Source organism: Phyllobates terribilis, unplaced genomic scaffold (assembly GCF_046119375.1).
Source record: "Phyllobates terribilis strain yellow unplaced genomic scaffold, ASM4611937v1 Scaffold_7__3_contigs__length_470593459, whole genome shotgun sequence".
Lineage (NCBI taxonomy): Eukaryota > Metazoa > Chordata > Amphibia > Anura > Dendrobatidae > Phyllobates > Phyllobates terribilis.
Window position 1 is genome coordinate 256620330 of NW_027362767.1, and position 71807 is coordinate 256692136.

Here is a 71807-nt window from a genome sequence, read left to right on the forward strand (position 1 = left end):
ACAGGCGCTCCACAATTTCTAGAGTATTTCTTATGTGATCCTGCATATGGCCCTTATTTAGCTTAGACTTATACAACTTTCTCATTAACCCTTTTCCAGCCCCAGGTGTACTAATACGTACCTGGGACTTAAGAGCCTGATACTTATTAGTACGGTTTGGCGATTTCGCCCACACACAGGCTGTGCAGGTGAGATCACCGCCGGGTGTCAACTGATTGTCACAGCTGACACTCAATACTATGTGCAGGGAGTGCTCCCTGCACATTAACCTCCAAAATGCTGCGATCGAAATCAATCGCAGCATTGCGGGAGCAAGGAGGGAGGTAAGCGCAATACATACTTCCTCTCCGGCATCCCGTGGCATGTGAGCCCGGTCCCGGATGTTGTCATGGTGACCCGAAGTCATCATGACAACATCCGGGTCACCAGGAGGCAGGAAGTTACTTTGGTCATGCGCAGTGCATGACCAAAGTAACTTCTCCCTGTGCAGCGCTGACAGCCTATATAGGGATGGGGTTGCATTCCTGTGCTATACAGCCGATCAGGCTGCAAAAAGTGAAAGTCCCATAGTGGGACAATGTGTAAAAATAATAAAAATGTCAGAAAGTGAATTTTTTTTTTGTACAAATAGAAAAAAAAAAGAAAAATAAATAAATTATATATATATATATATATATATATATATATATATATATATATATATATTACCCATAAACAAATAATCTTATGAAAAAAATAAAATAAATAAAAGTACACATATTTGGCATCTCCGCGTCCGGAACGATCTGACCTATAACATTGTCCCACTAGTTAACCCCTTTAGTGAACACGGTAAAAAAATAAAAAGCTAACGACCATTTTGGAATTTCTTCAAAAAGGGCTGGAGAAAGGCCTAGCGGTTAGCACCTTAAAGGTCCAAATCCCTGCCTTAGGGGCCTTGTATAATTATAATCTGGCTGGTAACAAATGGATTTCCAGGTTCGTGAGGGCATGCAGTAGAGCTATTCCAGCCCCTATAATAAGGGTCCCTTCTTGGGATTTAAACTTTGTGCTAAACGCGTTAACAGGTTATCCCTTTGAGCCCCTTAGCTCAGGGTCCATAAAATTACTCACCCTAAAAACAATACTTCTGGTGGCCTTAACATCAGCATGGAGGGTTAGTGAGTTACAGGCTTTGTCTGCAGATCCACCTTTTACCTTAGTGCTAGACTATAGGGTAGTTTTGAGACCAGACCCTGCTTTCCTTCCTAAAATTGTTTCTAAATTTCATATGTCTCAGGAGATAGCCCTACCTTCCTTCTGTCCTGAACCAAAAAATAGCAAGGAGGAAAGATGTCATACCTTGGATGTCCGGAGATGCCTTATACATTATTTAGCATCCACAAGCTCATGGAGGAAGGATAGGGCTGTATTTGTCTCCTTTCAGGGCTCCCGAAAGGGATCAAAGGTCTCAAAAGGCACTCTATCAAGGTGGATCCGGGAAGCCATCACGATGGCCTATACGGTATCAGGCAGAGATCCTCCTTACCATCTGAAGGCCCACTCTACACGGGGCATGGCTGCTTCCTGGGCAGAAAGAGCGGACGTGCCCATTGAGCAAATATGTAAGGCGGCCACGTGGTCATCTCCGTCCACTTTCTATAATCACTATAGACTTGACCTTTCTGACTCCTCTGATCTCACATTTGGGAGAAGGGTTCTGCAGCCTGTGGTCCCTCCCTTACATACCTAGTTCTCTCTAATTCTCTCGTTGTGCCATCATGGGTGACAGAAAAACACGTATATTACTTACCGGTAATGTGTTTTTTCGGAACCCATGACGGCACCTTTACATTCCCTCCCTATCACTATGGTGTTCACTTTCCGGTTGGTGGGTGTTGAGTATTCACATGGGTGAAATTCGTTTATGGTTAATAAAATTATGTGCTCTAACCGGAGAGTCCTCTCATGCTCTGTAATCCACTGAGGCGGAGAGAGACGCTGCCCTTTTTATCTTGAAGGTTTCCTGTCCTTGAAGGGCGGATCCGTCATGAGTTCCGAAAAAACACATTACCGGTAAGTAATATACGTGTTTCTATAAAATAGTTTTTATTGTGTAAAAGCGCCAAAACATAAAAAAATATGTAAATGTGGTACCGCTGTAAACGTACTGACCTGAAGAATAAAGCTGCCTTATCAATTTTACCACACGCACAACGGCATAAAAAAAACAAACAATTCGTGCATTGTTGGTTTTTGTTTATTCTGCCTCCCAAAAATCGGAATAGAAAGCAATCAATAAATGTCACGTGCCCGAAAATGGTACCAATAAAAATGTCAACTTGTCCCGCAAAAAACAAGCTGTCACATGACTGTCAGCTGAAATGTGGAAAAATTACAACTCTCAAAATATGGCGATGCAAAAACAAAAGTTTTTTTTAGTGTGTGACAGCTGTCAATAATAACAACCCGATATGAATCTAGTATCGCTGTAATTGCACTGACCCGAAGAATAAAGTCGCCTAATCACTTATACCGCACGAGGAACGGCGTAAAAAATAAACTCTAGGGTTAGGGTTGTGCTAGGGTTAGGGTTGTGCTAGGGTTAGAGTTGGAGTTGGGGTTGTATTAGGGTTGGGGTTAGGGTTGTGTTGGGGTTGGGATTTTTTCAGAAGTAAAGAAAAAAAATGGCGATATGGCGACTAGTATTTGAGCGCAAGTGCTCACTACCTGAGTTTGCATCGGGTGCTTGGGTATGCACCGATTATAGCGGGTGCTGGAGTGACATGCTCGAGTTTCCGCCCCATATGTTTTGCAGCTGTTATACAGCCAAAAAAACCTTGCGGAGATTGCCTACCCTGCACAAGCGATCCCCGCATGTTTTTTTTTTTTGGGGTGTCTAATAACCGTGAAACATGCAGGAGGGGACTCGAGCATGTCACTTGAGCACCCATGATACTTGGTGCATACCTGAGTACCCGATGCAAACTCAAGTAGCGAGCACTTGCACTCAAGACTAATGACAATTTATTCAATATGATGACCTAATGTTATCAAATTCTGTGTCGTGCCTCTGTGTTGAAAATGTTCACTATACCCCTTAATAAAATCCTTGAGGGATGTATTTTCCAAAATGGAGTCACTTGTGGGGGGGGTTCCACTGTTTAGGCACATCAGGGCCTCCCCAAATGCAACATGGTGTCAGCTAATTATTCAAGCAAATTTTACATTCAAAAAGTCAAATGGCGCTCCTTCCCTTCCGAACCCTGCCGTGTGCCCAAACAGAGGTTTTCCCCCCACATCAGCATGCTCAGGAGGAATTGCACAACAAATTTGGGGGTTAATTTTTTATTGATATCCTTGCGAAAATAAAAAATTGGGGTCTAAAGTAAAATTGTTGTGAAAAAAACATAAATGTTCATTTTTTTCTTCCACGTTCCAAAAATTCCTGTGAAGCACCTAAAGGGTTAATAAACTTCTTGAATGTGGTTTTGAGCACTTTGAGTGGTGCAGTTTTTAGAATGGTATCACTTTTGGGTATTTTTTGTCATAAAGGCCCCTCAAAGTCACTTCATATGTGATGTGGTCCCTAAAAAATGGTTTTGTAAATTTTGTTGTAAAAATGAGAAATCGCTGGTCAATTTTTAACCCTTATAGCTCACTAACTAAAAAAAATTTGGTTCTAAAATTGTGCTGATGTAAAGTAGATATGTGGGAAATGTTATTTATTAACTATTTTGTGTGACATATCTCTCTGATTTAAGGGTATGGAAATTCAAAGTTTGAAAATTGCGAAATTTTCACCAAATTTATGTTTTTTTCACAAATTAACTCAAGTGATATCGAAGAAGTTTTACCACTATCATGAAGTACAATATGTCACGAAAAAAACAAGCTCATCATCAGTGGGATCCATTGAAGCGTTCCAGAGTAATTACCTCATAAAATGACAGTGGTCAGAATTATAAAAATTGTCCCAATCATTAACGTGCAAACCACCCTGGGGGAGTAAAGGGGTTAAATAGAGCTTATTGTTAAGATTTATCCTTTCATGCACTTTCTGCATTTCTTTTGCAATTTCACATTTATAGTGTGGAAAATAAATATTTGCTACACTGCTGATTTTGCATGTTTTCCCACCTACAAAGGAAGGATGTACAGTGGTGGCCAAAAGTATTGGCACCCCTGCAATTCTGTCAGATAATACTCAGTTTCTTCCTGAAAATGATTGCAATCACAAATTCTTTGGTATTATTATCTTCATTTAATTTGTCTTCAATGAAAAAACACAAAAAGAATTGTCCTAAAGCCAAATTGAATACAATTCCACACCAAACCTAAAAAAGGGGGTGGACAAAAGTATTGGCACTGTTTGAAAAATCATGTGATGCTTCTCTAATTCGTGTAATTAACATCACCTGTAACTTACCTGTGGCACCTAACAGGTGTTGGCAATAACTAAATCACACTTGCAGCCAGTTAACATGGATTAAAGTTGACTCAACCTCTGTCCTGTGTCCTTGTGTGTACCACATTGAGCATGGAGAAAAGAAAGAAGACCAAAGAACTGTCTGAGGACTTGAGAAACCAAATTGTGAGGAAGCATGAGCAATCTCAAGGCTACAAGTCCATCTCCAAAGACCTGAATGTTCCTGTGTCTTCTGTGCGCAGTGTCATCAAGAAGTTTAAAGCCCATGGCACTGTGGCTAACCTCCCTAGATGTGGACGGAAAAGAAAAATTGACGAGAGATTTCAACGCAAGATTGTGCAGATGGTGGATAAAGAACCTCGACTAACATCCAAACAAGTTCAAGCTGCCCTGCAGTCCGAGGGTACAACAGTGTCAGCCCTTACTATCCGTCGGCGTCTGAATGAAAAGGGACTGTATGGTAGGATACCCAGGAAGACCCCACTTCTTACCCCGATACATAAAAAAGCCAGGCTGGAGTTTGCCAAAACTTACCTGAGAAAGCCTAAAATGTTTTGGAAGAATGTTCTCTGGTCAGATGAGACAAAAGTAGAGCTTTTTGGGAAAAAGCATCAACATAGAGTGTACAGGAAAAAAAAGAGGCATTCAAAGAAAAGAACACTGTCCCTACAGTCAAACATGGCAGAGGTTCCGTGATGTTTTGGAGTTGCTTTGCTGCCTCTGGCACTGGACTGCTTGACTGTGTGCATGGCATTATGAAGTCTGAAGACTACCAACAAATTTTGCAGCATAATGTAGGGCCCAGTGTGAGAAAGCTGGGTCTCCCTCAGAGGTCATGGGTCTTCCAGCAGGACAATGACCCAAAACACACTTCCAAAAGAACTATAAAATGGTTTGAGAGAAAGCACTGGAGACTTCTAAGGTGGCCAGCAATGAGTCCAGACCTGAATCCCATAGAACACCTGTGGAGAGATCTCAAAATGGCAGTTTGGAGAAGGCACCCTTCAAATATCAGGGACCTGGAGCAGTTTGCCAAAGAAGAATGGTCTACAATTCCAGCAGAGCATTGTAAGAAACTCATTGATGGTTACCGGAAGCGGTTGTTCGCAGTTATTTTGGCTAAAGGTTGTGCAACCAAGTATTAGGCTGAGGGTGCCAATACTTTTGTCTGGCCGATTTTTGGAGTTTTGTGTGAAATGATCCATGATTTGATTTTTGCTTCATTCTCTTTTGTGTTTTTTCCTTGCAAGCAAATTAAATGAAGATAATAATACCAAAGAATTTGTGATTGCAATCATTTTCAGGAAGAAACTGAGTATTATCTGACAGAATTGCAGGGGTGCCAATACTTTTGGCCACCACTGTAGAGGTCTGTAATTTTATCGTAGATACACTTCAACTGTCAGAGACAGAATCTTAAAAAAAAAAAAAAAAAAAACAGAAAATCACATTGTATGATTCTTACATAATTAATTTGCATTTTATTGCATGAAATAAGTATTTGATGCAATAGAAAAACAGAACTTAATATTTGGTACAGAAACCTTTGTTTCCAATTACACAGGTCAGACGTTTCCTGTAGTTCTTGACCAAGTTTGCACACACTGCAGCAGGGATTTTGGCCCACTCCTCCATACAGATCTTCTCCAGATCTTTCCGGTTTCGGGGCTGTCACTCTGCAACATTGAGTTTCAGCTCCCTCCTAAGATTTTCTATTGGAGGCTCAATAACTACTTTAATATAGGTGACTAGTGTTGAGCGAACATGCTCGACACTGCTCGGTACTCGCCCGAGCATCACGCTACTCGGGATGTTCGGCGAGCACCGAGCATTTCCGGGTTACTCGGGCGGGAGCTCGGGTTTCCGCTGTGCATGTTTGGCGCTCTTTACAGAGCCAATGAACATGCAGGGATTGCCAGCCAGTCACTGTAATGCCGCAGCCATGTTGTTTGTGGGCATTACAGTGATTGGCTGGCCGCACAGCGTCACCTCGAGTATTTAAAACTGGGCGCCGCCATCTTGGACACAGTCGCTCCGGATCAGACAGTGTAGGGACAGCGCTGCTGATTTAGGGAGAGATATATCCTGCAAAATAGTTAGTGTAGGGTCTGTAAAGGCTGCCAGATCAAACAAACAGTCCTTCTCAGGACTAATATCCATCCCAGGTATATCAGGCAGGCAGGCTGTATAGGAGACGCAGTGGTTATACCAGCAAACGCTGCATTACAGTCCTGTGTGCTGCTCCTGTTGCTGAAATTGCTGGACTTAGCTCCAGGTCCCGGGGGCCAGGAAAAATCCTTTTTTTTTTAATCTAAATCCTCTTTTTTTTTTCCTCCTTCACAATGTACAAATGCCCATCTTATTAACCTTTTGGTGCCCCCCCCCCAAAAAAAAAAGTGTGCCTCTGATTCTTCAGACACAAATGTATCTGTTGAAAATAGTTTGGTGTAGGCCAGAGAGACAGAAGTGTGCTTTTGCTGTTCCACGGTAAAAAATCTCTATTATCCTGCTTTTTGCATTTTTTGCTGTAAAAAAAAAAAAAATAGTGTCTCCCTGATTTTTCAGACACAAATATATCTGTTGAAAATAGTCTGGTGTAGGCCCGAGAAATACAAGTGTGGTTTTGCAGTTCCACGGTACAAACCTCTGTATTATCCACTTTTGGGCCATTTGTATCTAAAAAAAACAGTTTGAGTGTGTCGCTCACTGTTCAGCCGCAAATATATATATATTTTAAAAAGCCTGGTATGCACCAGTAAATTATTACTGTGGTTTTGATGTTCCATGGTAAAACATCTCTATTATCCTGTTTTTGGCATTTTTTGCTGTATAAAAATAATAATAGTGTCTCCCTGATTTTTCAGACACAAATATATCTGTTGAAAATAGTCTGGTGTAGGCCCGAAAAATACAAGTGTGGTTTTGCAGTTCCACGGTACAAACCTCTGTATTATCCACTTTTGGGCCATTTGTATCTAAAAAAAACTGTTTGAGTGTGTTGCTCACTGTTCAGCCGCAAATATATATATATTTTAAAAAGCCTGGTATACACCAGTAAATTATAACTGTGGTTTTGCTGTTCCACGGTAAAAAAATCTCTATTATTCAGGTTTTGGTAGTTTTTTCCGTAAAGAAAAACAGTAGTGTCTCCTGACTGTTGTGACACAAAAATATATCTGTTGAAAATAGTCTTGTGTAGGCCCGACATCCCAGTGTGGTTTCGCAGTTCCACGGGTCAAATCGCTGTACTATCCAGTTTTGGGCCTTTGGTATCTAAAAAAAAAGCAGTTTGAGTGTGTCGCTCACTGTTCAGCCGCAAATATCTCTATTTAAAAAAGTGTGGTATACCCCAGTAAACAATAACTGTGGTTTTCCTCTTCCACGGTTCTAATCTACTCTTTATTACCCTTTTTCCATTGATAGTGCAAGTGTAAGCTATTTTACTTCATTTACAATGGGCAAGGCGCGTGGCAAGGGACGTGGAAGTGGACGTTCTGGTGATGGTTCGTGCAGAGGACGGGGCCGTGGCCAAGGTGAAAATGTGCCACAACCAACAGCCACATCTTCTCGCTCCCACTTCTTGACCGAATTACTAGGGAAGCACAGAACAACACCAGTGTTGAGAACTGATCAGTGTGAACAGGTTATTAATTAGATAGCAGACAATACTTCCAGTTACCTGGGCACCACCACCTCCGGTCTGTCTTCCACACGGTCAACTCTTAGTAGCCGTGAGTCTTGACCGCATACTCCTCCTCACCCTGATGCTCCTTCCTCCCACCATGCCGAGTGTCGTCAGACAGCAAGTGATCCAACACTTGGATACTCTGAAGAGCTGTTCACTGGTCCATTTCCATATTTGGGCCCCTCGCCTGATACGCTTGAAGTGGTGGAAGAGGAGATCCCATGTTGCGATGCCCAAATATTTGAACAGCCACGGCCACAGGAAGTCGACGTTGGCAATCTGTCACAAGAGGTGGACGATGACGAGACACAAGTGCCAGGAAGTGAGGAGGAGGATCGTGGTGCGCAAGTGGAAGAGGAGGAGGTGGTGGATGATCTAGTAACTGACCCAACGTGGAAGGAGGACATGCAGAGTGAGGCCAGCAGCACACAAGGGGAGGGAGGCAGAGTACCCCAACAGGCAGGAAGAAGCAGTGTGGTGGCCGCAGACAGAAGGCAGGCAACCGTTCCCCGTAACACCAACACGAGGGACGTTGCCAGTACAAGCGGTAGGTCTTCCAGAGTCTGGAATTTTTTCAAAGACTCTGCTGATAACCCCAAAAAGGCCATATGTTCCACCTGCCATGCCAGCATCAGCAGGGGTGACAAAACTACCAGCCTGACCACCACCAGCATGATCAGGCACATGGCAGCAAAGCACCCGACTTTGTGGGGTTAAATCCAGGGTCCACGACCAGTGTCAGCGGGTGTCACCACTGCTTCTTCCACTGTTGTGCGTGCAATAGAACCCCCTGTTGTATGTGCAAGGCAATCCCCTGTCCATACTGCATGTAAAGATGCCCCCTCCTCTCAGTCTTCACTTGTTATGGCAGTTTCTCAAGAAACAGCATCAACGTCCACGTCCCACCGCAGCGTTCAATTGTCCATATCCCAGACCTTTGAACGAAAGCGGAAATTCGCAGCTAACGCCCCACAGGCCACAGTCCTAAATTCGCACATTTCACGACTGCTTGCATTGGAAATGCTGCCTTTTAGGCTGGTGGAGACGGAATCCTTCCACAATCTTATGGCGGTGGCCGTCCCTCGGTACTCGGTCCCCAGCCGACACTATTTTGCCCGGTGTGCCATCCCCGCACTACACAAGCACGTGTCCCAAAGCATCTGCCGTGCCCTCAACAACGCAGTTACTGGGAGTGTCCACCTGACAACGGACACGTGGACAAGTGCTTGTGGCCAGGGACGGTACATCTCTCTGACGGCACACTGGGTAAACATAGTGGAAGCCGGGACCCAGTCGGACCTTGGGACGGAACACATCCTCCCCACACCGAGGATTGCGGGCCCTATGTCAGTCAGAGTTGCCCCCACAGTGTACAGCTCCTGCGCATCCTCCTCCTCCTCCTCCTCATGTTCAGCCTCCATCTCAGATATCACCACATCAGTTACAAGCTGGAAGCATTGCAGTACTGCCTCCGCCAAGCGGCAACAGGCTGTGCTGAAACTCATAAGCTTAGGTGATAAACCTCACACTGCTTGTGAGTTGTGGACAGCTGTGAAAGAGCAGGCAGATCTGTGGCTGAGACCGCTGAACCTACATCCCGGCATGGTCGTGTGTGACAATGGCCGTAACCTGGTGGCGGCTCTGAGGCGAGGTGAGATTACACACGTACCATGCCTGGCTCATGTGCTTAACCTCGTGGTTCAGCGGTTTCTTAAATCGTACCCCGAGTTGCCAGATCTGCTCGTCAAAGTACGCCGCCTGTCAGCTCATTTTCGCAAGTCGGCTACAGCTTCCGCCGCCCTTGCTGTGTTTCAGCAGCGTTTGCAGCTTCCGGCACACCGACTGGTGTGTGATGTCCCCACACGTTGGAACTCTACCCTCCACATGTTGCAATGGATTTGTGAGCAGAAGAGAGCAGTTGTGGAGTACCAGCTGCAACAAGGCCGTCGATATTCAGGTCAGACTCCACACATAAGACCTCAGGAGTGGACCTGGATGTCTGACATATGTACCATCCTGACAAACTTTGAGGAGGCCACCAAGATGGTGAGTGGCGATGACGCCATCATTTGTGTCAGCATCCCACTTGTCTGTCTTTTGCAACGCTCTCTGCAGAGAATTAAAGAGGAGGCATTGCAGCCAGAGTATGATGAGATGGATCAAGAAGCCGTAGCGGGCGATTACACACAGCCCAGCCCCATCTCATCCCAACGTGCATTGGGGGACAATGAGGGAGAGGAGGAGGAGGAGGAAGAACAGGAGCTGCTATCATGCGTTGTAGACGGTAGTACCTGTACAAGTGTCATACCGTCGGTTCAGCGTGGGTGGCCTGAGGACAGGGGGGAGGAGGAAGAGGAGGAGGAGGAGAGCATGGTCAGTCGTCATCTTGGTGAGGACACGGAAATCTTGCCCGTTACCAGTCTGGCACGGATGGCTGACTTTATGTTACGCTGCCTTAACCGTGACCCTCGCGTTGTCAAAATGTTGGGTGACAGTCATTACTGGTTGGTGACACTTGTAGACCCCCGCTACAAGGAGAACTTTCACTCTCTTATTCCTGAGGTGGAGAGGTCTACAAAAATGGGGCAATACCAGAAGGCCCTTGCTGCAGAACTCTTAAAAAAATTCCCATCTGAACACGCTAGCGGCAGAGGTCACAGTTCGTTGCCCAACCAAGGCGTACTGGTGAGAGAGATGCAACTCCAATCCAGCAGAGGCAGGGGAACACTGTCAACGTTCTGGGACAGTTTTCTGACACCCGCCCAGCTTACAGGCCCTGAGGCGCGGGGTACTCTCACAAGGAGTGGAAAGTTTCAAAAGATGGTGAGGGAGTACCTAGCCGATCGTACCAGCGTCCTCCGTGATTCCTCTGTGCCTTTTAATTATTGGGTATCCAAGCTGGACACTTGGAATGAACTCGCTCTGTACGCCTTGGAGGTCCTGGCCTGCCCTGCCACTAGCGTGTTATAGGAGCGTGTTTTTAGTGCCGCTGGGGGAATTATAACTGATAAGCGCACTCGCCTGTCAACTGACAATGCTGACAAGCTGACCCTTATCAAAATGAACAAGGGCTGGATTGGGCCAGACTTCTCATCACCACCAAATGACAGCAGAGTAACATAAAGTCAAATCCACTGTGTTATTTCGGGAGGTGTATTCACATGCACCGCTTCACACCCACACATGGGTATACGCTTCCTCGTTTCGGCTGTTTAATCTTCTTCTCCTTATCCTCAGCCTCCACCACCACTATACCACTAGGGTGCCAGCATTGCAAGTTCCTCCGTCCTAATTTTTGGCAGCTTTTGCTGGGAAAGCATAAGCAAATACCATGGGACACCCACTCCCCAATAATGGGACTTATGTTTGTAATATGCTGTACTGCATGGCTCTTGTAAGGGGCATTGCAAGTTGCTCCGTCCTAATTTTTGGCAGCTTTTGCTGGGAAAGCATAAGCAAATACTATGGGAGACCCACTCCCCAATAATGGGACTTATGTTTGTAATATGCTGTACTGCATGGCTCTTGTAAGGGGCATTGCAAGTTGCTCCGTCCTAATTTTTGGCAGCTTTTGCTGGGAAAGCATAAGCAAATACTATGGGAGACCCACTCCCCAATAATGGGACTTATGTTTGTAATATGCTGTACTGCATGGCTCTTGTAAGGGGCATTGCAAGTTGCTCCGTCCTAATTTTTAGCAGCTTTTGCTTGCAAGGCATAAGCAAATACTATGGGACACCTACTCCCGAATAATGGGACTTATGTTTGTAATATGCTGTACTGCATGTGACGCGCCCCCTGGGCCATGTGTACACGTGTGTGGGATACCCGGTGCCGGGTCTCTGGGGTCTGTAGTCTCCGTGGCGGTGACCCGGTCCCGTGGCTCAGGCTGGTCAAACCAGTGGCAATCTTTCTTAGGTTTTGAGGTTAATTGTCCGACTGCGCCACCCGTGGATTGCGGTCAGGGAGTACCACCGCTGCGAGGCAGACCGCTGAGGCTGGTGTTGTGTGCGCAGCATAAAATGGGATAACTCCCCTCGGGAGGAGTATAGCCTCAGGGCAGTGAGTGTGGATGATGGGGGTGATGGTGCACGAGCGCAGTAGGAATGACTCAGAGTCTTTGCAGTGCAGTTCAGGGTCTTTACTGATGATTATAAGGTAGACCCTTCCGGGAGTACTGGCTAGCATAAGAGGCCTGGTCAGTCTGTGAGCAAGCCGGAGTTCCCCTGGCCAGGTGGAGTTGTAGGCCTCCCCGTCTGTCTGCACTCTTCCTGACTACCTTGCTGTAAGCGGGTAGAAGTAGCCCATGTCCCTGAGTGTACCGTGTAGTGCTCACCCGTATGGCTGGTGACTTAGGGCCTTCTGTTAGCCTCCGCTCCACGACGGCGGTGCTGGTCCCTTGCTTGTGACTGAGCCTCCGGGCTTCTATGGCCAGAGGACCTGAAATCCCCTGCCGGCTGGTTTCTGCTGCTGGATATATAAGTCCTCACAGCTTCGGACTCCTGTGTCCGGTTCCTATTGTCTTCTGCCAGGTCGAGCTCTGTTCAGCTTCCAGCCCCTCGTCTTTAGCTCATAGCTCCTACAGAGCTCCTTGCTGTTGCTTTCCCTTGCTCTCACTCTGACTCTGACTGTTCTCTGTTCTCTGACTCACTCAACCCCACCCCAGATCCAGTTTATAAGGGCAGAATTCTCCCCTCCCAGGACTGGGGCAGGAGGATGTTGCATGTTTAAGGGATCCTGACCAGGAAACCTCCCACTTGCTCTCCGACGTAATCTCTATTACTGTGGGGACCAGACCCCTGGGGTGCCACACATGGCTCTTGTAAGGGACATTGCAGTACCTCATAATTTTTGGAAAGCATTCCATTCACTGCTTAGGCCAACAGTGCACAGGAGACCCAGTTGCTATAAATGGAAAAAAAGGTTTAGTTAACGCCCTCTGACCTCCATGTCATTTCCAAGGGGTATTGGAGTGCCTTGAAATTTTTGGTAGGCATTGCACTCACTGTATGCCCTATAACTGTGTAGCCGAACCGCTCCTTTTGTTACAGAAACATATCCTACAAGACATATCTGGTTGACTGGCCTGATATTGATGTGAATGGTCCCTGTTCCTCCTGCTCTTTCTCCTTTGCCACTACCTCATCCATCATTTATCACCTGAAGCTTTGTTTTAACGGGAGTCATAGAACTTGGATAGTAGCAGGAAAACATCCAGCAATCCTCGGAGGAGGTAGGATATGCGCCAAAACGCTGACCTCCTCAGGCCTAGCCGCTACTACATACATGCGCTTGCATTACAACAAAACAAAGCAGTTGCTAACTTCTATCATCCTCATCATGCTCCTCACCTTGGCACTCTCAACTCCCCTGATGGAGAAGCCAGGGCCCACCGGAGGAGTCTGATAGTCCGGTGGGCTCGGCCAATGCTGCCCTAAAGCAGGCCTGTTAGAACCTTGCTCTTAGTTTTTTTCCTTTGCTGGTCACATGACCTTGTTGGCCTATTTAATCCTGCTCCGCCCTTCTGGCTTTTCTGGACTTCATTGTATAACTACTTTCTAGCTAGCCTGTGCTCTGTATCTAACTCTGTTAGTTTGCTTGGTCTACGGACCTCTATGTTCTATATATTTTGTTTGTTCGTCTGTCTGCTACTATTTCTGTTAGGAGGTGTCCCATTTTCCTCCCAGTCCTTAGTACTTGTAGGGATTCCTTCCCCACATCTATAGGTCTCCGTACAGACTAGCTTAGGACTTTAGCAGGTCTGATCGCAGGATCAGGTTCCCTGTTACATCGTAGGGATTCAGCTGAGTTCTATCGTAGGGACAGATCTCCTCTCTTTCCTTAGCTCTGGTAGCAGAACATAACAGTAAGTCCAGCCTGCAAATTCTCTAAGGAAAATTTTTCTGTTCCATCATGGTGTCGGTTCAGGATTTGGCTCATCGCCTGCAGGGACTCTCTCTGGAGGTGGCCGAGCTCCGTCAGCACGTGAGTAACTGTCCTGGAGCACATTTCTTGGAGCCTAAGGTATGTTTGCCGGATTTATTTTTTGGTGAACACCGAGAATTTTTTTCATTTAAAAATGCTTGCTTATTGTATTTTCGTTTGAGACCCAAGTCCTCTGGGGATGAATCCCAGCGCATAGGGTTCATTATGTCACTTTTGCGCAAAGAGCCTCAGGAGTGGGCCTTTTCTTTGCAACCTAGTGATACATGCTTCAGATCAGTGGATAGTTTTTTTTCTGCTTTGGGACTATTATATGATGATCCTGACCGTGTCGCATCAGCTGAGACTGAGTTGAGACGTTTGAAACAGGGATCAGGTAATGTGGAAAAATATTGTACTCATTTCCGTCGTTGGTCTACTCAAACAGGGTGGAACGATTCTGCTCTGAAAAGTCTATTTCTTGCTGGGCTCAATGAAAGGGTTAAAGACCTGCTAATTGCTTATCCTACACCTGAAGATTTGCAACAGGCTATGCAATTAGCTATACGGGTGGATAGGAGACTGCGTGCAAGGGTTAATGAGAGCAAATCCTCTGCTATGTCAGTTTCTGGTTATGAGAATGTGTGTACTAACAGTGGTGAACCGATGGAGATTGGATCGGTGGCACCTCGCTCTCAAGAAAAAGACCGTAGATTTTCTGAAGGCTTGTGTTTCTATTGCGGAAAATCTGGTCATTTGATTAAAGGCTGTGAGCTTCGTATGAAGAAAGAAAAAAAAATGGTCAGTCATGCCCGTATTGCCTGTTTAAACTCCAAGGGTGTATTTTTAGCTGCTTCCACGATTGCTCAGGAAAAATTAATGGAATCTCGGGTGTTTGTTGATTGTGGGTCTACTCTGAATGTAATTGATGGGGGATTCTTGGAAAGACTCAATTTAAAACCCGAACCTTTATCATCCCCCATTGCTGTGGTTTCTGTGGATGGTTCCCCTTTGAAGAATATTACTCTCAAGGTCTGTGAATTTCCTCTCACTATTAATGGTGTTCACCATGAGAAATTGGATTTGGTAGTTTTGAATAACTTGCCTTCTCCAGTAATATTGGGATTGCCCTGGTTAAAATTTCACAATCCTGTACTGGATTGGTCTACCAGTGAAATTAAATCCTGGAGCCATAAATGTTATGACAAGTGTTGTAACGGGCGTATTGCAGCTTTGGATAGGGGAGAATTGCCTGTTCCTATTCAGGATTTTTGGAGAGTTTTTTCTTAGAAGGAATCGCAGGTTTTGCCTCCCCATAGAGACTATGATTGTTCTATTGAATTTGTCCCTGGAGCGACTCTTCCTAAAAGTCGTTTATTTAACCTTACTATTCCTGAGAGGAAGGCTTTGGAGGAATACATACAGATAAGTTTGGCCGCCGGTCACATTAGGCCCTCTAAGTCTCCTGTGGCGGTTGGATTTTTTTTTGTAAAAAAAAAGGACGGCGGTTTACGTCCTTGTCTGGATTTTCGTGAGATTAACAAAATTACTGTACGCAATCCTTACCCACTGCCATTGATTCCTGGTCTGTTTAACCAGTTAATGGGGGCCAAGTGGTTCTCTAAAATTGACCTTAAGGGGGCATACAATCTGTTGCGCATGAAGGAGGGTGACGAATGGAAGACTGCTTTTAACACTCCTGTGGGTCATTTTGAGAATCTGGTTATGCCTTTTGGTCTTACTAATGCTCCTGCATTTTTCCAGAATCTTATTAATGACATCCTTAGACCTTTGATCGGCAAAAATGTGGTTGTGTATTTGGATGACATTTTGATTTATTCGCCGGATCTGGAGTCTCATTGGCGGAGCGTACGTGAGGTATTACAGTTATTAATGGACAATTCGCTTTTTGCTAAGCTGGAGAAATGTGAGTTCGCTGTACAGAGAATTAGTTTTTTGGGCTACATTATCTCCAGCGAAGGTTTTAAGATGGACCCGGTTAAAGTTCAAGCTGTACAGGAATGGCCTAGGCCTATTGGTTTGAAATCGATACAGAGGTTTTTAGGTTTCGCCAATTATTACAGAAAATTCATAAAAAAATTTTCTAGTATTGTCAAACCTCTGACCGATCTCACCAGGAAAGGTGCTGATGCGGTTCAGTGGTCTTCTGAGGCCATTGAAGCTTTTGTGTATCTCAAGGAGAGGTTCACCTCTGCTCCCATCCTTATGCAGCCTGATGTGACTAAGCCGTTTTTGGTTGAGGTTGATGCTTCCTCTGTGGGGGTTGGCGCAGTATTGTCTCAGGATAACGGGGATGGATTACATCCCTGTGCCTTTTTTTCAAAAAAATTTTCGGAGACTGAACTGAATTACGATATTGGTAATCGGGAATTATTGGCTATTAAACTCGCATTTGAACACTGGCGCCACTTCTTGGAAGGTGCGGAATTTCCCGTTCAGGTTCTTACGGATCATAAAAATCTGATATATCTTGATGCTGCCAAGCGCCTGAATGCCCGTCAGGCTAGGTGGGCACTGTTTTTCTCGCGGTTTAATTTCTCCGTTACTTACATCCCTGGTACTAAGAATGTTAAGGCGGATGCCTTGTCTCGCAGTTTTTCTCCCATAGTCGGTGCTGAGAAAGAGGAGAACATTTTACAAGAAGGTGTTGTGATAGCTGCTTTGGACTCCGTTTTGGAAGATGAGATTCTTAAAGCACAGGAGAATGCCCCATCTAACACTCCTCATGGGAGGTTGTTTGTGCCTGGGACCTTTAGGAGAGATTTGTTTGTTGAGTGTCACGAATCTCGGTTGGCAGGTCATCCCGGAATCTCTGAGACCAAGAGACTGGTGGGTCGCAGTTTTTGGTGGCCTGGATGGCAGAAGGAAGTCATTAAGTGGGTGCGTCAATGTACTATATGTGCTAGATCTAAGTCCTCACATACTCCTGCTGCGGGGTTGCTTTGTCCTTTGGAGGTTCCCAGTGCTCCTTGGACACATTTGGCTATGGACTTTATAACTGACCTTCCCCCCTCTGAGGGTTTTACTGTCATCTGGGTGGTCGTGGACCGTTTTAGCAAGATGTGTCACTTGGTTCCCTTCGTCAAACTGCCCTGCGCTAAAACTCTCGCTAAGGCCTTTGTCAAGGAAATTTTCAGACTTCATGGCGTTCCTACTGACATTGTTTCTGATAGGGGTCCTCAGTTCGTGGCTCGTTTTTGGCGTGCCTTTTGTGACAGGTTGGGAGTTCATTTGTCGTTCTCGTCCGGATATCATCCTGAATCTAATAGCCAGACAGAAAGGAAAAACCAGGATGTTGAGCAGTTCTTGCGTTGTTTTGTGGCAGACAATCAAGAGGGGTGGTCTGAGTTTCTGGCACTTGCTGAATTTGCTCTGAACAATCATAAATCTTCTTCTGCTGGTTGTTCGCCTTTTTTTTGTTGTTCTGGGAGACATCCGTCGTTTGGGTCGTTCTCCAAGTTGGGATCTGCCCTGCCTGAGGAGGAGAATTTTTCCGGTGATTTGGAGAGAGTTTGGACGGATGTGCGTGGTAATCTTCAGGAGGCCAACAGAAAATCTAAAGACTACTTTGATAGGAAACGACAGGAGGTTTTGTTCGCTGTTGGTGACATGGTTTGGTTGTCCTCTAGGAATCTGCGGTTGAGGATTCCTTCTAAGAAATTGGGTCCCAAGTTTGTAGGGCCCTTTAAGGTGCTTCAGGTTGTCAACCAATCTGCTGTTAGGTTGGAGGTTCCTACCTCCTGGAGAATTAATCCGGTATTTCATGTCTCTCTGTTCATCAAAGCTGTTGTGTCGGATGGTGACGCCTCTGCCTCTGTTCCTCCGGTGGTGGAGGACGGGGAATATGAAATTTCTCGCATCCTTAACTCTAGACGGTATAGAGGTAGTTTGCAGTATCTTGTGGCCTGGAAAGGTTTCGGACCCGAGGATAACTCTTGGGTGAGGTCAGATGATGTTTCCGCGTCCAGACTTATCAGAGCGTTTCACAGGAGATTTCCTGATAAGCCTGGTCCTAGGGGATCCGGAGGATCCTCTTAGAAGGGGGGGTACTGTTAGAACCTTGCTCTTAGGTTTTTTCCTTTGCTGGTCACATGACCTTGTTGGCCTATTTAATCCTGCTCCGCCCTTCTGGCTTTGCTGGACTTCATTGTATAACTACTTTCTAGCTAGCCTGTGCTCTGTATCTAACTCTGTTAGTTTGCTTGGTCTACGGACCTCTATGTTCTATATATTTTGTTTGTTCGTCTGTCTGCTACTATTTCTGTTAGGAGGTGTCCCATTTTCCTCCCAGTCCTTAGTACTTGTAGGGATTCCTTCCCCACATCTATAGGTCTCCGTACAGACTAGCTTAGGACTTTAGCAGGTCTGATCGCAGGATCAGGTTCCCTGTTACATCGTAGGAATTCAGCTGAGTTCTATCGTAGGGACAGATCTCCTCTCTTTCCTTAGCTCTGGTAGCAGAACAGACTAAGGCCAGGCTAAGAAAAGTGTGGGAAAGGTTACCGGTACAAATAGGGGTGGCTGGGGACCGAGTATGGACACCCGGCCACCCCCTGGAGGCTGGGGAGCAAGCGGGGACACCCGGCCACCAGGCGGCTGGGGACTGAGTATGGATACCAGGCCGCCGACACAGCCATGGCGTGGTGGCCAGATTCCGCCTCCACATGCCTGAAAGGCCCAATTTAAAGTGCAAGCAAGCAAGCAGTATGGTATTGCAGCCTGGGGGTGGGTGGGTGGCAGGCTGCATACTTGCGCTTCCATTGCAAGGAATGGGAGAGGTACAATTGAACACTGCCCTGGGACAAGGACTTGAATGGGGATAGTTGCAAGTCTGCAACGACGGGTGCAAGGTGGGAGGCATCTTCGCATGTACCATGAACAGGGGTTTGGCATGCACACACTACAGCGGAATAGGCTCTCCTTCCCACTAAATGCACTGGGGAGGGCACAGGTAATGTTTTGGTATACGTGCTTAATCTTATGTATAAGGCACACCAGGACAAATAGGGGCGGCTGGGGACTGAGTATGGATACCTCGCTGCCGAAGCAGCCATGAGGTAGTGGCCAGCTTCGGCCTCCTCTAAACTAAAAGGCCCCATTTCAGGTGCAGGCTAGCAGTATGAATTGCAGTCTGGGGGTGGGTGGGTGGCAGGCTGCACACTTACACTTGCATTAAAAGAAAACATAGCAGATGCTAACTTCTGTCATCATCATCATACTCCTCACCTTGGCACTCTCAACTCCACCGATGGAGAAGTCAGGGCCCACCGGAGGAGTCTGGTTCTCTGGTGGGCTCGTCGAATGCTGCCTAAAGCAGGCCGGGCTAAGAAAAGTGTGTGGGGGGATGTTCCAAGGAGAAATGGGGGCGGCTGGGGACCGTTTATGGACACCCGACTGCCCCCAGGCGGCTGGGGACCGTGTGGACACTCGGCCGCGGGACGGCTGGGGACTGAGTATGGACACCCGGCCGCCGGGCGGCTGGGGACTGAGTATGGATTCCAGGCCGCCAACACAGCCATGACGTGGTGGCCAGATTCCGCCTCCACATGCCTAAAAGGCCCAATTTCAAGTTCAAGCAAGCAAGCAGTATGGTATTGCAGCCTGGGGGTGGGTGGGTGGCAGGCTGTATTGCAAGGAATGGGGGAGGTACAATTGAACACTGCCCTGGGACTAGAACTTGCGTGGGGATAGTTGCAAGTCTGCATCTTCTGATGCGGCAAGGATCACTTATGATGGGCACAGTTTTAGACAGTGACCTGGGAGTCAGAGATGCTTCCAGGGGTCTTCCCCATGCTGTTCCCATGTCTTTTCAGCACTTTATGCATGTGTCACACAGCACATGGCCAGATAAGGTTGTAAAATGTTAAAATGACATTTCCCGGTGAATGCATTTGTCATAGTTGAAAGCAATACAAAAGTGCAAAAACGCATAAAAAATGCTACTTGTGAACATAGCCGAAGGTGTGGAGGAGTATTTTTGTTTTTGGTCATTTATTTTAACTTATACACAAGTCTTTTCCCTGGAAAGGATGTTCCTTAACATATTTCACAGGAAAAAAGTTTCACTTTCGTTTTATTGTGAGCCTGTAAAAGTGGCTTAATACCTCTGACCACGTTGTTGACAGCAGTGACCTAGGGGTCAGAAATGCTTCCTGGGGCGATCCACATGCTGTCCCCATGTCATTTGAGCACTGTCACTATCGTTTTGGGCACTTGTTAGGCTTTTAAAAGACTGCCGGGGGTGCCACCGCAAAAATGCTAGAGTCTCCCATAGACTAACATTGGGCTCGTTGCTCGGGTCGAGCACCCGAGTATCACGGCGAGCTCGGCCCGAGCTTCGAACACCCGAGCATTTTAGTGCTCGCTCAACACTATAGGTGACCCAATGTGGTAGCAAATTACAGTGGGAATTGTTGCTACTTTGAGACACCCTTTGTACTTAGGATATACAATTTTCTAACACTTGATTAATATATTCTTTATTTCTTTTGTTTTTAAACGGATGTTCGTTCCGACAGGAGTAAGTGTGGCACTTATTATAAGCTAAGAAAAGTCGTATGCTTCTGACACATCCCAGCTATGCAGTTTTTCTTGTATTTAATTGAAATGCTTTTTATGTTGTATGTTTTTGGAAATATGTGCCGTACATGTAATAAAATATAATTGTTAATTTAACAGATATTAATGTCTTTACACCTAAGCAACTGACTAGAACAGAAGGTCACAGTTGGCATCTGAAGGTAATGTTAATAACCCTGTGTTGCCACATATATATATATATTATTTAATTGAAATGCTTTCTCAGGCCTTCTTCAGACATCCATTTTCCATTTATGTCTTCTCTCTTTGGTTTTCCCGGATAGAACACTTACCCATTATAGTCTAAGGGGCTGTTCACATGTCCGTGCAAATGTTGTCCTTGTTGGGATTTGAACACAGGACCCCAGCGCTGCAAAGTAACCGTGCTAACCACTAAACTAATGAAACTCTATGGGTCCGTGTGCCGTCCAAGAAAAGACCAGACGGCACTCAGACTTGTCACGCAGATGTTTGAATGCAGCCTAATTCTTAAACTGTGCAAATGTAGACTAGACAGTGAAAATGTACCAGATTTATCACACTGGCTCATGCTGTTTGATAAATCTGGTGCATCTTTAAAATATATCACATAACCTACATTTAGGCCGGTATCACACGTCCTTATATTTCCGGTACCGGAGATATCAGTGTGTCCGTGTGTGGCAACCGTGTGCCAACCATGTGCCGCATCAGGATCACACCTACCGGTGCTTGGGAATCCGTGTACAGTTAGCGCTGTTCCCAAGCGCCAGGTGCTGAAAGCTACCCTCTTCCTGGTTCCCTGCCGCTGCTGCGATCACCACCAGCAGGGACAATGATGAGATTAGTAGTGTCTGCTCCTGCAGTGTCCACCTGTAAAACATAAGGATAAAAAAAAATCCCTATACTCACCTGTCCTAAGTGTCCCCCTCTGTAATCCATGCGACCGGTCATCAGAGCAGCCGGGGAGAATGAGCCGCTGCTGTGAGCGGCCCCGGAACCCTGCTGAGCTTAGGAGCAGTGTCCTGTCACTCACTGAGCGCAGCTCCGGGGCTCTCTCGCTGCAACGGCTCATTCTTCCCGGCTGCTTTGCTGAGCAGGGAACCATGAAGAGGGCAGCGGTCAGCACCCGGCACTTGGGAACATCGCTAACTGTACACTGATTCTCAAGCGCCGGTACTTGTTACCCGGATGGCATCCGTGTTCGGTACGTGTTTACACGGACCCATTGACTTGACGTGATGTCATCCAAAAATGGACATGTCTTCGAGTGGAGCACATGGACACATGGTCCGTGGAAAGACACTGACATGTGCGCAGACCCATAGATATGAATGGGTCTGCATGTGTCAGTGTCTCTGGTACGTGTGGAAACTGTCACCACACGTGCCGGACACAGAGATGTGTGAAAGAGTCCTTACATTGCTAGTGCTATAGAGTAGAGAAGGGGTTGTATATAAAATAAATGCCTCTTGGGACAAATAAGTATCAGTAGCAGCATTGTGGAAGAGATGTGACAAAATCCCATTCATGCTGCGGATATAACCCTTTTAATTTAAAAGGTTAAATATAGGGCAGATCTGCAGCAGCGTATTTTGCTACTAAGAATTTTGCTACAAGTTTTGATAACCAGTAGGGGTAGAGTGGAATAACTGAGTATAATGATGTCAAGAGTTGCTGGATGAACCTGTAAGGGCAGTGGACACATGGCATATTTGTTGAAGATTAGAAATTGTTTCAATTATTCCGTTGAGATGGGTTTAGAGAAATGTTTGCATGTAATGTAGTTAACAGAGCTTTACACTTGCAGATATTTGAAGAACACATCTTCCACATGTGAACATGCCCTTATCTATGATGGAAGAATATTTTTATGAGAATTAATCAGCGAAAGCCGTAAACCAAAATAAATATTAAAATTAAATAAATTAAACATGACACACATGCTTGTCTAAGCTGGTAATGGTTTATTTATCAGTGTAAAGGCAAAAAATAAGGTAATTCTAAAAAGAAGAGAAATGTTACATTTTGTAAATTTCATAATCCACTATTGTCCATAAGTCTTTATTTCACTCGCTGTCTTTCTGCAAAGAGAAACAAACAAAATTATTTCTAGAAATATTATTTTTATTAATAGATTTCTTTTGTTTAAATAATTGTAATGTACTATCCTGTACCTTGCCACCAATGTCGCGGCTCTTTGCTCTCAGTTTGTTCACTTGGGACTCTGCTATATCAGCTCTTTCCTCAGTTTCCTCCAACTCATGTTGGACTTTCCTGAAGCGGGACAGGTGGGCATTTGCTTGTTCCTCCTCGAATTAGATAATAAGACAAGTCATTTAGTAGATTAATATTAAATTGCATATGCATCAATAATGTTATTTCCAAGTGATGCCTTAATTCCAACTTACAGATTCTTCAGCCTGTCTCTTGTAAGCCTTGACCTTCAACTGTAGCTTGTCTACCAAATCTTGAAGTCTCATGACATTCTTCCTATCTTCCTCACTCTTCAAAAGTAAGCATTCATATTATTGGAGGCAAATCAAACAATCCTTCATGAATTACCTACAACCTGAAGAACACTTTACCTGGTAAGTAAGTTCTTTCACTCTTCTTTCATATTTGCGGACTCCTTTAACTGCTTCGGTACTATGCTTCTGTTCATTTTCCAGCTCATTTTCTAATTCACGTACCTATTAATAGCATTATTTCAAAAGGTTTCCTTTTCCATTTGCTTACCTAGTACAATTCATATAAATGGAAGCATAGTAGTCCTACCCTAGCTTCCAGTTTCTGGAGCTGTTTCTTTCCACCTTTCATTGCCAGCTGTTCTGCCTCATCCAGACGATGCTGAAGATCCTTCACTGTCTGTTCAAGGTTCTTCTTCATTCTCTCTAAATGGGCGCTGGTGTCCTGCTCCTTCTTCAGTTCTTCTGCCATTAGTGCAGCCTATAGAAAGATGTGGAAACATCTGTAATCACAGCTTCTTATACAGCATATATTTATGAATGCGTTTGTAGAGCATCTAGTACATACATCAGTGATCGCTTTCTTAGCTTTTTCTTCTGCATTTCTGGATTCTTGTAATGCTTCCTCAACTTCACTCTGTAGTTGACTGGCATCATTCTCTAACCTCTTCTTGGTATTGATGAGGCTTGTGTTCTACAGTAGAGCAGCATAGATATTATCATCCACTATCTCCACATTTTATATTCCCCCAATTTTTATATTTCTAGCAGTAGATCTCACCTGGGAGTGGAGAAGTTGAAGGCGTTCACTTGCATCCAGAAGTTCCTGTTCCGCCACCTTACGGGACCTCTCTGTCTGTTCCAGAGCAGAACGCATCTCCTCAATTTCTGCCTGTTGCAGTGTATTCCTACGTTCCACAACAGTCACTTGTTCTTTTAGATCTTCCTGGCTCCGGAGGCTATCATCAAGCTGGAGCTGAGCATCCTTTAGGTATAAAAAAAGGAATGTGCAATTTAGGAAAAGTATGTGTCTTTGGTTTCACATCATTACCAAGCTTATTGACCAGAAAAAGCTTAATGCCCCAATGATATGCACTTTCATTGGCACATCTGGTATTACCTTCAGTTGTGTTTGAATATTCCTTAGGTGCTTATGTGCCTCAGCGGCTTGACGATTGGCATGGCTCAACTGAATCTCCAGCTCATTCAGGTCTCCTTCCATCTTCTTCTTCAGTCTCATGGCATCGTTCCTACTCCTGATCTCAGCGTCTAATGTGGTCTGCATGGTGTCAATAACTCTCTGGCTGTTTCTCTTCAATTGTTCAATCTCCTCATCCTTCTCTGCAATTTTTCTTTCTACCTCAGACTTAACCTGGTTTAGCTCAAGTTGGATGCGAAGGATTTTTGCTTCTTCGTGTTCAAGAGATCCCTATATAAGGATACAACAAACATTTTAGCATCCTGTTGATTAAAAAAAATAATAAAAGTTTAGAACTATTTAATTCTAAAAATGAGTTAGCACCTCCGCTTCCTCCAAGGCAGCTTGCAGATCATTCTTCTCCTGTTCTACTTGCTTTTTGGATTTCTCCAGCTCATTGATGGTCTTGCCTGATTCTCCAATCTGTTCAGTCAGATCTGAAATCTCCTCTGTCATGAAACATGCGAACGTGTATTCTAAGACTGTTTTTTGGACATTTTGTGCTCAACAAATTGTCTGTTTCATACAACAATTTTGTGGTGTACTTGATGTATCTATTTGTACTGTAAAAACCATAATAAAATGGATACGTCTGTATTTGCTTAGATCACAACGTGAAAAACGGAAAAAAGTATGTCAAATGGGTATTAGTCAGCAGTCTGTTGCACTTTTTTTTTTTTCAAAGTGGCCACAGCATATTTGTGCACTTGTACAATAATTTTATACTAAAGGTGTGCTAGCCTTTTTTTTTTTTTTTTTTTTAAGCATGCATTGAGGGGTGATGCCCTTTCCTTGACAGTGCACCCTCATCCACCTATCTTTTCCAGAAAAGTTTTGACAATGTCATAATGTATGTACATGTTTATATATTGGTCACGGCGTACTTGTGTTCCTGTACTTTAATTTTATACTAGAAGTGTGCAAGCCCTTTTTGTTTTGTTTTTTTTTTGTTGTTGTTTTTTAAAAATACAATGTCCTACGCTTGCAGATGTTTTTGTAATTTATTTTATTCATTTATTTTTTTTTTTTTACAAACAGAAAGTCACAGGATCTCCTGACATTCCTTTCTGCCTGTAAAAAAATATATATTTTTTAAGAAAAAAAATAAAACAGATGCAACATGTGTCAATAGAACTGATATACCGTACTTTAAAATGCATCAGATCATTTTTTTGTTTAAATATAAAATGTGCAGCTTTCAAAAGTTACGAAATGCGGTGTGAAACATATACCAACCTACATGAAATATTGTTATCTCAGTATCCAATCATTCTCTTTGTTTAGTTTGTGCTTAAGAGAGTAATATATACCAACATGTGTGTTTAAATTGTGTTCCATTAGCGACTGACTTTACATTAAAGAAATACAAAAATGATAAAAAGTGCTTACGTTGCAAGTTCTTGTTTTCCCTTTTCAAGGTTTCAATTTGATCTAAAGCTTCCTCATAGGCATTCTTCATCTTAAAGATCTCCGTGCTTAGGCTGCGGGCTTCCTTCTGAACTGCCTCCAACTCTGCCTGACCCTCTTCATATTTTTGTTTCCATTCAATAAGAACCTGCAAAGGGACTTCTATTTTGTTATGGATGCTACATTTTCTAACAACAAGAGTGAAGTTGTTTTTTTTTTATTGATCACGTGAATTTTATATGCAAATCTTGCCTTATCAAAGTTTCTCTGCTTCTTATCAAGAGCAGCAGCCGTGCTATTTGCCCTCTCAACATCAACCATCAGGTCCTCAACTTCAGCCTGCAGTCTCTGTTTTGTTTTTTCCAGGGAGGCACATTTGGAGTTTACAGCTTCTACATGCTCCTCGGCATCCTGGAGACGCTGCGCAAGCTTTTTCCTGAAGGTGAATAGTTGGAAGATGAGTTACCCTAGATACATATCTTTTGTGCCATACATATAAATGTAAAATTTTACTTGGCTTCTTCCAGTTCCTCTGTGCGCTGAATGGCATCAGTCTCATATTTGGTTCTCCACAGAGCAACTTCGCCATTGGCCTTGGACAGAGATCTTTGGAGTTCTGCCTTAGCCTCTTGCTCCTCCTCATATTGTTCACGAAGCAGATCACAGTCGTGACGAGAAGATTGCAAACTATGGGCAAGAGCATTCTTGGCCTATTGATATAAGTATGGAACAAACTATTAAACCCCATGGCAATTTAATAAACATTAATGTAAATTGCGCAATATTTAAATGTGACCTTTTTAAGTAGTAAAGCTTATTGCTAGACAGGCAATTGAGAATTTATGCAATGTTTATGCATTGCAAAAAGATTAACTGATCATGGAACATAAGGATGTTAATTTTATGCTCTTTTATGTACCTTGGTTTCCTCCTCTAGCTGCCTCCTGAGTTCTTCAACCTGCTGGGTAAATCCTTGTTTTCCTCTGGTCAGTTGAGAAATAAGGGATTCCTTTTCCTCTAGTTGACGGGAGAGCTCACCTAATAATATGAAATAACATGCAAAAAGTATCAACTATATAGATACTACAAATAGTTGTGTTACATTGGAAAGCAGTTATATTATATGGTGACTAGCCTAACATTGTAACATTAAAATAATGTACCATTTTCAGTCTGGTAGCGAGCTCTTTGAGCTGAGAGGTCATTATTGAGACGCTGGTGCTCTTCATTTTTCATCTTAAATTCACTGAGTTGGTCCTCAAGAACACGGCTTACTTTTTCAAGGGTGGCCTTTTAAAGCAAGTAGAAAAATTACTTTTGTTAAGTTTAAAATTATCATCTACAAATCATATAGTTATAATTTCCAGAGAGTAGTTCTTATACCTTTGATTTTGCAGCATTCTCCATGTTACTGGCAAGGTCATCAATTTCCATCTTCAGCTCGCTCTTCTCTTTCTCCAGCTTCTGTTTAACTCGCTGGAGATTATCAATCTGTTCTCCAAGTTCAGCAACACTGTCGGCATGCTTCTTGCGCAGGGCAGCTGAGGTGGCTTCATGCTGTAGTGTGAACTCTTCCAAGTCGCGTCTCAGTTTCTGGAACTCTGTCTCACGTTTCTTGTTCAACTCAACCTGAGCTGAGGTTGCACCTCCAGCTTCTTCAAGCCTTTCACTGATCTCCTCAAGTTCACGAGAGAGATCAGACCTCTGCTTCTCAACCTTTGCGCGAGCAGCACGCTCAGCTTCGATCTCCTCTTCCAGTTCTTCAATACGGGCCTAGTGTGAAAAGATGGATTGTTTTACATTCTACCTGTTTACCTGGAGCTATGTGATATTACTGACTCATTATATCACTATACCTGCAGCTCCTTGATCTTTTTCTGCAGCTGAGAACCCAGGGACTGCTCATCTTCAATCTTTCCTTGCAGTTGGCTTATTTCAAAGTCCTTTCTGCATTTGTAAAATGAATATTTGTTAGTAAGTTCATATCTAGACTTTTCATAGTAACGATGAAGCATACTAACTTCTTAAGTTTTTCTTCAGCTTGCTGTTTTTCATTTTCAAGATCCATAACTGTTTCTTGAGACAACTTCAAATCTCCTTCAAGCTTTCTCTTGGCTCTTTCAAGGTCAAGACGAAGCTTCTTCTCTTGTTCCAATGATCCTTCCAGCTAAATAGACATACAATTAAGATTGTTTTTAAATGTTTTAGATTACATTTTATACATTACATGTAAATATACTCACATCATCTAATTGTTGTTCAAGTTTGGCTTTTGCTTTGGTTAGAGAGCTGACTTTGTCCTCCTCAGCCTGCAAATCATCAAGAGTTTGTTGATGAGCCTCCTGGAGCGTTTTCTTCTCTTTGGTAACCCTTGAGATGTTCTCATCCAATGCAGCCAACTCTTCTGTAAGGTTTTTAACCTAAAGATAAAGGATCAGTTATCTAGTGAAACTACCTTGTCATTGAGAAATAAATGCTAGGGAGAAAAAGTGTTTGATTTGCCCATGGGCTATATTCTCTCCTCAAACAATAAGGAGCTCCGTTTTAGATTAATGTCTGTTGGAGGCACACAAGACATGTATCAGGTTTGATCTGAATAGTGCTTACGACGTGCAAGTCTCAGTCTGCCAAGTTTTAACCCTGCAGATTGGGTTGTAAGTAAGGTGATGCAAACTGCTTTGCACTAGGCTGTACAAATTATCACTATATTGCAGTATATAGTGTAAATTGCAGTCTCCTCTTAAGCTCTCATGTAGAGAGAGATCAGCTCTTGAGATCTCTCCACAAATGGGCACCTCTGCAATGATGTACCTATATGTCTTTTTGTGTTAAGGGATTAAGTCGTCATAGTTTTCTAGAGGTTGTCTGTCTACGCTACTATTGTATTCCAAATGAGGGTTTTTTTTTTTTTTTTTTTATGCCAGGTGGTATTTTAGTTTTCATATGACGTTGTTCTGGGATGCTAATGGGATGCGTCGACGTGTACAGTTTTGGCAAAAAAATCTTTACATGTAAAATCTGCATCATGATTTCACTTCTTAACCCTAGAACGCATACCTGGGGCCTTGCAGGCCCGCCCTGTTAATTGTTTTCTATTTTCTGCAAGATTACTTTAGTTAGAATTTTGAAACTCTAGGTATTCCTCAGGTATATAGTTGTTTGTCATTTTTGTTTGAGTTATTCCATGTTCTTTGCACACGGGCCTAAAAGGTCCCAAGTATGTGAAAGTGTAGATTCTTATGGTCATGCGTTCTAGGGTTAAGAGTACACACAATGGACTCCACGTACTTCACCAGCCTTGCTGACTCCATGGCTAAACGATTGCAGATGGTGATAAAATGTAAGGGTGACATGACGAAATACTAATTGTAACAAGATGTCCACAATAAACCACTTGAATGTTAACATTTTGTGGTTTCGTTGAACTTGTAAAGATTTTTTTTGCTAGCACTGTATATTAATGGTTATTGACCTATTGCCCAACCAAAAGCCTACCGTATCACAAAAATCCAATTTTCTTTTAATTGAATGGCATTGGGCTAATAAAATCCCCTACCTTGTTTTCAGTGGCATGCTTTTCCTTCTCGACCTTGGCCAAGGTAAGCTCTAAGTCATCAATATCTTTTTTCAATTCTGAGCACTCATCTTCCAGTTTCCTCTTCTTAGCAGTCAGTTCTGCATTACTTTCCTCCTCATCTTCCAGCCTTTCTGTGAGTTCTTTAATCTTGGCTTCCAGATGGATTTTGTTCTTAATAAGACCTTCACACCTTTCTTCTGCATCAGCCAAGTTCTCTCCTTCCTTAAATGTAAAAATGAAAGGATTTAACATTGGCACAAAAATTTCATAAAGAAATCATTAACTTGTCCAATAGTTTTTTTTCTTACGGATTGCACTTGCAGCATTAAGTCATTCTTTTCCTGCAGGAAAACAACCATTTTCCCTTCCAGTTCTTTCCTCCTTGCTTCTGATTTGGCAAGGGCTTCTTTGGTCTTCTCAAACTCTTCCTTCATGTTGGCCATCTCCTTTTCAGTCTCGGCACTCTTTAAAAGAGGTTTAATCTTGAAGTACAGCTTCATCCATGGCCAGTGCTTAACATTCATGAAGGCCCTAACATTATACTGAATGATAAAAATTGCATCCCTAGGAAAAATAAATGTGTTGGATTAGATAAAAAAAAGTTCATCAATTTTTTTGCATACATAATATTGATGTTTTAATCCTAAATACCTTCTTTCTACCATTTTCTTGAATTCAACTCTCATTAAGAAACCTCTGCACATTGCCTGAGTACGAGTGATGAGCTGTGCCAACTTATCATCTCTCATTTCTTCCAGAACACCCAAGAGACCAGCTTTGAAGAAAACCTGTCGGAATGTAAAACTAATAATATCCGTTCTAAAATACCTAAATTTGTCTATTATTCTAAAAAGTGTTTCTTTACCTTTGTATGTCCAAACCTGTACTGAGTATGATCCACATCAATAGAGCCAAGGAGTTTCTCAGAGGCTTTCTTGCTGTCAATAAACTGTCCATCTGGGATTGCACTAGCATTGAGGACCTTGTAGCTGAAGAGGGCCATGGAAAAATAAAACTGTTTAAGTACAAATAGAGGACTTGCAGATATCACAGCTACACTTTACAGGATACTTAAAATGGATTGTAGCATTGACATTCCCTTTCTGTTGTTTAGCTTGAGACCCTGTCTGTGAGCCAAAGCAATGTAATGAGTCCGTCATGCGCAGACATTCTCAACACAACCAACAATTACATAATTGTTCTTTTATTTAAAACTACATTTCTAGTGACAACAAAGAGTTTCTCACAATGATTAGAGATGATCCCCAGGGATTAAAGAAACCGTACTTGTGATAAGCTGGTGATTACTGGAACAGCTTAAATTTCAGAGAAGATTATCTAAGTGGGACAAGAATTGGGTAACTGAAGGATATGATCAAGTATTTACCGTTGTTTAAAGTCACCATAGAGGATTCTGCTGGGGAATCCCTTTCTGCAGATTCTTATACCCTCCAGCACACCATTACATCTCAGCTGGTGGATGATCAGATGATTCTCCATAGTTCCTGCAGGAGAGTAATATAAGTGAATATTAACAAAATCGTAAGCATATGAACATTTAATAATGGTTATTTAATATTTTGTGGAAGGGTTTTTACCTGGAGTCTTGGTCTCATTGGGAATCAGACAACGTACAAAGTGAGGATGGGTGCTCCTCAGGTTAGTCATAAGCTTGTTCAGATTTTCCTGTTTAACAAAAAAAATGCTTATTACTGAATTTTACATGTTTCTACATGTTAGGAAAACTTATGAGATTGTGAAAGAGCTTACTCTGAAGAGAGCAGAGACTGTTTGGAAAGATGATCCCTTCTTCTTCTTTCCACCTTTTCCTCCAGCATCAGGAGCTACAAATTACCAATAAATTTTTTAATTAAATAAAATTGCATAAGACATATCACCTCTCTAAGAACTGCTTCTATCAGTTGTATACTTACCATCAGCTCCGGCATAAGTGGCGTACAGGAAGGCCAAGAGTTTCACTGAAGATTTCTGGTAGAGGCCAACAACAGTCTCGTTCAGTGGGTCCTTGTTCTTGTCCAGCCAGCCAGAGATGTTGTAATCCACGGTACCAGCATAATGCACCAAGGAGAAGTGAGCTTCTGCCTTTCCTTTACCAGGCTTGGGCTTCTCAAAGTTCTTGCACTTTCCAAGATGCTGGTCATAGAGCTTGTTCTTGAAGGATGTGTCAGTAGCTTTGGGGAACATGCACTCTTCCTCCAGGATTGAGAAGATACCCATGGGCTACATGCAGAAAACGATAGGCATTGAGGGGAATCTGTTACCAAGTTTTTCTGAAACTGTATTCACCACCTTTTGCTGTCTTTAACAGCACTCCTTCAATCCATTCATATGAGCTCATCTGCCCCACTTATCTAGGAAAATGCCTTTTATAGTTGTCTATTGCATCTGCTAATCGATGCTAAGTGGTTTCAGTATCATTGAACCATTCTTACCTCCACCTCAAGACTCGCAGACACCGTCCCTACTGCCTTGATTGACGGGGATAATGTCTCCTACATCAGCCACATGGTCTGCTTTGTTTTCACAAGTCTTGTTCCCTAATGCACAGGTATGAAAGTTGAACAGGCTGTGGGAATGTTGTAAGAGATGTCATCCATGTCAGTCAAGGCAGTAGAAACTGCAATTACGGGCACAGAGGAGGTTCCCAATGGACTTCTCAGCGCTGATTAGCATATGCCACCGGACAATTATAAAAGGCATTTCCCTAGGTATGTTGGACAGCTGGGTTTATATGAAGGGGTTTTAGTAATGCTATTAAAGATTGTTAGTAGCTGGTGGATGCAAATTATATAGGTGAGAACGAGGGAACAGGTTCCCTTTAAGCTCATATTTCTTATATGTTTTTTTCCATTTTTTTTTTTTAAAGCAATGAATAAGGAAGAGCTGGTACCAACCTTCTCAATGAGCTCAATGCAAGCAGCCAGATCCATACCGAAGTCAATGAATTCCCAATCAATTCCTTCCTTCTTGTACTCTTCTTGTTCCAGGACAAACATGTGATGGTTGAAGAACTGCTGCAATTTCTCATTGGTGAAGTTAATGCAGAGCTGCTCTAGACTGTTGTACTGGAAAAGATTATATGAAAGAACGTTTAGACGCTGTTGTACAGTGGCTTACTAAAGTATTCACCCTCTTGGCTTTTTACCTATTTTGTTAAATTACAACCTGTGTTTAAATATCTTTGTAAACCGATTTCTGTGCATCAGCACTAAATAATCTATGTTGGTGAAGTGAAGTGAGAAAAATATAGGCATAAATTAAATTTATGGGATCAAATAACTAAAAATTGGCATGTGCATATGTATTCACCCCTTTTGCCATGAAGCCCATAAAAATTTCTGGTGCAAGCAATTCCCTTCATAAGTCCCATGCTTAGTGACAGGACGTCCACCTGTGTGCAATCTAATGTCACATGTCTGTCAGTATATACACTTTACCTTTTCTGAAAAGCCACAGAGTCAGCAACACCATTAACCAAGAGGCACCACTAACCAAACACCATGAAGACAAAGGAGATCTCCAAACAAGTCAGGGACAAAGTTGTTGATAAGTACAAGTCAGGGTTGGGCTTTGAAAAAAAAAAATCCCAATCTCTGATGATGCCCTGGAGCACCATTAAATCCATTATCATCAAATGGTAAGAACATGGTACCACAAAAAAAACTGCCAAGAGAGGGCTGCCCACAAAAACTCTGAGCCCGGGCAAGGAGGGCATTAATCGGAGAGGCTGCACAGAGACCAAAGGTAACCCTGAAGGAGCTGCAGAGTTCCCAAGCAGAGACTGGAGTATCTGTCCATACGACCACAATAAGCTGTACACTCCATAGAGGTGGCCATTATGTAAGTGTGGTCAGAAAAAAAGCCTTTACTTACACACAAAAAATGTGAGGCTCATTTTGAGTTTGCCAAAAGACATGTGGGAGACTCCTAAAATGTATGGAGGAAGGTTCTGTAGTCAGATGAGACCAAAATGTAACTTGTTGGCCACCAAGGTAAAAACTATGTTTTGCACCAAACCAATACAGCTCATCACCCCAAGACTACCATTCCCACAGTGAAACATTGTGGTGGCAGCATCATGCTGTGGGGATGTTTTTCTGCAGCAGGGATAGGGGAAATGGTCCAAGTCGAGGGGAACATGGATGGTGCGAAATATAGGGATGTTCTTGAGCAAAACCTGTTTCAGTCTGTCGATGATTTGAGACTGGGATTGAGGTTCACCTTCCAACAAGACAATGACCTAAAGCATACTGCTAAAGCAAAACTCAAGTGGTTTAAGGGGAAAACGTGTAAATGTTTTGGAGTGGCCTTGTCAAAGCCCAGACCTTAATCCAATCGAGAATCCATGGTCAGGCTTGAAGATTGCTGTTCACCTGAGGAAACCATCTAACTTGAAGGAGCTGGAGCAGTTTTGCCTTGAGGAATGGGCAAAAATCCCAGTGGCAAGATGTGGAAAATTCATAGAGACTTATGCAAAGTGATTTGCAGCTGTAATTGCTGAAAAAGGATGCTTTACTAAGTACTGACTTTAGGGGGGTGAATAGTTACGCACAATGAAGTTTTCAGTTATTTTGTCCTAATGGTTGTTTGCTTCACAATAAAAAAAAATTAATGTTCACAGTTGTGGGCATGTTATTTTACATGAACTGATGCAAACCTTAAAAACAATGTGAAATTGCAGGTTGTGAGATAGCAAAACATGAAAAATGCCAAAGTGGGGAGGGGGTGGGGGTGAATACTTTTGCAAGCCATTGTATAGTGGGAAACAGAATCTGTTGACTGTATCATAATTCTGCTTACGTCAAAGATCTCAAATCCAGCAATATCCAGCACACCGATGAAGTACTGTCTTGGCAGTTTAGTGTCCAGCTGCTGGTTGATACGTGCGACCATCCAGAAGAAAAGCTTCTCATAAACTGACTTGGTGAGGGCACCAATGGCGTTGTAAACCTAGCAATGAGCATTGCATACGTTCACAGATCACTCATTGTATTATATTTTTACCTTCCCCATCTAACGCTTTTTTTTTACCTGTTGAACGGTTTGTCCTTTGGTGACATATTCATTTCCAACTTTGACCCTTGGGTAGCACAAAGCCTTCTGAAGATCAGCAGAGTTCAGACCCATCAGGTAGCCAATTTTATCAGCAACTAAGGAACCAGAAATGATCATTTATATTCTCTGAATCTAACAATCTACTGAAGCCTTGTATATTATTATTTACTATACCTTCTGTGCCTTCGGGTTCAGCCTGCTCCTCTCTTTGCTTTTGCTTGAATTTCATGTTACCGTGGTGCATGACTGCGCCAGTCATCTTGTAGATGCCATTCTTTTCATCGGGTGTGAAGCCCAGGATATCGATGGCGCTCTGCACATGTACATATATTATGTGTCATTGTGTGCAAAAAGCTTCTAATAATACAAGTAGAGCAACGCTCTGCAGTGTATGTCTGTGTATATATAATTTATCATACATGGCATTTTAATCACAAACCTTAAGAAAACTAAAAATTATGGCTCAAAGAAGGTGTGTGTTTAATATATATAATATTTGTAATTATATTCTCAGAGCTTCTAATAATACAAGAAGAGTATCCCGGGAAGTGATGTGATATTTGTCTTACGTCTGTGGCCATAAACTCCTCTACATCATCAATGCTCTTCACAGAAATTTCACCTTGGCTGATGGAGGGGTAGTCGTATGGGTTTGTAGTAATGAGAAGCATTTCTAGGAAGAAGTGGTGTTTGCTATAAATCCACAACTCACTGTCAACCTCCAATTTGAATAAATAAATCTAAAATTACTCACCAACAACTTCCGGCCTCTTGTTCGTCTGGATTTGGTAGAAGATGTGGTAGCTCCTTTCTGCTGAAAGCTGGAAGGTTACTCTGGACTTTTCCAGCAGGTCTGTAGATGAGTGATATTACAGGTCAGTGATGGTAAGAAGACACATACTAGATGACTAAAGTCTTTAATCTAAGACTTACAAGCCTCAATATCAGCGGAAGCCAGTTTTCCTGTTGTTCCAAAATGGATTCTGATGAATTTACCCTAAGGGTTGTGTATATATAGAACTTCAGTAAAGGACTTATTTTCTTATAAAACAAGTATATGTAGTCTAAAACAGCTTTGCTACTTACAAAACGAGAGGAGTTGTCATTTCTCACAGTTTTGGCATTGCCAAAGGCTTCCAGCAGGGGGTTGGCCTGGATGATTTGATCTTCCAGTGTTCCCTAAAATACACAATATGTGATGTATTCCCACACCAAGAAGTGATGTAATGCAGTATACAGGAATCTGTATTGTTAGATATTCATGTTACTCATTATCCAAAGTTTACCTGCAGCTTGTTGCTTGACTCCTTCTTCTTTTGTGAATCACTAGCAACAGCTGCAATTGTTGCAAAGTATTGGATGACACGCTTGGTGTTTACAGTCTTTCCAGCACCAGATTCTCCGCTGGATACAACAAAGATATTCAGTATAACATTGCAACAAGTATAAGAACATATATGCTGGAATTATACTTACGTAATCAGGATTGACTGGTTTTCACGATCTAGAATTCGAAACGAAAGGATAATCTAAGTAGTCAGTTCAGATAAAACTCTGGAAAATAGAATAACGTAACGTAAAAAGTAAAAATGACCTGTTAACATGAACTGATAGGCGTTGTCAGAGATGGAGAAGATGTGTGGTGGCGCTTCTTGACGCTTCTTTCCTCTGTAGCCATTAACCACTTCGGGGTTGTACACTGGCAGCCACTTGTAGGGGTTGACAGTAACACAGAAGAGGCCAGAGTAGGTCTGCAATTACATGATAAAGGCAAGGTTTTTTTTTTTTCAATTTTATACCAAAAATTCTTTGCTTATAAAGTTATTTTGTGCTTTCTAGTTATTGTTTTTTACTGCTCATGTTTGTTATATTTACTAATCAGAGAAAATAACGTACGTAGATCATCCAGGCTGCATAACGCTCTTTGAGGTTATACAGCACAGACGCCTCGTTCAGGTGGGTCAGCATAGCCATATCCTCAATTTTATCAAACTTGGGAGGATTCTGGGGGTAAACTTGACTTTCTTTAACAGTGAGGTCCTGAAAAAAGGACAAGATATTTGGTTAAGCTGAAAAAGTCTAATCAAGTTTTATTTACTTTTTTTTTTTTTTTTACTTTTTATTCTTTAGAGATATTTAATGGTAATAAACTTTTTTGTAATAAATGATTAAATATACTGTATACCTTTCCATCATCGGTCTTCACAGTGATTTTGCCACTGTCGCGAGCGGTGATGAGACCTTTCACGTACAGTTCTTTGGCATCATCCACAAAGCAATTGTTCTTGGCATCAAATGGCTTGTTCTGTGCCTCCAGTCTTTCCTTTTCTGATTTTCGTAGGAACGGAGCAGCTTCTCCAAAAACTGCCATTTCACCGTCTCCCATGACTGAAGTGGTCTATATGAAAATTAATAATATATCGTTCCGAAGGTTTGTTTTTTTTAATATGCAGTGACTTGAACTTTGCATAATTGTCTATGTATAACATCATTATTAAGTAATGTTTTTAATAGTTTCAGTTCATTTTTATTAACCTGTATGAAGTTAATGTTTTGTACTATAGTGTATTACTTTTTAGTTATATTTAAAAGATCTTGATCATCTGTGTCATTCTATTACTATCACCTATGATATGGGCATTAACTTGTTAAAAATGTATTGGATCATTCTCTGTTAGAGTGCTTTGATAGCCGGGATACGAACCTGTTAGTGCTCGTCTTGATGAAAAGATCTTCTCTGCCCCTTTAAAGAAATTAAAATAAAGTCAAGTCATAGAAATTAGTGGACTGCAGCTTGTATTCCAGTCTTGAGTCAGTGAAGCCAGAACTTACCAAGGTTAAGGTTAGTAGCAAGGAGCCGACTGAAGGGTTTATATACAGAACTTTCTGCTCCCTCAGCATTATTGCACTCCTGATAAGGAATGAATTCATCCCCATAACTGTCCATAGAAACCCAACCCTTTCTGTTCTTCACAAGTAAAAATAACTGAACATTTAGGTGACATTGGTGTGTCCTATTTACTGATGGGATACAGAACTGGCAATGATCATATTCACCAGACTAGTGGCATGAGGAGTTACTGCAGATATTACAGCTGACTTTTTCCTAATGGAAAAGTGTATGTAATGACTCAAACCAACTTCTGCATCTATCTATCTATCTATCTATCTATCTATCTATCTATCTATCTATCTATCTTTTATCAGTTTATATATTATCATTACAATGTATGTATATATTTATATTTTATGTAGCTATTTAGATATTATCTATGTATATATTAATTTATTTATATATTATCTATGCATGTATATATTTATATATTATCTGCCTAAATCCAAAAAATGGGCACAGCACTCCAAGACAGAAAGTGAGAAAACGGATTTTAATCAAACCATGCAAACAATTTTTTAATCTATATACAAGAGGTTTTAGTGATAACCTTGTAGGCTTTTCACCCATGTTGGCGTGAAAAGTGCTATCTATCTATCTATCTATCTATCTATCTATCTATTTATCTATCTATCTATCTACAGTATCTATCTATTTATCTCCAGTCATGGCCGAAAATGTTGGCACCCTTGAAATTGTTCCAGAAAATGAAGTATTTCTCTCAGAAAATTATTGCAGTTACACGTTTTGCTATACACATGTTTATTTCCTTTGTGTGTATTGCAACAACACAAAAAAATGAGAAAAAAAGGCAACTTAATAGTAATTTCACACTAAACTTGTCACAGGGATACCGTGACAGAGTGGGGTCAGAAGATCACAGCGTCTAGTGACCCATACACAGGCCCGTATTTGCCAGTAGGCACTGGGGGTCCAGTGCCTAGGGCGGCGGGTTGTAGGGGGTGACACCTGAGTTGAGATTTAAAAAAATATATATATATATATTTTTTTTAAATCTCCCTCCCTCCTCCAGGCTCTTTAAGAAAACCGGCGTCTTTCTGGAGGAGGGAGTCCGCTGCATAAATTTGCATTTGCGTCTTTAAGACGTGATTACAAATGATCCTCCTGCATGCCGGTACATCCGGGATCAGCAGAGCTCCAATCAGCTCCCTGACCCATCATGCGTCGGCAGCGTGCCCACACTGCTGACGTCACGGCAGCGCGACGAGGAGACCTCATCACGCTCCCGGCATCAGTGCAGAGTGCAGAGGAGAACAAGCTGGAGCCTGGAGCAGGTAATCGCTCACAGAGCCGAAGATGCAGCGGCGGTGAAGTATGGGGGGTGTGAAGCACAGTATGGAGAACATGAAGGGAGGGTTAAACACAGTATGGAGAACATGAAGGGGGGGTGAAACAGTATGGAGAACATGAAAGGGGGGTGAAACACAGTATGGAGAACATGAAGGGGGGTGAAACACAGTATGGAGAACATGAAGGGGGGTGTGAAGCAGAGTATGGAGAACATGAAGGGGGGATTAAGCACAGGATGGGGAACATAAAGGGGGGTGTGGGAAACACAGTATGGAGAACATGAAGGGGGGTGTGAAGCACATTATGGAGAACATGAAGGGGGGAGAAACACAGTAAGGACAACATGAAGGGGGGTATGGAGAACATGAAGCGGGTGAAACACAGTATAGTGAACATGAAGGGGGAATGCAAAGCACAGTGTGGCGAACATGAAGGGGGGGTGTCAAGCACAGTATGGAAAACATGAAGTGGGTGCATAGCACAGTGTGGAGAACATGAACGGAAGGGTAAAACAGTATGGAAAACATGAAGGGGGGGGTGCGAAGCACAGTGTGGAGAACATGAAGGGGGGTGTGAAACAGTATGGAGAACATGAAGGGGGAGAAACACAGTATGGAGAACATGAAGGGGGGTATGGAGAACATGAAGGGGGTGAAACACAGTATAGAGAACATGAAGGGGGGGTGTAAAGCACAGTGTGGGAACATGAAGGGGGGTGTCAAGCACAGTATGGAAAACATGAAGGGGGTGCATAGCACAGTGTGGAGAACATGAAGGGAAGGGTAAAACAGTATGGAAAACATGAATTGGGGGTGCGAAGCACAGTGGAGAACATAAAGGGGGGTGTGAAGCACAGTATGGAAAACATGAAGGGGGGATTTGAAGCACAGTATGGAAAACATGAAGGGGGTGGTGTGAAGCACAGTATGGAGAACATGAAGGGGGTGGTGTGAAGCACAGTATGGAGAACATGAAGGGGGTGTGTGAATCACAGTGTGGAAAACATGAAGGGGGGTGTGTGAAGCACAGTGTGGAGAACATGAAGGGGGGTGTGTGAAGCACAGTATGAGAACATGAAGGGTGGTGTGAAGCACGGTATGGAGAACATGAAGGGTGGTGTGAAGCACAGAATGGAGAACATGAAGGGGGGTGTGAAGCACAGTATGGAAAACATGAAGGGGGATGTGAAGCACAGTTTGGAAAACATGAAGGGGGGTGTGAAGCACAGTATGGAAAACATGAAGGGGGGTGTGTGAAGCACAGAATGGAGAACATGAAGTGGGGTGTGTGAAGCACAGTATGGAAAACATGAAGAGGGAGTGAAGCACAGTATGAAAAACATGAAGGTGGGTGTGAAGCACAGTATGGAGAACATGAGATGGGAGGGGGAAGCATGGTATGGAGAACATGAGAAGGGGGAAACATGGTATGGAGAACATGATAAGGGGGGAAGCACGGAATGGAGAACATGAAAAGGGGTAAGCATTGTATGGAGAACATGAGAAGGGAGGGAGCATGGTATTTATTCAGGAACATAATATTAACACTGTTATTTTTAAGGGCATCGTTTTGGGATGTTGTAGTGTGAACATAAAAATGGATATTTTGAGTCCATATTGAAATATACAGAATGCATTCAAACCATGATAGACCAGCATTGCTGGTTATACATTCACAGATAGGTATGGCTCATTCTGTCAAAATCTTGACTGATGTTTACACACAAGCAATGTTTATAGTAACAAAATCTTGAGAACTGTTTACTTACATTGTCTGAAGGTTTATCTCTCAAATAGTCCTATGTTTATTATTTGTTATTGTAAAACATGGAGATTTGTTTAACCCCTTAAAGACCGAGCCACTTTGTAGGTTAATGACCGGGCCAATTTTTTCAATTCTGACCACTGTCACTTTATGAGGTAATACCTCTGGAACGCTTTAATGGATCCCCCTGATTCTGAGAATATTTTTTTGTAACATATTGTACTTTATGATAGTGGTAAAATTTATTTGATATGACTTGCATTTATTTGTAAAATAAACAGAAATTTGGTGAAAATTTTTAAAATGTTGCAATTTTCAAACTTTGAATTGTTATGCCCTAAAATCAGAGAGATGTCACACAAAATAGTTAATAAATAATATTTCCCACATGTCTACTTTACATCAGCACAATTTTGGAACCAAAATTTTTTTTTGTTAGCGAGCTATAAGGGTTAAAAGTTGACCAGCGATTTCTCATTTTTACAACAAAATTTACAAAACCATTTTTTTTGGGGACCACATCACATTTGAAATTACTTTGAGGTGTCTATATGACAGAAAATACCCAAAAGTGACACCATTCTAAAAACTGCACCCCTCAAGGAACTCAAAACCACATTCAAGAAGTTTATTAACCCTTCAGGTGCTTCCCAGGAACTGAAGCAATGAGGAAAAAAAAAATTAACATTTAACTTTTTTTCACAAAATATTCAATTTAGACCAAATTTTTTTTATTTTCAAAAGGGTAACAGATAAAAATGGACCCCAAAATGTATTGTGCAATTTCTCCTGAGAATGCTGATACCAAATATGTGGTGTAAAACTACTGTTTGGGCGCATGGCAGGGTTCTGAAGTGAAGGAGCGCCATTTGACTTTTTGAATTCAAAATTTGCTGGAATAATCAGCGAGCGCCATGTTGCGTTTGGAGAGTCCCTGATGTGACTACACAGTGAAAACCCCCCACAAGTGACCCAATTTTGGAAACTAGACCCCTTAATGAACTTATCTAGATGTGTGATGAGCACTTTGAACCCCCAGGTGCTTCACAGAAGTTTATAACATAAAGTCGTGAAAAAAAATCACAACATTTTTCTTTTAGCCCCCAATTTTTTATTTTCACAAGGGTAACAGGAGAAAATTAATGGCAAAAGTTGTTGCAATTTCTCCTGAGCACGCAGATACCCCATATGTGGCTGAAAACCACTGTTTGGGCGCATGGCAGGGTTCGGAAGGGAAGGAGCGCCATTTGACTTTTTGAATTCAAAATTTGCTGGAATAATTAGCGGAAGCCATGTTGCGTTTGGGGAGCCCCTGATGTCCCTAAACAGCAGAAACCCCCCACAAGTGACCCCATTTTGGAAACTAGACCCCTCAATTAACTTATCTAGATATGTGATGAGCACTCTGAACCCCCAGGTGCTTCACAGAAGTTTATAACGTAGAGCCGTGAAAATAAAAAAAATCACAAAAAATTTCTTTTACCCCAAATTGTTTATTTTTACAAGGGTAACAGGAGAAAATTGACCTCTCATTTTGTTGTGCAATTTCTACTGATCACGACAATATCCTATATGTAATTGGCAACTACTTTTGAGGCACAGTGCAAAGGTCAGAAAGGAAGGAGCACCATATTATAGTACAGATTTGACTGTTATGGTTTGAGGGTGCCATGACCCACTAGGAGATCCCCTGAGGTGCCGTAACAGCAGATTCCCCCATAAATGACCCCATTTTACAAACTACACCTCTCAATGAATTCATCTAGGGATGCAGTGATCATACTGACACCAAGGGTGTGTCACAGAATTTTATTCCATTGGGCAGTGAGGAAAAAATACTTACATTTTTACCGCAAAAATTTTGTTTTAGCCCCAGATTTGACATTTTCACACTGGGATAATGGATAAAAATGGCACCAAAATTTGTCCCATAATTTCTGCTGAATGTGGCAATACCTCATATGTGGCTGTACAGTACTGCTTGGCCACACGGTGACACTCGGGAGGGACAGAGCGCTATTTGCCTCCTGGAGCGCAGATTTTCCTAGAATAGTTTGCGTACCCCATATACAGAGCCCCTAAATGCTAGAAGAGCAGAATTCCCCCTCAAGTGACCCCATTTCGGAAATAATACCCCTGCCAAACATGTGGACACTAAATGTGGTTTAGACACACTGAGATGCTCAGAAGGGAGGGGGGATTTGGATTTGGGAGCGCAGAATTTGCTGAGCACTTACTTTGGGGTTTCCATCTAAATCTCCGAATGACTTGATTCAGATGAAACTCCGAAGGGATCCATTCACTATAATGAGATGAGGCAGCAGAGTTACTCTGGACTCCGTCTGGCCTCTGTTCAGCGTTATCCTTATTTTCAGAGGTGCACAAAAGTGTGGCTGACCGCGGTTTTATTTACGCCTAAAAAGATGGACACCGCCGGATCATAGGTGAGACCGCGTCCACCGTGCCTCCATCTGTCTCATTACAGGGAATCTTCCGTCTGAATCCTGTATTTCAGAGATTTACACGGAAATCCCGGTGTAAGCGCTCAGCCCAGAATAAATGTGCGCCGAGCAATACTGCAATCTTTGGGAGGCAGAATAAACAAATCTGCAGCAGGTGAAGAATTGGTTTTATTTATTTTTTACGCCGTTCCTCATGCAGTATAAAAGTGATTAGGCGACTTTATTCTTCGGATCGGTGCGATTATAGCGATTCCAGATTCATATCGGGTTTTTATGACTGACAGCTGTCATACACTAAAAGATGCTTTTTTTTGCAGAAACTAATGTTTGCATCGCCATATTTAGAAAGCTATAATTTTTTCATATTTCGGCCGACAGAGTCATGTGATGGCTTTTTTTTTGCGGGACGAGTTGACATTTTTATTGGTACCATTTTCGGGCAAATTACATTTTTTGATCGCTTTCTATTCGGATTTTTGGAAGGCAGAATGAACAAAAAACAACAATTCAGGATTTTTTTGTTGTTGTTGTTACTTGTGTGGTAAGCTTTATTCTTTGGGTCAGTACGTTTACACCAGAGGTCCTCAAACTTTTTAAACAGGGGGCCAGTTCACTGTCCCTCAGACCATTGGAGGGCCGGAATATAATTTAAAAAAAAAAAACTATGAACAAATTCCTATGCACACTGCACATATCTTATTTTGAAGTAAAAAAACAATACAGGAACAAATACAATATTTAAAATGAAGAACAAGTAAAGTTAAATCAACCGGTATTTCAATAGGCAGCATAGGTCCCCAATAGGCAGGTAAATGTCCCCAATAGGCAGCATAGGTCCTCAATAGGCAGGTAAATGTCCGCAATAGGCAGGTAAATGTCCCCAATAGGCAGCATAGGTCCTCAATGGGCAGGCAAATGTCCCCAATAGGCAGCATAGGTCCCCAATAGGCAGGTAAATGTCCCCAATAGGCAGCATAAGGTCCCCAATAAGCAGGTAAATGTCCCCAATAGGCAGCTTAGGTCCTCAATGGGCAGGTAAGTGTCCCCAGTAAGCAGCATAGGTCCCCAATAGGCAGGTAAATGTTCGCAATAGGCAGGTAAATGTCCCCAATAGGCAGCATAGGTCCTCAATGGGGAGGTAAATGCCCCAATAGGCAGCATAGGTCCTCAATGGGCAGGTAAATGTCCCCAATAGGCAGCATAGGTCCTCAATAGGCAGGCTGTTTCCCCCTTATAATGCCCTATGCAGGCTGTTCCCCACTTATAATGCCCCATGCAGGCTGTCCCCCCCCCCCTTATAAGGCCCCATGCAGGCTGTTCCCCCTTTATAATGCCCCATGCAGGATGTCACCCCCCATATAATGCCCCATGCAGGATGTCCCTTTCTCCCACCATATAATGCCCCATGCAAGATATCACTCCCCTGTCTTTATAATGCCCCATTCAGGATGTCACCCCCCCCCATATAATGCCCCATGCTGGATGTCACCCCCCATATAATGCCCCATGCAGCATGTCACCCCCCCCATATAATGCCCCATGCAGCATGTCACCCCCCCCATATAATGCCCCATTCAGGATGTCACCCCCCCCCATATAATGCCCCATGCAGGATATCACTCCCCTGTCGTTATAATGCACCATGCAAGATATCACCCCCCTCTCTTTATAATGCCCCCTGCAGCACGTCACTCCCGTATATATAATGCCCCATGCAGGATGTCACCCCCCCATATTATGCCCCATGCAGGATGTCACCCATAATAGTATGCCCCATGTCTCCATACATTAAAAAAAAAAAATACTTACCTCACTTCTCACCTGCTGCCGCTGCTCGGGTCCGGACTCCAGCGTCGCCGGCATCTTCCCACTCTGCGCTGCCTGTGACGGCTCAGGGGAGGGCGCAGTGGAAAGACGTCACCGCACCCTCTGACCTGAGATGTCACAGGGAGCGCACAGCAGGAAGACAGCGGATCTGCAGAGGCACAGGGAGAAGTAAGTATCCGGCTGCCGGGGCCCTGAGCAAGCGGGAGGGAGCGGGCGCTGACACCGCTCTCCTCCGCCCACAGCCTGGCGGGCCGGATAAAAATCCTCCTCGGGCCGCATGTGGCCCGCGGGCCGTAGTTTAAGGACCCCTGGTTTACACATTTATGTATTTTTTTTAATGTTTTTGCCCTTTTACATAATAAAACTTTTATAGAAAAAATAATTATCTTTGCATCGCTTTATTCTGAGCGCTGTAACTTATTAATTTTTTGGCTGATGGAGCTGTATGGCGGCTTGACTTTTGTGGGACAAGATGACGTTTTCAGCAGTACCATTTTTATTTTCATCCGTCTTTTTGATCGCGTTTTATTCCACTTTTTTCTGAAAAGTCATAGTTTCTCATGTTTTTTTTTTACGCTGTTCACTGAAAGTGTTAACTAGTGTGACACGTTTATAGATCGAGTCGTTCTGGACGCGGTGATACCAAATATGTGTGCTTTTTTGTTTATTTTTAGTTTTTTTTACCTATAAATCTGTATTTATTAGTGTAATATTTTTATTTTTTTTTTACATTTTTTTTTTTTTAGATTTTTACAATTTTTTTTTTTTACTTATTCCAACTATGGAACTTTCACTTTTTTCATATGTATAATGTATTGCAGTGCACTAGCATTGCAATACATTATACCTATATTGAAAGCTCCTGAGACCATGCTGTGCATTGGTCTCAGAAGCTTTCCGTAACTTGTTGACCTGGGGGTCATCATGACGACCCCTGGTCACCATGGCAACGGTCGGGGCCCTGCGATGACGTCACAGGGGCGCCGACCTGAAGGCCGAGGGAGCTCCCAGCCCTCTGCCTGCCTCCTGAACACTGCGATCGCGCTCGATTGCAGTGCTCAGAGGGTTAACAGCCATGGGCGGCGCTGACATCGCTCCTGGCTGTTTAGTTCCGCAGCTCAGCCACTGGCAGCGCTGAGCTCTGGCACTGAAAGAGCAGCAGACGCTGAAATTTCAGCGTCTCCTGCTCCATCATGCTGTGATCGGTCAGTCACATTGACTGACCAATTGCAGCAATATGGGTGCAGGGGCTGACGGCATGGGTCCCTGCACCCCTTCTCGTGCCGCTCAGCTGTCACGGACAGCTGTCGGCACTCAACTGGCACAGAGTGTTTACACAAAAGCTATGACGGACACTGCACGGCAAGGAGCAGGAACTTGCACCCGCTCATGCCCTGCAGTGTCCGTCATTGAGCGCTATGGGGTTAACCTCTGCTCCTCTCACTCTCCTCCTCTGACTGAACACACTCTCAAAGATGGCTTCCCTATATATACCTCCTTCTCCAAGTGCTCCCTCTAACTACTTCCTCCACCCACACCCACTACTGGTTCCCCCTACCTTTGGTTCCCCCCACTCCAGCCAGGGACAGGACTCAGCAGGAAAACACATTGCATCTTGCCCTTCCAGCCGGCCTGGAGCAGTGTAGTGTTGAATGTGGGTGTTGGGGTTCCGGGCAGCACTCCCTCCTTACCTGAGAGAAGGAGACACCACACCTCCGGGTGAGGTGCAGTATCTCTGTGGCGACTGAACCCTCAGGGGCGCCACAGTGCAGTTTCTCTTCATCCTGACCAGTTCCCCGATGGGGATGTTTTTAATTGTCTGCATGGGATGACAGGAATGTGCTTCCAAAATAGTTAGATTCTGAAGGTTTTCTATAGGTCATTGTAAAAACCTTGTTGTAGTAATTATCACCTCTCAGGGTTATATCCAAAAAATTAATTGTTTCAGCAGAGAAATGAGTGAATTTTAAGTTATAATTGTTGTCATTGATGTAAGACATAAAATTATTTATTTCTGTTTCCCCTCCATTCCAAATCAGTATTGTATCGTCTATGTAGCGTCCATAAAAAAATATTTGCTCTGAAAAACAATTGCTATCAGTTAAAATATATTCTTCTTCCCATATGGCCACTACTATATTAGCTAAAGAGGGGGAGAACTTCCCCTCCATGCTCACACCTTGCTTTTGTAGATAAAATAATTTATCAAAAGTAAAATAATTATGGTTTAACTGAAAAGTGACAGCCATAGTAATAAATTGTTGAATAGCAATCGAATATGTACTGTATTTATATAGAAAAATTTCTAAGCATTTGGTCGCTATATTATGTGGAATTGAAGGATATCAACTGACAATATCACAGCTAAGCCATCTATATTGGGATTTCCATGATTGATTAGAAAGCGCATTGAGAATTGATTTGGTATCCTTGATGTGACCGGGGATAAAACTAATAAGAGGCTGTAGATAATGATCTACCCATTTTCCCAGCCTTTCCAACATTGAACCTATGCCTGATATAATTGGCCTAATAGGTGGGGGAAAGACCCCCTTATGGACTTTCGGAAGAGCATGGTAAATAGGGATTATCGGATTTTCCACGTAAAGATATTCAGAAAGTTTGGTGTCTATTGCGCCTAAATATATACCTTCACTTAATTATTTGCTCAATTCTTGTTGGAAGGCTGAAGTAGGATCCCTCCTAAGTTTGATATAAGAATTATCATCATTAAGAACCTTTTGATTTTCTTGGAGGTATAAGGAGGTATTAAGGACAACTATCCCACCTCCCTTGTCTGCATTCTTGATCATTAGATCTTTATTCTTGGTAAGATTGTCTAAAGCCAACTTTTCCCCTATAGTAAGGTTAGAAATTAAATGATGACTAGAATAGTCCAATTTAACCAATTCTTCCTCTATGCGTTCTTGGAAGAGATCCAATACTTGTGGTCTTGACTCTACTGGATAAAAGAAGGGGTTATGCTGTACAAATGTATCATTACGAGTACTAGATGGAACAATCAACTCCACCTCTAAATTGCGAAAGATCTGTGAGATGTAATAATTCCTGAAATGAAAAAATATCGTTAGACAGACACGGTGTAGATCTGGAGTCCTGGTCACATTGAAAAGGTCTTTCTGGGGAGAGAGTGTCATTCAAAAAGTGACATTTTAAAGTTAAGTTCCTCGCGAATTTATTTACGTCCAGCAGGGTTTTAAAAATGTCAAATTTGGTATCTGGAGCAAAACCCAAGCCTTTAGAAAGAAGTGAAATCTGATCTTCAGAATATAGCTAGAAAGGTTCCAGTTTTGAGCAGCTTAATAGCGATTTTTGTTTCTCTGTGGATATCTTTTTGCAGCGATGTTTTCTTCCTGCCCTTCTCTTGAGTTTTTTGAAGTCTGATGTGAGGAGGGCTTAGGCTGTATATTATCTTGATGCAGGAGAGGAGGAAAATCTGCGCTGTCATCTGAAGAATATAAATTAGAAGATCCGGTTCTTCTAATTTATACAGTTATACAGTTATAGCGTATGCAGTGACTGCAACGGCTGCCTAAATTTTGGAAAAACCCCAATACCCCTTTGAAGAGACATAGAGGAGGGCCTCAGTAAAAAAAATGTTCCCATTATAAAGGCGTGGGTCTCCTATACTGGTATTGCATATCCAGTGACTTCAAGGGCTGGCAAAAAATTGGACGCACTCCAATACCCCTTTGAAGAGACGTAGAGGAGGTCCTCATTAAAAAAATTGTTACCATTGTTAAGGAATAGGTCTCCTATACTGGTAATGCCCATGAACTAAGTGCATGGGCTTAAAAACATTTATCCCTGGGGGTTATGCATGAACATACTGTATATCATACAGAATGTTAGAGGTAGAGCTCTAAAAAAAAATTCCAACAGGCATCATAAACACCCTTGAAAAAAAATTATACAGGTGTTACATCACGATCACCCTGGTGATATGGTGGTAGAGGATGAGGAGGAGGAGGAGGACAACAGAAAATAGCTAAAATCAGGAAGTGTATATGACGCGCCCCTGGGCCTGTGTCGCACTGCGGTGCGCAGGCGGGAACTTACCCGGAGCCGGATCCGTGGAGGGTTGTAGTCTCGTGGCGGTGACCCGGTCCGTGCGCAGGGAGTCAAACTGGACGGCAGTCTATTAGTAGTAAATAGTTGATGACTACGCCACCCGTTGAGTGCAGCCAGGGAGCTGCTGCTGCGGGGCAGACCGCTGAGGCCGATGGTAGGATTATGCAGCGTGATAGTATAACCCCCAACGGGAGGGGTATGGCCTCAGGGCAGCCGACGTGGATGATGGGGGTAGCAGGAACCACTCAGAGACGGTACGGTGTAGTTCAGGGTCTTTACTGGTAACAACGATAGACCCTCCCGGAGTACTTGCTAGCGAACGGGGCCTGGTCAGTCCTTGAGCAGATGGGATCTCCCCTGGCCAGGCGTAGTTGTAGGCCTCCCAAACTGACTGTACTCTTCTGGCTACCTTGCTAGAAGCTGATGTAAGTAGCCCACGTCCCTGAGTGTACCGTGTGGTGCTCACCCGTATGGCCGGTGACTCGGGGCCTTCTAATGGCTTCCGCTCCACGATGGCGGTGCTGGTCCCACGCGTGTGACCGTGCCTTCGGGCTTCTGGGCCAGAGGACCTGAAATCCCCTGCCTGACGGATTCTGCTGCTGGGTAGGAGTTAGTCCCCACAGCCTCGGACTCCGGGTCCGGAAAGAAGTCTTCTTAGTCAGGGCGAGCTCTGCAGCTGCCAGCCCCTGACTCCTTGTAACTCTGCTGTTTCCTATGCTGCTTCTTGTCTCTACTCCACTTGTCTGACTCACCCTGCCTCAGCCCCGGGTTTATACAGGGGAAGTTCTTCCCCTCCCAAGACTGGGCAGGAGGTGTGGCATGCACAGGATCCCTGACCAAAGGACCTCCCACCTGCTCTCAGACATAACATTACATTACTGTGGAAAACCAGACCCCTGGGGTGCCACATATACCCTTGTCTGGGTGTGAAGAGGTGCATGGGAATAGACCTCCCGAAAAAAGCCACTGGATTTGACTTTATGTTCCGCTGCTATCATCCGGTGGTGTTGCGAAGTCTGGCCCAATCCAGCCCTTGTTCATTTTTATAAGAGTCAGCCTGTCAGCATTTTCAGTTGACAGGCGAATGCGCCTATCAGTTATAATGCCCCCGGCGGCACTAAAAAACTGCTTTGACAAAACGCTAGCGGCAGGGCAGGCCAGGACTTCCAAGGCGTAGATAGCCAGTTCTTGCCACGTGTCCAGCTTGGATACCCAATAATTATAAGGCACAAAGGAATCATGGAGGACGTTGGTATGGTCGGCAAGGTACCCCTTCATCATCTTCACAAACTTTTCCCTCCTTGTCAGAATACCCCACGCATCAGGACCTGGGCGTTGGGAGGGTCTGAGAAAACTGACCACACCTTTGACTGTGTTCCCCTGCCTCTGCTGCGTTGTATTTGTATCTCTCACCTGTACTACTTGGTTCTTGGATAGTTTAGACCCGTAGAAGCGTTTGTAAGACCCGAAACTGCCATCGTCCTCTCGTCTCCCCGCATGTCTGCCCTGCACCTCAGATAGACCGCTGCACCTGATTGTCCAGAATACTGTGAAATAAAGGACTTTTTAGCCAAAGGACTTGGTGAGTGCTACTATTCATTTTTCTACCTGTTGCATATGTACTCCTTGGTTATCCAAGGAATTGTGACCTCTGCTGCCAGCGTTTTCAGATGGGAATTTTTTTTAATATTTCCGCAACAAGGGCCTTCTGGTACTGCAACATTTTGCTAGACCTTTCCACCACTGGAAGGAGATATATAAAATTCTCCTTGTAGCGTGGGTCTAGAAATGTGACCAGCCAGTAATTACTGTCAGCCAAAATGCGTACAACACGAGAGTCATGGGAAAGGCAACGGAACATAAGGTCAGCCATGTGTGCCTGACTGCCAACAGCTAAGTCTTCTCTGTCCTGAACAAGAGGACGACTGTCCATGCTTTCCTCCTCCTCATTCTTCCTTTCCTCAGGCCATCCACTCTGAACAGACAGTATGAATGTGGTGTGGGTAGTACCGTCTGTAGCGCAGGAAACCAACTTCTGTTCCTCCTCATCCTCTTCCTCCTCCTCCCCATTAGCACCCTATCCGCCTTGGGATGAGATGAGGCTGGGCTGTGTGGCATCACCCTGTATGGTTCCTTGCTCCATCTCATCGTGCTGCGCCTGCAATGCCTCCTCTTTAATTGTGAACAGCGAGCGTTTCAGAAGACAGAGAAGCGGCATGGTGATGCTAATTATGGCGTCATCGCCGCTCACCATCTTGGTGGAGTCCTCAAAGTTTTGGAGGATGACACAGATGTCTGACATCCATGCCCACTCCTCAGTTCTTATGTGCGGAGGCTGACCTGAATGCCGACGGGCATGTTGAAGCTGGTACTCAACAACTGCCCTCTGCTGCTCCCAAATCCTTCCCAACATATGCAACGTTGAGTTCCAATGCGTGGTGACATCGCACACCAGTCAGTGAGCTGGAAGCTGCAAACGCTACTGCAGCATGGTGAGGGCGGCGGAAGCTGTAGGTGACTTTCTGAAATGGACAGACACATGGCGTACTTTGACAAGCAGATCAGGCAGATCTGGGTAGGTTTTGAGAAACCACTGAACCACTAGGTTGAGCACATGGGCCAGACATGGTACGTGTGCCTAGATTCAGAGCCGCCACCAGGTTCCGGCCATTGTCACACACGACCATGCCTCGCTGTAGGTTCAGTGATGACAGCCACAGATCTGCCTGCTCTGTTACACCTGTCAACAACTCTTCAGAGGTGTGCGGTTTGTCCCCTAAGCATATTAGCTTCAGCAGTGCCTGTTGCCGCTTGGCCGAGGCAGTACTGCAGTGCTTCCAGCTTCCAAATGATGTGGTCATTTCGGAGATGGAGGCTGAAGAGGAGGAAGAGGTGCAGGAGCTGTAGAATGTGGGAGCAACCCTGATTAACCCAGGGCCCGCAATCCTCGGTGTCGGGAGGATGTGTTCCATCCCAAGGTCCGACTAGGTCCCGGCTTCCACTATATTAACCCAGTGTGCCGTCAGCGAGATGTACCGTCCCTGCCCACAAGCACTTGTCCACGTGTTCGTGGTTAGGTGGACCTTCCCAGTAACTGCATTGTTGAGGGCACAGCTAATGTTCTGGGACACGTGCTTGTGTAATGCGGGGACGGCACACCGGGAGAAATAGTGGCGGATGGGGACCAACTACCGAGGGACGGCCGCCGCCATCAGGTTGCGGAAAGCTTCCATCTCCACGAGCCTAAAAGGCAACATTTCAAGCACAAGCATTCGAGAAATGTGTGAGTTTAGTAATGTGGCCTGTGGGGCGTTGGCTGCGACAAGGACATGGACGTGGTTGCTGATGGTGGTAGTGGCGAGTGTGCAACAACAGGTGCAGGCCAGGATGCATCTTCGCATGCGCCATGGATAGGAGATTGGCTTGCACGCACAACAGCGGATCAAGCAGTGGTGTCACCCGCAGGCAATGTTTCTGGACCCTGGCGTTCGGCCCACCTAGTCGGGTGCTTTGCTGTCATGTGCCTGAGCATGCTGGTGGTGGTCAGGCTGGTAGTTTTGCTGCCCCTGTTGATGCTGGCCTGGAAGATGTTGCAAATGGCCTTTTTGGGGTTGTCTGGACAGTCTTTAAAAAACAACCAGACTTGGGAAGACCTAACAGTTGTTCTGGCAACTTCCGTCGTGTTGGTGTTCTGGGGAACTGTTGCCCGGCTTGTGTCTGTGGCCACCACACTACTTGTTCCTGCCTGTTGTGGTGCTATGCCTCCCTACCCCTGTGTTCTGCTGTCCTCCCTCTGCATGTCACCTTGCCAGGTTGGATCAGTAACTTCATCATCCACCACCTCGTCTTCCACTTCCGCACCTTGGTCCCTCTCCTGACTTAATGGCAATTGTGTTTCATCATCATCTACCTCTTGCGACAGTAATTGCACTTTCCCACCGTCGCCTTTGTGTGACTGTGGCTGCTCAAATATTTGGGCATGGCTACATGTGATCTCCTCTTGCCCCGCTTGAAGCTGGCCGAGTGAGAGGCCCGAATCTATAAATGGAAAAGTGAACATCTCTTCGGAGTGTCCCAAGTGTGGGATCACTTGTCTCTGTGCACTCGGCATAGTGGGAGGAAGGAGGATCAGGGTGAGGAATATGTGGTTCAGACTCACAGCTACTGAGACTTGACTGTGTGGAAGACAAGGTGGTGGTGGTGGTGGCAAAGTGACTGGAAGCATTATCTGCTATCCAACCAATAACATTTTAACACTGCTCTGACTGAGTGGTGTTCCGCGGCCACCTAGTAATTGCGACAGAAAGGTAGTTCGAGATTATGTGGGTGTTTGTTGTGCTCCCTCAGCAGGCACAGTATTATCTTGCTCACGGCCTCGGCCTCTGCATGCACCACCACCACTTCCCTTCCCCATGTCCCTTGCCACGCACATTTACCAATTTAAATGGAGTGGAATATTTGGCACGCTCCACAGAATGTCTGAATTATTGCCACAGTAATATGCTGTCACGTGACGACCACGGTTTTAGGTGATGGCCTTGTAATATAGTATTGGTCAGCAACCAAGTGTGAATAGGTTTAATAAAACACAGATGGCTAACTTTAAATGGAGTGGAATATTTGGCACCTCCACAAAATGTCTGTATTATTACCGCAGTAATATGTGATCACGTGTGACGACCACAGTGTTAGACTGTGGCCTTGTAGTATAGTATTGGTCAGCATCCAAGTGTGAATAGGTTCAATAAAACACAGATGGCTGACTTTAAATGAAGTGGAATGTTTGGCACGCTCCAAAAAATGTCACGATTATTACCGCAGTAATATGCGATCACGTGTGATGTGATGTAAAAGTTTCTCTGCTTACACAGTACAGTAATGCGAATAATATAAAAAAAATCTGCCTGTATTCTGCTAACAAGCAAATGGAGCAGTAAAATGGAGTACTGTATTGCTTTTTTAAGCAAATAATCAGGATTAAGAGCAAAAGAAAATAGCCCTGATATCTAGGGCTATGTAGATATGTAACAGCAGCAGCAGACAGAATGTGCACAGAACTTACAATGGACCCTATTGTGCTGTATACACTGCCACAAACGCTGCCTAACTTCTGCTATCACCAGTAATATCAGAAGGACTGTTAGTTCAGATGGATATATACATATATATATGTTGTGGAATACCTTTACTAATTAATAAACAAGCAAATCTCTCCCTTACTCATCAGCAGCTCTCCCTACTCTGCGTGTTTCCGGGGTACACTGTGACGAGTATAGGGTCACTGGGTCTTATATAGACCTGATGACGCTATGCGGCAAGCCAATCACTGTAATGACACAACCAACATGGCTACAGCATTACAGTGAGTGGCAGGCAATCCCTGCATGTTCATTGGCTCTGTAAAGAGCGCCAAACATGTCGGGAGGGGACCCGAGCTCCCGCCCGAGCATCTCGGAAATACTCGAGGAGCGCCGAGCATCTCCAGCAGTGAGATGCTCAGGCGAGTACCGAGCAGTGACGAGCATGCTCGCTCATCACTAATGTTAACATATACAAAAGTGTACGCAGCATCATAATATCATACTATTCCTTTCATTGTGTATTTTATCTATTAAATTAACTATTATAAATAAAATTGCGTTATATCGCAAGTGGTCACCTTCTTTAAAGCCGTATCCGAACCTTAGTGTTAAAAACTTGTCAAAACATACAGGTGCGCCTCACTAAATTAGAATATCATCAAAAAGTTAATTTATTTCAGTTCTTCAATACAAAAAGTGAAACTCATATATTATATAGAGTCATTACAAACACAGTGATCTATTTCAAGTGTTTATTTCTGTTAATGTTGATGATTATGGCTTACAGCCAATAAAAACACAAAAGTCATTATCTCAGTAAATTAGAATAATTAACAAAAAACACCTGCAAAGGCTTCTTCTATAATATATGAATTTCACTTTTTGTATTGAAGAACTGAAATAAATTAACTTTTTGATGATATTCTAATTTAATGAGATGCACCTGTAATTTGGCGTAGTCGGAAGGATCAGAAGTTCCTTTTATTAAAAATTCCAATCATCTGGAATTTAAAAGGACTCACAGATGTTCTGCAGAAGACTGGAGAAGAAGGAAGCCTGCAGAGACGCGCTGTGGCTGTGAGAAGTCATCATGTAGTTAGGTATTTAGATCTAAGGTGCATGTACATACACTGCTGTTATATGAAGCTGATCAGCAGCTGCTTAATAACCTGTTTAAAGGATCTGGCCTCACTATCATGTGCACAGAACGATGGTTAACATGAGTGTCCTGTGCACATAGAAAAGCATTGCTCTCAGCAGCACATGTGTACACAGGACAATGTGTTGCTGAGAACAATGATATATATAAGGAGTCTTTCACCCCCAAAATACCAATTCTGCATACGCATTTAAATAGGGGACATAGCCCAGGAATATACAGTTTTAACTTGGCTTAATATTTTATTGTTTTATATGCAAATGGGGGCATATCTATGCACCCTAGGCGTGGCCTATGCCTTGGTGCGCCGTTACACCCTCATATTTGCATATTAAAGCCATTCCTTTGTTATAATTGACAGAGATCCTTTGGTGAGAGTATGTGCTCTCTAAAATAACTTTGCATTTCTGTGCTTGTATCCTGACACTAGAGGAGCACAGTAGCACTCCATGTGTCAATGTGACCGCGCACACAATGAGACTCCAGGTGCGTTCTGATGCTTGGTTGCTGCCTGCTTGAGGCTATGTGCCCACGATGCAGAAATGCTGCATATTTTTTCCTCTTCTCCCTGGCAGGAAATTTTTCCGCCAGGTAGAAGCGTTTGTCAAGCGTTTTTGCATGCATTTCTGCATGCGGGTTAATAAAAGCTTTTCCAAGCGATTTTAGCATCACTTGGAAAAGTGCTTGACAACTTGTTCACACTATATAAATCCATGCAACCAGCATGGATTTATAGTAGTGTGACCAAGTTAGTTAAAAAAAAAAGAATAAGAATGGTAAAAAAAATAAATAAATAAAGATTATACTCACCTTCCGATGTCCTCCCGGTGTTTTCTCCGCTCCGTCTGGTGTATTGGGCGGCTCGTGGTGTTGTGAAGGACCTGCGGTGACATCATTGAGTCGTGTGTCAGGTCACATGACTCAATGATGTCATGGCAGGTCCTTCACAACACCGCAACCCATACAGCTGACCAGACGGAGGGGAGAAAACACCGGGAGGACATCAGAAGGTAAGTATAATCTTTATTTTTTATTTTAAATTCTTTTTTTTTAACAGGTTCTATGGTACCCGGGTCCAGAGGAGAGTCTCATCTTCTCCAAACCCGGGTACCATCCGCACATAGAAACGCATAATATCCATGTGTACAAATGTACTGACACAGATATTAAGCGATTCAATGCAAGTCAATGGCGGCAATTACGCTGCGTGTCCACAAAATTAATGGACATGCTGCGTATTTTTCCGCAATGATAATCCGCAGCGGAAATTTCCGCAGCATGTGCACAGCACATGCGGATTATCATTGGGGACCATGGGGCACGTATTACCAAGCGTTTTTTAAGCGTTTTCGCTGCGGAAATTCCGTGGCAAAAACGCTTGAAAAACGCATAGTGGGCACGCAGCCTTAGGCTGCAGACTCAATGAGGAGGAAGGGCGTTGTGATGTGCTGTCTGCTCACTTCAACGCCTTGTCCCCTCCTCACTGAAGCCGCTCGCTCGCTACTTCCAGGTGCACCGAGTGGGAACCGCAGACAGACAGGATCCAGACATCAGAAAGCAGCCACATAGTATGCATACCCGCACTGACATTTGGAGCGTGCTGCTGTGCTTCTCCAGTGTGGGTGCGCAAGCGCAGACTGGTGAACTAATGTTAGACTGTGCTCCCTTTTACCAACAGATCACTATCAAGACAAGGGACTGACTTTAAAGGCAACCTGTCACCAGGTTTTCCCCATATAAGGTACGGCCAGTGCCTATAAGCCCTCTATTACAGTAATCTGGTATGCTGTCTATATGTCCCCAATCCCCTTTGCAAGGCACAAAAAATAGCTTTTATTATATCCACAGACAGAGCGGTGCCTTGCATAGGGGATTGAGGACATATATACAGCATTCTAGTATGCTGTATCAGAGGGGTTATAGGTGCTGGCTGTACTTTATATAGGGAAAACCTGGTGACAAGTTCGCTTTAATTTTTCAAATGTTAGGTCATAACAGTGCATCAAGGCTTAGTTGGTGCATTTGCATATTACATGTCGTTTTTCTGCAAATATTACGCTACACTGTATATGCCTGGTATTATTTTAGTAGGGGCTAAGTCCCCTGTATCAATCTTTATGCAGTCTAATTGTCCTTCTGGGGTGACAGACTCCCTTTCAGTAAACTTAAAATTTATTTTGCCCAACGAATGAAAGTTTTGGTTGTGCATCGGGTGATTGACAGCCTGTTTAGATGGATCGATAATCAGTTTCCCATTATCGGCTACAGTGTTAAAGGGGTTTTCTGGTCTAAAACTACAAATCTGCCGTCACTCTGTGACTCTAAGTGACTGCAGGCTTGTGAATCCACACATCATGCACTGCTTGCTGTGAGGACTCTCTGGTGTCAGCGTTGGAAACGGCAGTTATGTGACTGCATTACGTGATTTGCATACTTCCGGCCACAATCCGACTATGCAAGTAAGTTGAGCGAGGCCGTGTCCATCTATTCGGATTGTGGCCGGGAGTATGCATATCATATGTTTGCTGTCACATGACCACCGTTCCCGGCACTGACACCAGAAAATCCTCACAGTAAACAGTGTGTACACCGGAAAGAAGATCCTCCGACAACACGGCCAGAAAGGGTTGAATCCCCAGGCGGCCACTCAGCTGCGTCTGGTGGAGCTCGCAACCAGGGCTCCGACGCCTCCCAGTACTGTGCTCTGTGGCATCACTGAGCGGACTCAAACAAACAGCGGGGAATTAGGGTCCAGCAGCGCATCCTCCACTGCCAGTACCAAGTGTCCGGCCCTGACTTAGCCGGCCAGTGCTCCGGCCACCATGATCGTTTCCCAGGGCCCCCACTCAACCACCTATGTCGGGCAGGCTGGAGTAAGGGAGACATTGGTGTGAGGAGGCCGCAAAATCCAAAATGGAGGCCGAGAATAAGAATATGGCACTGAAGGTTCAGTTATGCCTGTTACACTGAAAAAGAACCACTAAAGGAACTGTCCCGTGTTCCTGAGGACAGGAGGCCCAGAACTGACCGGTTGTAGGCCAGGATGGCCGAAGGTTTATGTTTTCCCCCCTCCCAGTTGTTTTACGCCTGGCTGGTTGTGTATTCCCCCCATGCTGGATTGAGGGACTGTGCAACTTAAAGGGACTGTTGTTCACAAAAGGGGGAGGGGAGGAAACGGACAACCCGAAGATTCGAGCCAGGTCAGGGCTGTATGGACTGTGCTCCAGAACTACTGGAGCTGTTGATGCGTTGGCCAACGGGCCTGTGATTACAAGTACTATCTATCTTTGTGATTTTACATGACTGCAATTGTTTGGGGATCACATTTTTAAAAGTAGAAAAAAAAGCTTTAACAATTGATGGACTGCTATAAATACATTTCAAATATCTTTCCAAAACGTATACAACTGCACTGCTCTTTATAATGCTGATCACGGCTTAGGACCATACTCGAGCACCACCTACTGGAGGAGTGCCGTACACCTTCATATAATAGTGATTAGATTTGATCCTTGGCCACAAGCAGTCGATTGTGAGGAATCTACAACAGTTCAATACACTCCGATAAATGTTAGGTTTAGAAGGGTTCTCTGGGAATAAAAAAATAAAGGAAATGTAATTATTAATAAACTCTTAATTACACTCATTTCATCTAGAGAGGAAATCACTCTAGAAATCATAAAAATAATAATCACATTCTAGGACTGATTTCTATTAGTGTAACAAGACAATTACCATTTTTATTTACTTTAGTGATTACTTCCCAAGAAAAAAATAAGTGTCATTTGTTAAATTAAGTAATTCACATTTTTATTTTTTTTTCTGTAGATTTTATTGGAATTCACTGTAGTTCTTTTTTTGCAATTAGATACATGGATGATGGATAGATGTCTGTAAGGCTTTGTTTACACTGCTGTATTCTGTATACCATCTACAATAGTTTATTTTATGAATGTGCACGAATTAACCCCTTTACAACCCAAGGTGGTTTGCACGTTAATGACCGGGCCAATTTTTACAATTCTGACCACTGTCACTTTGAGGTAATTACTCTGGAACGCTTCAACGGATCCCCCTGATTATGAGACTGTTTTTTCGTGACATCTTGTACTTCATAATTGTGGTAAAATTTCTTCGATATCACTTGTGTTTATTTGTGAATAAAACAGAAATTTGGCGAAAATTTTGAAAATGTAGCAATTTTCAAAATTGGAATTTTTATGCCCTTAAATCTGAAAGATATGTCACACAAAATAGTTAATAAATAACATTTCCCACATGTCTACTTTACATCAGCACAATTTTGGAACCAAAATTCTTTATTAGGGAGCTATAAGGGTTAAAAGTTGACCAGCGATTTCTCATTTTTCCAACAAAATTTACAAAACCATTTTTTTAGGGACCACATCACATTTGAGGTCACTTTGAGGGGTCTTTATGACAGAAAATACCCAAAAGTGACACCATTCTAAAAACTGCACCCCTCAAGGTGCTCAAAACCACATTCAAGAACTTTATTAACCCTTCAGGTGCTTTGCAGGAATTTTTGGAATGTGGAATAAAAAAATTAACATTTAACTTTTTTTCACAAAAATGTTACTTTAGACCTAATTTTTTTTATTTTCGCAGGGGTAACCGGAAAAAATGGACCCCAAAGTTTGTTGTGCAATTTCCCCTGAGCACACAGATACCCCATATGTGGGAGAAAACCACTGTTTTGGGGGCGCACGGCAGGGTTCGGAAGGGAAGGAGCGTCATTCGACTTTTTGAATGTAAAATTTGCTTGAATAATTAGCGGACGCCATGTTGCGTTTGGAAAGCCCCTGATGTGCCTAAACAGTGGAAACCCCCCACAAGTGACACCATCTTGGAAACTAGACCCCTCAGGGAACTTATCTAGATGTGTGGTGAGCACCTTGAACCCCCAAATGCTTCACAGAAGTTTATAACATTGAGCCGTAAAAATAAAATGTTCACATTTTTCCCACAAAAATGTTTTTCAGCCCACAATTTAGCATTTTCATAAGGGTAACAGGAGAAATTGCACCATGCAGTTTGTTGTGCAATTTCTCCTTAGTAAGCAGATACCCTATTTGTGGGGGGAAACCACTGTTTGGGCGCACGGCAGGGTTCGGAAGGGAAGGAGCGCCATTTGACTTTTTGAATGGAAAATTTGCTTGAATAATTAGCGGACGCCATGTTGCGTTTGGAGAGCCCCTGAGGTGCCTAAACAGTAGAAACCCCCCACAACTGACACCATTTTGGAAACTAGACCCCTCAGGGAACTTATCTAGATGTGTGGTGAGCACCTTGAACCCCCAGGTGCTTCACAGAAGTTTATAACATTGAACTGAGAAAATAAAATAATCAAACTTTTTCCACAAAAATGATGTTTTAGCCCCAATTTTTTTATTTTCACAAGGGTAAGAGGAGAAAATGGACCCCAAAAACTTATGTGCTATTTCTCCCGAGTATGCCAATACCCCATATGTGGGGAAAATACACTGTTTGGGCGCACGGCAGAGTTCAGAAGGGAAGGAGCACTGTGTGACTTTTTGAACGCAAAATTGGCTGGACTCGAGAGTGGACGCCATGTCACGTTCTGAGAGCCCCTGATGTGCCTAAATAGTGGAAACCCCCTACAAGTGACCCCATTTTGGAAACTACACCCCTCAAGGATTTTATCAAGGGGTATAGTGAACATTTTGAACCCAGAGGTATGACACAGAATTTTATAACATTAGGTCATCACATTGAATAAGTTGTCATTAGTCTTGAGCGCAAGTGGTCGCTACTTGAGTTAGCATCGGGTACTCAGGTATGCACCATGTATCGCAGGTGCTCGAGTGACATGCTCGAGTCCCCACCCGCATGTTTCACGGTTATTAGACACCCAAAAAAAACATGTGGGGATCGCTCGTGCATGGCAGGCAATAACCGCAAGGTTTTTTTGGCCGCAAAGCATATGGGGCGGAGACTCAAGCATGTCACTCGAGCACCTGCGATACTCAGTGCATACCCAAGCACCTGATGCAAACTCAAGTAGCGAGCACTTGCGCTCAACACTAGTCGCCATATCGTCATTTTTTTTCTTTTTTTACTTTTGAAAAAAATCCCAACCCTAACCCTAGCACAACCCTAACCCGAGAGTTTATTTTTTACGCCGTTCCTCGTGCGGTATAAGTGATTAGATGACTTTATTCTTCGGGTCAGTGCGATTACAGTGATACCAGAATAATATCGGGTTTTTATGATTGACAGCTGTCACACACTAAAAGACGCTTTTTTTGTAAAATCTAGTTTTTGCATTGCCATATTTTGAGAGCTATAATTTTTCCATATTTCGGCCAACAGAGTCATGTGACAGCTTGTTTTTTGCGGGATGATTTGACGTTTTTATTGGTGCCATTTTAGGCATGTGACATTTTTTGATCGCTTTCTATTCCGATTTTTGGGAGGCACAATAAACAAAAACCAACAATTCAGGATTTTTTATTATTTTATGCTGTTTCGCGTGTGGTAAAATTGATAAGGTAGCTTTATTCTTCTGGTCAGTACGTTTACATCGGTACCACGTTTATATAGTTTTTCTATGTTTTGGCGCTTTTGCACAATAAAAGCTATTTTATAGAAAAAGTTATTTTTTGCATCGCTTTATTCTGAGAGCTATAACTTTTTTATTTTTCGGCTGATGGAGCGATATCGCAGCTTGTTTTTTGCGGGACAAGATGACGTTTTCAGCGGTACCATGTTTATTTATGTTTGTCGTTTTGATCGCGTGTTATTCCATTTTTTGTTTGGCGGTATGATGAAAAAGTGTAGCGTCGGCATCTCTGCCTCCTGCTGGGGAGAGACGCCAATCCCCTCACTGCCGCAGTCCCAATCCGGCGTCCTCCAGCTCCCCTGCTGCTGCCCGAGGACCGCGCACCTCGCGCAATCTCCCGGGCACTGTACTTGGGGCGCGCGCGCTCCCTCCTTCTTAAAGGGGCCGCGCGCGCCGTCCTAAAGAGTCCCTGGCCAATTGCCAGAGGACTACTATTTAAAGCACCTTCTCCAAAATGGAGGTGCCTGTACAAGGTTGTTGTTTGTGTGCTAACACTCTTCTCCGCCCTCAGGTTCCAGTGCCCGCCAGTCTGCCTATCAGCCGCGCCCGCCAGCCGGTCTATCAGCCGTGCCCGCCAGCCTGTCTACCTGTCAAGCCCGCCTGCTTGCCTACCCATATCACCTGTCAGTCTACCGATCGTGCCTGCCTGCTTGCATACCCATATCACCTGTCTGTCTACCAGCCGTGTTCACCTGCTGTACCTGTCAGCTTCAGCCATCTGACCCGTGGGAGTCGCCTGCTCTCACACAAGGTCGGTCCCAGAGTGGCACCTGGTTCACCTTCCCGGTCCCTCCTTGGTTCACGGAGTCAACTAAGCCGCCGTGTGGCCAGGGTTGGTCCAGGTAGGCACTTAGTTACACCCCTCTGGTCCCTCCTTGCATCACAGCCCAGAGGTTCCACCATCCGGATCCGTAACATAAAGCATTGTTTTTTGCTTCGTTTTTTTTTTTTTTACCATGTTCACTAAAGGGGTTAACTAGTGGGACAGTTTTATAGGTCAGGTTGTTCCGGACGCGGTGATACCAAATATGTGTACTTTTATTGTTTTTTTTTTCCTTTTTTTTTTCATATTAATAATTATTGATGGGTACATTATATTTTTATTTTTGGTGGATTATTTTTTATTTTTATTTTTTTTATATTTTTACAAATTTTTTTTATTTATTTTTTTCACTTTCTGACACTTTTTTTTTTACTTTTATTCTTTGTACCACTATTGGACTTTCACTTTTTTTATTCTGATTGCCTGTATAGCACAGGGATGGAGCACCATCCCTGTGCTATGCAGGCTGTCAGCGCTGCTGATGCAGAAGATACTTTGGTCATGCACTGTGACCAAAATATCTTCCTGCTGTCTGGTGACCCGGATGTTGTCATGATACATCAGCCTTTTTCAACAAGGAAACATGAAACACAGGATTAATCTTCCAGGAAGTAGGGACATCCAACCCAACTGCAGACGGGTTAAAAACCTGAAGCACTTTAAATGGTCCCACAAACTTAGGACCCAGTTTTTTAGAGGGAATCCTCAACCGCAGGTTCTTTGAGGACAACCAAACCATGTCACCCACAGTAAACAAAACCTCCTTACGTTTCCTGTCAAAATACTTCTTGGACTTCTTGTTAGCCTCTTGAAGGTTGCAACGTACATTAGTCCAAACTCTCTCCAAATCATCGGAAAAATTCTCCTCCTCCGGCACAGCAGACCCCAATTTGGAGAACGAACCACAAGACGGATGTCTCCCAGTACAACAAAAAAAGGAGAACACCCAGCAGAGGAGGATGTATGATTAAGAGCAAATTCTGCAAGAGGCAGAAACTCAGACCACACCTCTTGATTGTCCACCACAAAACAACGCAAAAGCTGTTCTACATCCTGGTTCTTTCTTTCAGTCTGTCCATTAGACTCAGGATGATACCCAGATGAAAATGACAAATGGACTCCCAACCTGTCACAAAAAGCATGCCAAAAGCGAACCACAAACTGAGGTCCTCTATCAGAAACAATATCCGCGGGAACGCCATGAAGCTTGACAATCTCCTTAACAAACGCTTTAACGAGTGTCTTGGCGCAGGGCAACTTAATGAATGGAACCAAATGACACATCTTACTAAAACGGTCCACGACCACCCAGATGGCATTAAAACCATCGAACACAGGAAGATCAGTAATAAAATCCATTGTGAGATGCGTCCAAGGCACACTAGGAACCTCCAGAGGGCAAAGCAACCCCGCAGCAGGAGTATGTGAAGCTTTTTGACCTAGCACACACAGTACACTGACGCACCCACTTGATGACTTCCTTCTGCCATCCAGGCCACCAAAAACTGCGACTGATAAATCTTAGTCTCTGAAATTCCTGGATGACCTGCCAACCGAGACTCATGACACTCCACAAACAAATCTCTCCTAAAGATTCTAGGCGCGAACAACCTCCCATGGGGAGTGTTAGATGGGGCATCATCTTGAGCTTTCAGAATCCCATTCTCCAAAACGGAGTCCAAAGCCACCACCACAACTCCTTTCTGTAAAATGCTCTCCTCCTCGGCACCAACCGTAGGAGAGAAGCTGCGAGATAAAGCATTGGCTTTAACATTCTTAGTACCAGGGATATAGGTAACAGAAAAATGAAACCGAGGAAAAAAAAAGTGCCCACCTAGCTTGACGGGCATTCAAGCGCTTGGCAGCATCCAGATGGATCAAATTCTTATGATCTGTGAACACCTGAATAGCCAGTCTAGCGCCTTCCAAAAAATGACGCCAGTGTTCAAACGCAAGTTTAATAGCCAGCAACTCCCGATTTCCAACATCATAATTCAGAACTGAACCTCTCTTTGAGATACTTAAACGCTTCAATGGCCTCAGTAGTCCACTGGACCGTATTCGCACCTTTCCTGGTGAGATCAGTTAGAGGCTTAACAATTACAGAAAAATTCTTAATGAATTTCCTGTAATAATTGGCAAAACCCAAAAATCTCTGTATAGATTTCAAACCAATAGGCCTAGGCCATTCCTGCACAGCCTGAACCTTCACGGGGTCCATCTCAAAGCCCTCGCTGGAGACAATGTACTAATTTTCTGCACAGCGAACTCACATTTCTCCAGCTTAGCAAAGAGTGAATTATCACTCAATAACTGCAAAGCTTCACGTACACTCTGCCAATGGGACTTTAGATCTGGTGAATAAATCAAAATTTCATCCAAATACACAACCACATTCTTACCAATCAAAGGTCTCAGGATGTCATTAATAAGGTTCTGAAAAAATGCAGGTATATTGGTAAGACCAAAAGGCATCACCAGATTCTCAAAATGACCTAGCGGAGTGTTAAAAGCAGTTTTCCATTCATCACCCTCCTTCACTCGTAACAAATTGTATGCCCCCCGGAGATCAATTTTAGAGAACCACTTGGCCCCTACCAACTGGTTAAACAAGTCAGGAATTAACGGCAATGGGTAGGAATTGTGTACGGTAATCTTATTAATTTCACGAAAATTTAGACATGGACGTAAACCCCCGTCCTTTTTTTTAACAAAGAAAAATCCAACTGCCACAGGCGACTTAGAAGGTCTAATGTGACCAGCAGCCAGGCTAGTCTGTATGTATTCCTCCAAGACCTTTCTTTCAGAGATAGTCAGATTAAACAAGCGACTCTTGGGAAGAGTAGCTCCGGGAACAAACTCAATGGCGCAATCATAATCCCTACGAGGAGGTAAAACTTGCGACTCCTCCTCCGAAAAAAACCTCCAAAAATCTTGAATAGGTACAGGTAATTCCCCTTTTTCCACAGCTGCAATGCGACCATTACAACATTTATCATAGCACTTCGGACTCCAAGACTTAATCACATTAGTAGACCAGTTCAGTAAAGGATTGTGCAGTTTTAACCAAGGCAAACCTAGAACGACCGGAGAGGGTAAATGATCTAATACATCCAAGTCCAAAATTTCTTGGTGAACTCCATTGATAGTGAGGGGAAATGCAGCAACCTTGTGAGTAATACATTTCAAGGGAGTTTTATCAATTTCAATCACAGAAATAGGTGATGACAAAGGTTTGGATCTCAATTTAAGTTTTTCCAAAAACCCTTTATCAATCACATTAAGTGTTGAACCACAATCCACAAATACCTGAAATTCAATCAAATTTTCCTGCAAAGTAGTACTCCCTGAAAGAAATACTCCTGCAGAGCGTAAACTAGCTATACGGGCGTACCTGACCTCTTTTTTTCTTTACTTAAACGAAGCTCACAATTCTTAATCAAATGGTCAGCTTTACCACAATAAAGACACAATCCCACGGCGAACCTCCGGTCTCTTTCCTGAGAGGAGAGCGACTTCGCCCCAACCTCCATCGGTTCTCTGCCGTCAGAGCAGATTTTCTGGGGACTAGGACCTGGCATTACAGGAGTCTTTACCTCATTCAGCCTAAATCTCAGCCTCCTGTCCACACGAACAGCTAATTGCATGGCATTTTGCAGAGTCTCAGGTGCGGGGAATGCAATTAGCAAATCCATAACCCTTTCACTCAGACCAGCAAGAAACAGACATTTCAGAGCAGGATCATTCCATTTGACTTCTGAAACCCATCTTCTAAAGTGTGTGCAATAATTTTCAACATCACCTGACCCCTGATTCAAACGCCTGAGTTCTGCCTCAGCAGATGAGATTCGATCAGGATCGTCATATAACAGACCCATAGCCGAAAAAAATTCTTCTACAGACCTTAAGCATGGATCATTAGGTTGGAGAGAAAAGGCCCACCCCTGTGGTTCTTTGCACGCAAAAGTGACATAGTAAAACCAATGCACTGTGATTCATTCCCAGAAGACCTTGGTCTCAAATGAAAATGTAACAAACAAGCATTTTTAAAGGAAAAAAATTCTTGCTTTTTACCATAAAAAACATCAGGCAGTCCTACCTTGGGTTCCACAAAATGTGCTCCAGAACAGCTACTCACGTGTTGCTGGAGCTCGGCCACCTCCAGAGACAATCCATGCAAGCGTTGAGCCAAATCCTGGACGGAAACCATACTGATCCCCGAATTTCTTTCCTTTTAGTTTTTTAGACTGGACTTACTGTTATGATCTGCAATATGTACTAAGGAAAGATAGGGGAAAGCTGTCCGTACAGTAAGACTAAGCTGAATCCCTATGATGTAGCGGGCTGCCTGTTCCTAGCGAACTGGCCCGCCTTAGTCCTCGGCTAGTCTGAACGAAAACCTATAGCATAAGGGGAGGGGTCCCTAAAAGAACTAAGGACTGGAACAAAAATGGGACACCTCCTAAACAGAGAAGTTGTTGCAGAACACAAAAAGACAAACAGACAAAAAGGTACTAGAGGTCCCAGAAGGACCAAGCGAACTGACAGAGATAGGCACCGAAGCACCTGGCTAGAAAAACAGTCAACAACACTGAAGTCCAGCACAGCCAGAAGGGCGGAGCTGGAATATAAAGGCAGATGGTCACGTGACCGCAAAACACAAGATGGAAAAAACAAACAGGAGGGTTCTAACAGTTGTCAGTTTATTCACTAGTTTACATACTGATCCTTAATTTTGCAGACTGTTTACATTTAATATATCTCTAATTTAGATACTTTCTGTAAAACTATATATGGTAAAAGCCATGCATTTTACTGTGTATATGAAAAAGGAAACATTGAATAATAGGTGGAGAATAATGAAAGTGAATAATAGTATAAGTATGAGATTATGTATGTGGTGTAAATTTCTATTAGATGGTACTTGTGTAACGTGGCGTGTGGCTGTAGCGGTGAGTGACGTACTCGTGCACGCTACATGAAAAAGGGGGTCCTGGCTGGGTGTGTGAACTTTGGCTATGGGAGCGCTACGCCCTTCAAACCCTTGAGCCTGTGCTTTGTGGTCGGCTTCTCTGTCTGCTGAGCCACAGCAGATACACCTTTTCTCTGGTTGTTTATTTCTGTTATCCTTCATTCAGTCTTTTTAGGGTAACAGGTGTTTTCATTTTCTCATCTTTCTGCCCGATCACCTTTCGGGTGCGGCTTTATATACTTTTCCCCTGCTGGTATTTCCTGCTGGTGATAGTCTTATTTGGATGTCCAGCCATACTGCTGTAATTTAAGCCAGTCCGTGAAGGACGAGCTGGGGTTTATCTATCTTCTGTTTATTTTCGTTACCCTGCACCTATCTTCTGTTTCTTTTTTGGAAGTAGGCTGCTTATTATCTAACTGTACGTACTTAATCCTTTATTTTGTATTTCATGGTTTGTTTTACTCCCTCTGGGATCTCTTTCTATTTCAGCACACTTTCCTTTCTGTAGGTAATTTGCATTCTGCTCTGGCCTCCAGTTATTTATAAGGAACATAAAGCATCCGACGGCCTTTCTTGCAGCATAGGTTCAAGTTGCCATGGTCTAGTCTCTGATTAGGACTATCTCAGCTCATGCATGAACCACTAGGGACTTTGAGATCAGGATCTCTAGTCTGTACAGTAACTGGTAGAATCAGTTGCTGATTTTAGTGTGTTACCTATTTTTACCGAGTGAGGTGGTACACTCTCATAACACCAGTAAAGGAGAGTCCTATTTTTAAACCTGTGGTTCCGCATCCTTTTCCCCTTGTTACTTGTGCCACTATGGCCATCGCCTAAATTCTCTGCTTGCCAACGCCTTGAAACTACCGCATGAGGCACTCTCTCTTCGTCCCACTTTCCTTCTCAGCGCTGCTCCGTCATTTGACTGTTAGATAATTCCCTACCATCCCGCAAGGCTTGATGCCCCAGACCCAGTCTCCGGAGAATGACTCACTCCTAACACTTTTCCTTGTCTCAACTCTGCATCACGCTATCCCTTGCCTCACTTTAGGGACACCCAATTCATGCGGCTCAACTGACTAATCAGACCAAAGGTCTGCTCTAGCTGCTGGCTAGGCCCTATGTGCCTTCCTGACAGGAATCTCCCTCTGTCCCTTCACTTTATCCCCTTGCACTCTGGGCTAGTCCCAACCATAAACTGTACCTGTCCCTATCAACTATCTGTGGCGGGGACAAACACAACTCTACTGCTAATAACACACATCACTAAACACATAGCATTGTGCATCCAAATACATTGTAACAATACATGTGTCTTCAAGGGGGAATGTGGGGAACACCTCTACCTCCTTACATTAGCTCTTTGAATCTTCTGTTAATTTTACATTTTCATTTTTTTTACAGTATATCCATTCTATTACACTTGAAACTTCATATGATTCCCAAGCAATTATAGGAAAATAAAGTACTTTTATGTTACTATTATAATAACACACAAACAATAAGAAGACTGACACATTTATGAAAAGCTAGAAATTATTTATTTGTAAAGGGAGGGAGATTTGAGTAGGACTTAGAAAAGAACAAAATTCACATTTTGCAAATTTCATTATTTTCTCTTATGGATGAGTTCTCATTCCTCACTTTCTTTCTGCAAAGACAAAGAAAATACCAAAAGTTATAATAAGGAAGATTAGCACTTTAAAAACATTTGCTGTTGATAACTTTAACAATATATAATGTACAAGTGTATAGAATGTCCTATACCTTTCCACCGATGTCTCGGCTCTTTGCTCTGAGTTTGTTCACTTGGGACTCTGCAATATCAGCTCTTTCCTCAGCTTCCTCCAACTCATGCTGGACTTTCCTGAAGCGGGACAGGTGGGCATTAGCCTGTTCCTCCTACAAGAAGATAAGACATGTTATTCAACAAAACTATATTATGTTAGCTAAGCAACATTCAAAGCAGTTATACACATTGAAAGGATCCTGCATGGTCGATTTAATTATTCAAGAATTTTTTTCCCTACTTACGGATTCTTCAGCCTGTCTCTTGTAAGCCTTGACCTTCAGCTGCAGCTTATCTACCAGATCCTGAAGTCTCAAGACATTCTTTCTATCCTCTTCAGTCTGCAAAAAAGTAAGCATTCATTTAGTAAAGGCAATCAAATAATACCTTATGGATCACCTATGGCCTGATGAACGCCCCTGGAAGAAGCTGCCGGCAAAACGCACATCGGGGTGAGGGGACACTGAGCTGGTCACTCCTGATCCTTGAGGATTCATCGCATTTCTCCAAAGGTCCCCATACCATTTCTAGAAGCTTTCCATCACCTGCATTACTATGAGGGGCTTTCTGAGAGGTATAGTGGACTCTGGCACCACTTCTCTGCATTGATCTATTCTGATTGTGGGAAATAATCCTTTCATTAATAAGCCTTGCAGTTATTTTAAACACATGCTATTACCTTAATTTTTCAGGCTGACACTATCTATTGATCGCTATATTCTTAATTTCCGGAATCGGTGGGCCCCCATTATTATAATCGTTATTATTATTAGATATCCAAAGAAATTTTGTGAGTTTATTAATTTGGTGTCTGTCTATACCAATACTGTACCTTTTTTTTTGTCTGTTGTTGTTACCTGGTATGTGATACCTCAAGGTTTGCCACATTGATTCTTGTAGGTGGGGGGTCACAGTACTTTGATTATCCCAGAACCTTTCATATAACTATATCCTTCTTTTAGGATACTGAACATTATTTGTTTACTGGCCACTTCAGCGTCCCCTATATGTCATTATGCTTTTTTATTGTTTTTTTTAGCATTTATGTTTCAATAAAAGTATTGATTTTAATATTATGGATCTCTTCAGCACTCAGTCTTTGGTATATTAAGTCTGGGTTTGTGGTTGTTTTCATTCAGTGTGAAGTGCCATTTAGCATTATTTGTGGACTTTAAGGATTAACTAATGAACACTTTACCTGGTAAGTAAGTTCTTTCACTCTTCTTTCATATTTGCGGACTCCTTTAATTGCTTCTGTACCACGCTTCTGTTCATTTTCCAGCTCATTTTCTAATTCTCGTACCTGAGACAACAGTGAATATTTAAAGCTATTGCTATTCAAGTTTGAAATATCTAAGCTGAAGAGACTTATATGAGTCCTACCCTAGCTTCCAGTTTCTGGAGCTGTTTCTTGCCACCCTTCAGTGCCAGCTGTTCTGCTTCATCCAGACGGTGCTGAAGATCCTTCACTGTCTGTTCTAGGTTCTTCTTCATTCTCTCTAAGTGGGCGCTGGTGTCCTGCTCCTTCTTCAGTTCTTCTGCCATTAGTGCAGCCTATAAACATAGAAACCAGGAAATTAGAACTTTTTATACAGCATATACTGGTGAATATGTTTATACAGTGTTTCATACATACATCAGTGATCGCCTTTTTGGCTTTTTCTTCTGCATTTCTGGCTTCTTGGACTGCTTCCTCAACTTCATTCTGTAGTTGACTGGCATCATTCTCCAACTTCTTCTTGGTGTTAATTAGGCTTGTGTTCTGTGGGGAGGGCAGCATAGCTATTATCACCCTCTGTCTCCACATTTTATATATTGCCCAATATCCTTGTAGAAGGTCTCACCTGGGAGTGGAGAAGTTGAAGGCGTTCACTTGCATCCAGAAGTTCCTGCTCCGCCACCTTACGGGACCTGTCTGTCTGTTCCAGAGCAGAACGTATCTCCTCAATTTCTGCCTGTTGCAGGTTATTCCTACGTTCCACAACAGCCACTTGTTCTTTTAGATCTTCATGGCTCCTGATGGCATCATCAAGCTGGAGTTGGGCATCCTTAAATACAAAATTATAGGAAAATATTATGTAGATTAAATGTTAGCTTGGTTCTAGGACTGCAGAAAACTGTCTTCAACTAGACAAAGATGCATACACCAGTGATGTGCAGAACATCAATTTACAAGTGCAAATATAATATCATTGCCACTTCTAGTATTACCTTCAGTTGTGTTTGCACATTTCTGAGCTGTTTCTGGGCCTCAGCGGCTTGACGATTGGCATGGCTCAGCTGAATCTCCATCTCATTCAGGTCTCCTTCCATCTTCTTCTTCAGTCTCAGGGCATCATTCCTGCTCCTGATCTCAGCGTCTAATGTGGTCTGCATGGTGTCAATGACTCTCTGGCTGTTTCTCTTCAGTTGTTCAATCTCCTCATCTTTCTCTGCAATTTTTCTGTCTACCTCAGATTTTACTTGATTTAGCTCAAGTTGGATGCGGAGGATCTTTGCTTCTTCATGTTCCAGAGATCCCTATAAGGACATAACAGACTTTTTATAATCTTGGTCACCTAACAAACTTATTTGTGTTTTCAAGTTTACAACATGTTTTCGCACCTCTGCTTCCTCCAAGGCAGCTTGCAGGTCACTCTTCTCCTGTTCTACTTGCTTTCTGGATTTTTCCAGCTCATTGATGGACTTGCCTGACTCAGCAATCTGTTCA

The 71807-nt window shown here is 43.4% G+C and overlaps 2 protein-coding genes across 2 annotated transcripts in view; both read right to left on the reverse strand.

Annotated features, from left to right (window-relative positions):
• Positions 1-22553: 22553 nt before the first annotated feature.
• LOC141154457 (myosin-4-like) lies at positions 22554-37233 on the reverse strand. Its single transcript, XM_073640405.1, has 41 exons — positions 37153-37233; positions 37025-37063; positions 36506-36718; positions 36217-36360; positions 35915-36071; positions 35797-35824; positions 35607-35724; positions 35407-35499; positions 35254-35317; positions 35075-35173; positions 34890-34993; positions 34495-34633; positions 34297-34415; positions 34066-34215; positions 32160-32330; positions 31179-31485; positions 31015-31088; positions 30843-30930; positions 30632-30749; positions 30110-30233; positions 29896-30032; positions 29553-29808; positions 29224-29466; positions 27911-28087; positions 27689-27834; positions 27524-27614; positions 27051-27440; positions 26831-26957; positions 26587-26705; positions 26181-26377; positions 25920-26103; positions 25650-25815; positions 24585-24709; positions 24183-24491; positions 23844-24047; positions 23631-23756; positions 23373-23543; positions 23183-23287; positions 23006-23101; positions 22772-22906; positions 22554-22678 (listed from the first exon to the last, which is right to left on the reverse strand). Exons 3-41 carry the CDS (start codon positions 36704-36706, stop codon positions 22664-22666), a joined length of 5817 nt encoding a protein of 1938 aa, XP_073496506.1. The 5' UTR covers positions 36707-36718; positions 37025-37063; positions 37153-37233; the 3' UTR covers positions 22554-22663.
• A 31600-nt stretch (positions 37234-68833) lies between these two features.
• LOC141154455 (myosin-4-like) overlaps positions 68834-71807 on the reverse strand; it is a 12581-nt gene continuing 9607 nt past the window's right edge. Inside the window, exons 32-40 of the mRNA XM_073640401.1 lie at positions 71702-71807; positions 71309-71617; positions 70942-71145; positions 70734-70859; positions 70481-70651; positions 70296-70400; positions 69343-69438; positions 69076-69210; positions 68834-68959 (exon numbers count right to left, since the gene is read on the reverse strand). The exon at positions 71702-71807 is cut by the window's right edge and continues 19 nt beyond it. Coding sequence (XP_073496502.1) covers positions 68942-68959; positions 69076-69210; positions 69343-69438; positions 70296-70400; positions 70481-70651; positions 70734-70859; positions 70942-71145; positions 71309-71617; positions 71702-71807 — 1270 coding nt within the window. The 3' untranslated portion in view covers positions 68834-68941. The remainder of the gene's footprint in view (positions 68960-69075; positions 69211-69342; positions 69439-70295; positions 70401-70480; positions 70652-70733; positions 70860-70941; positions 71146-71308; positions 71618-71701) is intronic.

Bases quoted from the DNA above. Each gene is read 5' to 3' on its own strand.
- LOC141154457 (XM_073640405.1), bottom strand. From the start codon at position 36,706: ATGGGAGACGGTGAAATGGCAGTTTTTGGAGAAGCTGCTCCGTTCCTA. The intron at 23,102-23,182 runs GTAAAGTGTTCT...TTACTTTTGAAG, and splicing joins TGAAAGAACTTACTTACCAG to AGTGAGGAAGATAGGAAGAA. The intron at 22,907-23,005 runs GTAAGTTGGAAT...ATCTAATTCGAG, and splicing joins AGAGACAGGCTGAAGAATCT to GAGGAACAAGCAAATGCCCA.